At 35.1% G+C, this 51,141-nt stretch overlaps 1 protein-coding gene and 2 non-coding genes across 3 annotated transcripts; 1 reads left to right on the top strand and 2 right to left on the bottom strand.

Moving 5' to 3' along the window:
* The first annotated feature begins 5,000 nt into the window (after nt 1–5,000).
* Trnam-cau lies at nt 5,001–5,072 on the top strand. Its single transcript has one exon. It is a non-coding gene; the product is annotated as a tRNA-Met (tRNA).
* A 17,018-nt stretch (nt 5,073–22,090) lies between these two features.
* Trnaq-uug lies at nt 22,091–22,162 on the bottom strand. The gene has a single exon. It is a non-coding gene; the product is annotated as a tRNA-Gln (tRNA).
* Nucleotides 22,163–25,492: 3,330 nt separating this feature from the next.
* Nucleotides 25,493–26,500, bottom strand: LOC123669676 (piggyBac transposable element-derived protein 4-like). The gene has a single exon (XM_045603267.1). The coding sequence runs from the start codon at nt 26,498–26,500 to the stop codon at nt 25,493–25,495; it is 1,008 nt and encodes a 335-aa protein (XP_045459223.1).
* Between the last annotated feature and the right edge of the window lie 24,641 nt (nt 26,501–51,141).

Here is a 51,141-nt window from a genome sequence, read left to right as displayed (position 1 = left end):
ATTATCTAGAGATGTCTAGTGGGATGGGTTGGTGCAGAAAGTTTTATCACATGTATATCAAATAGTAGTGTATTTACTTTTGATACTTATCAGGTAATAGGCTGAAATGATGATGATAATGAATTATCAGGGCTTAGAATGCAATAACAAAACGCCTTATAAAATAATAACGCGTCGTACTCGACCTCGGTGAGGTTAAATCCGGAGTATAATAAAACACAGTTTTCTTTTAAGTGTAACTGCGAAATTTCTCGCCGATTTTTCTCTGCAGAATCTACATTTTGAATCGGTGGCAGCTTTACTTTTAACTATATATTACACAATACTGCTTGAAAACAGTATTATTTAGCTGTGACCTTCTGAAAGGTCGAGGTACTACCCCAGTCGGGCTGCTCCATACTTTGAGCGGGAAATTCCCGCTTTGCCCTGCCTCAGTTAAACATCATAAACAAAAACCATCTGTATCTGTCTATATACAAAAAATGAAATCTGTACTTAGTATTCCTTTAACAAATAAATAAATTAATCATTTGAACTGGGTGTGGTCATGAAAAAAATTTTAAAGATATTTTACCACAAAACGGAAAAACGGGAATGTCAAAATTGTTTATTCACAACAGCGGAATACCGATGAATAATTCCGCGGCAACGTTCCGCGTGTTTGTTAAGTGTTAATATGATAACCGATTCATCGTCGATAATGAATTATTAATTTTACATACGAAATACGCGTATTTTAAAATTATTTTACAAATTAAGTGAACGTTTGAACGCTCTCGTGCGTCGACCTGCGGTTGCGGTGGGATAAACGTTTTGTTATTGAATATTTTTCCATTGAAAAACTTTAAATTAACATTAAAGAAATAATGAAATCGAGTTTTTGTATTTTATTTCAAATTTCTGTTTCCATTCAAGGTTACGACAATGTTACAATAAATCAGACCATTTCGAATTTCTCAGATTTTTTTTAAATTTTATTCCTTACTTTTATAAATTATTTGAAAGATTAAAAAAATACATTTAAGGAATGTTATGCTAAAGCCACCAAGATCCATTTTTCTATTTTTAACCGACTTCCAAAAAAGGAGGAGGTTCTCAATTCGACTGTATTTTTTTTTTATGTATGTTACATCAGAACTTTTGATTGGGTGGAGCGATTTCGACAAATTTTCTTTTAATCGAAAGGTGGTGTGTGCCAATTGGTCCCATTTAAATTTATTTGAGATCTAACAACTACTTTTCGAGCTATATCTAATAATGCGTTTTTACTTGACGCTTTTTTCGTCGACCTACGTTGTATTATACCGCATAACTTTCTACTGGATGTACCGATTTTGATAATTCTTTTTTTGTTGGAAAGGAGATATCCCAAGTTTAGTACCATGATAAGGAAACCAGGATCTGCTGATGGGATCCCAGAGAAATTGATGGAAATTCTCAAAAATCCACAATAACTTTTTACTGGGTGTACCGATTTTGATAATTATTTTTTCGTTGGAAAAAGATATCTCGAGTTTAGTACCATGATAAGGAAAGGAGGATCTGATGATGGGATCCCAGAGAAATCGAGGGAACTTCTTGAAAATCCGCAATAACTTTTTACTGGGTGTACCGATTTTAATAATTTTTAATTTAATCGGAAGCTGATGTTTGTCATGTGGTCACATATAAATTTTATTGAGATCTGAAAACTACTTTTTGAGTAATCTTTGATAATGCGTAGTTACTTGACTATTTTTTCGTCGATCTACGTTGTATTACTCGTCGATGTAATTGAAGTCGGTTTTTTTTTCGTTTGCGAGCAAACACGATTATATATTGTGGTTATTGCAAAAACTACGTCAATAAAATTGAGTGAATGTAAAAAAAAAACCACTGCACTAACAAAACGAAAACAATCATATAAATTTAAAAAAAGAATTGTCAGAAAAAATATCTCTTTATATTCGAAATCATTCCAGTTTTTATATGTATTCTATTTCTAAAAAATCTTTTTCCGAATTGATATTTTGTTACATTTGATATTTTTTATATCGTTACAAGAATTTTCGATTCATTGCAATAACACGAGACTTTTAACTATTCGGACATCACAAAATTCATTAAAATTGTATATTTTATTACGGTAATATTGCAGTGATTTTCAAAACACTTTACGATTGTTTTGATAAGAAATGCACAGGTTACAAAATCCATTGATATGTAATATAAACACCTGCTTATACTAGTTATCAACTCTGCGGGTGATTTTTCATACAATTATGTCGCCAAACAAGCATACGGCTATAGCCGGAGCTATATTATCGGAGTTTATGGACGCCTGTAACACCTGAAACATCGCAAGCGAAATTTAGTTCTAAGGAACTTCCAGACAACTCCAGATTAAAAAGAATATGTAAAGAAGAGTAAAATGATGGATTTTCGGTTCTTACACATTAAATACACATGATAACATACATAGTAATAAATAAAACAATATACACACATGTAAAACCCATATCAGTATATTCAGCTGGCTCACATTTCGATGGCGTAAATCAACGGAGGCTGGTAATCGCCACCTGCGGAGTCGAATTTATCTTGAATAACTCCCGGGAGACGCATCTCGATGCTGCAGCAACACATCGCACTTTGTACTGATATCGACAGAACATTTTCAGTAAAATAATCAGTGACACGTTATGATTATCGACGTGGCTTGGTAAATGTATAAATTTTAATGGTGTGGATAAATTAATGAATTTGTTCTTTGAGTTTTGTTTGAAATAAATAAAAATTAATTTACAAAGCGCTCCAAACCTAACAATTCAATGACAAATAGTCTAAACTAACCTACCTTAACTAAGCAACATAGATGAATTTAAAAATAAAATTAAGAAAAGAAACCTTTTTTTAAATTACTTAAATATATTGGGTTTCGGATACGACCTTCAACGACGTCAGCCCTCGCGTGTGAAATAATAAGGCTCGGATAAAAGACTTAGGTAGGCATGTGATACTAATGAAAAAATAAATAGTAGGTAATAAATAAGTAGGAGCGGTCCCCCAACGCGATGTATTTTTTTTAGAATTATTAAATACTCGTACATACTTAGGTACTTTAAGATAGAGTTTCTTTATTTATTTTTTACTTTTTAAAGGCAACTCAGGTTATTGTGTCGGAGGTATTTTTTTTTAATTTAATTTTTTTTTTTAATTTTATTATATTGTTATGATGTTTAATAGTTCTTCGTCACGACACGCTAACACTATTTTTACCTTGCGCCTTCGATCTACGTTTACTGTTACTTCGCTCATTGAGTCATTAGCATGATTTTTTATAGCCTATGTTATATCTATTTGATTTAGCATTCTAAGATTAAAATAATTCTTGGTATCGCTTCAGTGTTATTCGGTATTCAACGATTAACAAACAAATCAATAAAACTCAAAACAAAATCTAATTGACATTTAATGCATAAAGAATTAGCATCAAAGCAAGTTTATTAAGAATTTTACAATAGACCTTGGTATATTTGTGAAAATATTATTTTAATAAATCTATTATTGTAAAGAAGAATATTGATGGAATGGAGATTTGATTGTTTGTTTGTTTGCATTGAATAGATTTTTTCTCTGTTGGGAAGCTACACTACCCGCAGGTGACATAAGCTATATTATATTTTCAAAAAGATTAAGGAAAAAAATATTTTGATGTAATATCATAGTTACTTTAAAAACCCCATTTAAAAAAAAAAGATACAGTAAGAACGCGGATTGTAAAATTAAAATAGAAAATAAAGGCATACTAGTGGTCGCCTATAATTAAAAATTTAAATAAAGAAAACAAAAATATGATGAAAATAAAGAACTTTAAAAAAAAAACATGTTTTACTACAGACTTTGACAATCAACAATAAAATATAATATGCGTGTGTGTATCAAATACGGTAGTGTGTGTAATGTTTTTTTTATTGATTTATTATATTTTTATGCATAATTTAAAAAAAATAGCATTCTGCACTCCTCTATATAAATTATAAATGTACGTTGTAAATTGCATACTCCTCCGTCCGCGCAATTTTCGTAAAAAGGGGTGTAAAGTTTTTGTTTCACGTATTAAATAATATATAGATATCTAACTAGGCTAAGTTTTTAAGCAACAAACAGACCATTAATCAACTCTACGTTCCCTATATTCAGACAAATAATCCCAGATTAACAGATTAGCGCTTTCATCAATAAATTTACACTAATCGCTTTGTATTCGATATTAATTATTGAATCATTAACGCGTATCATTATATCGTATTATGGCGCTCATTACACGTGATGGCGGGAATGGGTCAGTGACGCGGTGACGGTTAATCATCGTATGAGCGGTAATTAGAACTCCGACGGTGATGACGCTAATCAGGTGACGGATTATCACTTCTCACAAATGCTTAATCATTTTCAGAGACACAATGTCAGATTTTGATTTGTTTTTGAATAAATTCAATCACATTTTATAATAATAATACTTAAGATTAATTTATAACGCAAAATTAATTATATACTTATAAGACATTAGTTCATTACTTAAAATTGGAATTAGAAAATTATACAATGTGTTGCTCTGAAAAAAAACAAAGATTTTATTATACATTTTTTTTATATATATTATGATACAAAATTAATTATAAAAACCCTTAACCTACCTGAAAAAAGAAAGAAACGACATTTGAAGCTATTTACCAATTCCTTTACATAAAATTAAAATTAAATATTTCTTTTATATGTGACTATTATGGAGTGTCAAAAATCTCTTTATAAAACAATACATATTACTACTGCTATAAAAAAGGTACTATACAAATATACAAACTCAAAGGAATATGTTCCTTTATATACTAATTATTATTACTATTTAAAGTATATTATCATTAGGGAGGGGGGGACAAATATACACCTATATATAAAAATAATACAAGCACAATCACTTCTTCTAACAATAGATAATTTTAACTAATGATTATAGCAGCAGAGTGGCGCAGTGGAAGCGTGCTGGGCCCATAACCCAGAGGTCCGTGGATCGAAACCACGCTCTGCTATAGATTTTTTTTTGCTATAGATAATATACATAATCTCGGTCACTTGCTGTGAATATCTGACTAAAGCATTAAGTATTATCTAACGATCGATTTAACATAGGAATCCTTTCACTATATGAAAATCATTTATCATTAAATAAATAAAGATCGTAACAAAAAACTCAAGTCATCACACGTCTCAACTTGGCAATATAAATAACATAGCAACCACTATATATTACAGTTGGTCCTGAATGTAAGTGAGATCTTATTTGTCTCCCGCGGCCCACAGCCTCTTTAGTATCTATTTCGTGACGCGAGAAATAAATGGTTCGTGACAAGTGTCTGGTCACGTCACATTCGTCATGTCACAGTAGGCGAACTTCGTCTTTTATTAACTGTTAGTAATATATTTACGCTATTACGTAATGTATCTTCAAAGTTTGTGTTTGAAATGTGTTATATTAAGTTGTAAGTTATTTTTACGCTACAAGTGTTATTGAAATAGGCTTATGGAATAAAACAACTGAGGTAGGTCACAAAAGGAAATGTCCTGCTCCAAATCCAGAGCAGCTCGACTGGGGAAGTACCTCGATGTTACAGAAACTTATGTACCCTCATCTACTTTAGCCTTGATAACACACATACTTGTACAATGATCGGGCTTCGACTGGCAGACGGAATATTTGGCTGCGTTCAGTTGTATACTGTTATTTATGTATGTAAATTTTCATGTCGCTTTATTTTTAATCTCCTGATGATGATAAATGATTTTTTTATACAATACTAGCTGTGCCCGCGCCTTCGTTCGCTTGGAATTTAGAAAAAAGTTATTTTTCAGTTCGCAGAGTTATAAAATAAATAAATTTCTAAAATAAAAGTAGCCTTTGTTACTCCTTACTATATCAGCTATCTGCCAGTGAAAGTCCCGTTAAAATCGGACCATCTGTTTCAAAGATTAGGCGGAACAAACAGACAGACACAAAAATGTTAAAAAATATTATTTTGGTAGATGTACCGTGTATACATACACATGCATTTATTAAAAAGCGGTTATTTTAATATTACAAACAGACACTCCAATTTTATTTATTCGTATAGATAAATTATAGAATTCTTAAGTATATACCTAATTACTTATAATAATATTTAGAAATGAAACGTATTTAATTATATAAAAATAAAAAAGAAATGAATTTGAAGCAAAGATAATAATTTAACATTTAAGAATTTATCGTATTACTAGCTGGCCGAGCCGACCTCCAAATTAAATTAAGGTTACACTCGAATAACCTTTAAAATACGAATATGGTTTAATGAAACGGACCCTAAACTTCAACCTTGAGAATATAATTAGAGAAATACTCTCCAGAAACTGCCAAAATAATATTACAGATCCCTTGCAAAAAATTTGTCCAACACGGATCCGCTAAACTAACGTAAAACAAAATGAAGCAAAAAGCGATTTATAACGCTCGATGACAAAAAGCGGTAGCTATAATTGAAACTGGCCATAGTTATGCTATTCGTTATACTAAGCGCTGTTTTTGTGACGTTTTTCGTCCATCTGTTAGTATTGACTTCAAAATTATGTCTCTTGTTGTTTGGGGGATTTTATTATTATTATTTTTTGACTGTTATTTATATAAATGTATGGGTCAATACTTTTATTCAATTATATAATTCATTAGGTTTTTTAACCGACTTCCAAAAAAGGAGGAGGTTCTCAATTCGACTGTATTATTATTATTATTTTTTTTTCTTTTTTTTTTTTTTTTTTGTATGTTACATCAGAACTTTTGACCAGGTAGACCGATTTCGATAAATTTTGTTTTAATCGAAAGGTGGTGTGTGCCGATTGGTCCCATTTAAATTTATTTGAGATCTAACAACTACTTTTCGAATTATATCTAATAATGCGTTTTTACTTGACGCTTTTTTCGTCGACCTACGTTGTATTATACCACATAACTTTCTACTGGGTGTACCGATTTTGATAATTCTTAAAGGGAAGGAAAGGGGATATCCCTAGTTTAGTACCATGATAAGGAAACCAGGATCTGATGATGGGATCCCAGAGAAATCGAGAGAAACTCTTGAAAATCCGCAATAACTTTTTACTGGGTGTATCGATTTTGATAATTTTTACTTTAATCGAAAGCTGATGTTTATCATGTGGTCACATATAAATTTTATCGAGATCTGATAACTACTTTTTGATTAATCTTTGATAACGCGTATTTACTTGACATTATTTTCGTCACCTTACGTTGTATTATACCTCATAACTTTTTACTGGGTGCACCGATTTTGACGTTTCTTATATAAATTAAAAGCTACTATTTGTCACGTGGTCCCATTCAAATTTAATTGAGATTTGATTCGTAATTTGTGAGTTATATCTAATATTGCGTATTTACTTGACGATTTTTTCGTCACCCTACGTTGTATTATACGTTATATCTTTTTACTGGGTGCACTGATTTTGATCTTTTTTGTATAAATCAAAAGCTAATACTTGTCATGTCGTCCGTTTTAAATATGATTGAGATATAATGAGCAATTTTTGAGTAATCTTTGATGACACGTATTTACATGACGATGTTAAGACGACTGTGGTCATGTTCAATACTTTGCCACAACGCCATCTATCAAAATGTTATGAAATTACTTCGTTCACTATCGATCAAATTACAATATTCCACTAGAGTAGAGAGTAGCAGTTTATTCGTTATAAATATATTTGAGCTTTTAATTTTTGAGTTATCGCTAATACTGGGTATTTACTTGGCTATTTTACGTCGACCAACGTTATATTAACCTCATTACTATTTTACTGGGTGGACCGATATCGATGATTCTTTTTTTAATCGATAGGTGGTGCTTGTCATGTGGTCCCATTTAAATATAATTGAGATTTGACTCGAACTTTTTGAGCTATATCTGATATGGCGTATTTACTTGACTGTTTTTGGAGTTTTCTCCTTAAGAATTAATTTTCATTTAAGGCCCCGGAATGAAAAAATTGAACAGTAAAATCTACTGAACGAATGACCTTGTTAGAGATGGCGTTCAGACGTTTTCTAATAACGCAATTAGGTTCCGATAGATGGCGTTATTGCATTAATTTATTTACAATTTGATATAGTAATAATATATTTCTTAGACTAGTAAGCCTTTTTGTGCCTATTTAGACAGTTGATCTGAAGGGGTAAACTCCAGTCGTGCATCGGAGCTGTGTGAAAACATGAACATTACATATTTTTAATAAAAAAGACATAAACCGTAATCTATAATAATAATAATAATATATATAAAAGCGAAAGGTCACTCACTCATCACGAAATCTCCGAAATTATAACACCTACAAACTTGAAATTTAGCAAGTAGGTTCCTTATAAGACTTAGGTATCCGCTAAGAACGGATTTTACGAAACTCGACCCCTAAGGGGGTAAAACGGGGGTTGGAAGTTTGTATGAAAGTCCTATGTTTTTGAAGTAAGGGACTTGAAATTTAAAATGTAAGCTCTATAGATGGTGAGAAGGTGTCCAAATAATGTATATTTAGAAATTAACTCCCTTTTGGGGTTAAAACGGGGGTTGGTAGGCTGACTCACTCATCGCGAAATCTCCGAAACTATAATAGCTACAAACTTGAAATTTGGCAAGTAGGCTTCTTATAGGACGTAGAGATCCGCTAAAAACGGATTTTACGAAACTCGAGCCCTAAAGGGATAAAACCGGGGGCGGAAGTTTGTATAAAAGTCCTATGTTTTTGAAGTAAGAGACTTGAAATTTAAAATGTATACTCTATAGATGGTGAGAGGGTGTCCAAATAATGTATCTTTAGAAATCAACTCCCTTTTGGGATTAAAACGGGGGATGACAGGTTGACTCACTCATCACGAAATATCCGAAACTATAACAGCTACGAACTTGAAATTTGGAGCTAGAGCTATTCCGATATCCAAAATAGACCAGAAGATATATCGAAAAAATGCTGTCCAAAGTCACTATTCCACGCGGACGAAGTCGCGGGCACAGCTAGTTCAATATAAATCCGCTTCAACTAAAAAACCCGCCGTAATAAGCGATGTCAGCGCTTCGCGCGAATCGACGACGGGCCTTTTATGAAATTTCTGCCTACAATCGCTAACAAAATGTTAGAAATAACAGTAGAACATTATATAATTCTACAATTTTATAATGTCGCGTTATATGGAATACGAACAAAGTATTACTATTTTTTCGTCGATCTACGTTGTATTACTCTTCGATGTAATTGAAGTCGGTTTTTTTTTCGTTTGCGAGCAAACACAATTTATGAAAGCGAATTCATTTTTTAAATAATTAAATAAATAAGTAGGTATTTACGTAGGTATATTTTTGGAATTAATTTACATAAGCCATCTATACAAGCTGATCTGGCAAACTATACTTAGACTTTCGACTAGCCCGTTGCCGTAGTTTGTACTCGTAGTGGCTTTGCATTCTGCTCCGCGAGTTGCGGCTTTAATTCCCACTTGAGTCTGGGTGTAGTATTTATATATCTATATATGTATTATCTCTGTGTATATTTCTCACAAAAAAATATCTATAACAGTCGGCTGTTACCCATAACACAAGCATTAAGTTGCTAACCGTAGGAACAGATGACCGTGTGTATGTTATAGATATTTATTTTTAAATTGTAATAAACTCCGTACAATCAAATAATTTTCTTGTGAATCTGTTTTCGAATTTGAACTTGTCAAGTTATAACATTCTCTTATTTTCCATGTAATTTCAAATGTGCAATAAAGCACTAATAATAATAATAGAAATCACTGAAAAAAAAACGAATAATCAAATTTGATGTAGTGGGTTGGTAGTTTTGCGCGTACATACAGTTCCACGATTGATTTATATGTATATAGATTAAGAATTATAATTAAAGTCAGTTGATATCATGATTATCGCCAATAATGAAGCTTAATAATATTAATATTCTTTTGTACAAGAGTCTACGTGCTCGCTGCTTCGATATCAATGTAAATAACAGACGTGTGTGCCGACGGCTTAATACGGGCTAACAGCTCCGCACACAACAAACACACGCGCAAACAAGAGCCTGCGTTAGGATAATTAAACACTTATATAGCCCTTGTGTTAATATGGAATGGAGTCATCTTGGATGGGGATGTGTGCGTCAACTTGTGTAGTGTGTACGTGTGTATGTGTTACAACGGTAGTTTAGTTTAACGGTAGTGTAACACATACACACGTACACACTACACAAGTTGACGCACACATCCCCTGCTTACGGAAGCATTACAGGCATTAATACGTGTGGAAAAAATTAATATTGAAAATTTATACAACTAGGTCGGTAAACAAGGGTACCGCTCACCACGGTAAGCGTTACCGTAGCTTATAGACGCCTGCAACACCAGAAACATCGTAAGCGCGTTGTCGATACAACCTTGACTCCTAAGAAGCTGTGGTCGCCTTACTCACCTCAAGAACACAATACTGCTTGACAGCAGTATTATTTAGCTGTGATCTTCTTTAAGGTCGAGGTACTTCCCCAGTGGGGCTACTCCAGATTTTGAGCATGAATTTCCTGCTATATCTCAGTTAAAGTGTCTTTTTTATAGCAATAGGGCGACAAGCAGTCATACGATCGGCCTGATGGTAAGTCGATACTGTAGTCTACAACATCAGGAGAACGTATAATATTCATAGTGTTGCAGTCGGCAATAGATTGTCGATCTCAACCCCGACTTACGTAGCGATTGTTACTCATCGCTCATAGTATTTCACATATCATTGGTAATAGTACTACTCATTCTCGGTAAATTATCCACTAACCCGCAGTTGAGTCCACAGCTATGTATACACTACTCGGCCCTAATGTTAATTTAGCACTGACATACTAGCTTGATTAAGCGTCCTTGAAAGTAATTGTTAAAGACAATGGTGCTAAATTATTAATAATTCCAATAGCAGAAAATAATGTTTGTATATTCTTTTCATTCTACGCGATATTCGTTACAAAATATGCACTATTTGAGCTACTTCATCATCATCATCATTCCAGCCTATTGCAGTCCACTGCTGGACATCGGCCTCCACAAGTTCGTGCCAAAAGTGCGTGAACTCATGTGTGTTGCCCATAGTCACCACGCTGGGCAGGCGGGTTGGTGACCGCAGGGCTGGCTTTGTCGCACCTAAGACGCTGCTGCCCGTCTTTGGCCTGTGTGTTTCAAAGCCAGCGGTTAGATGGTTATCCCGTCATCGGTCGGGTTCTTCAAGGTGGTACCAGAACTTTGTTAGCCCTTAGTCGCCTCTTACGACACCCACGGGAAGAGAGCTACTTAATAAAATACGAATTTATGTGGGCTATGAATTCTAATTAATAATAATAAGAATTGACAAATCGGTAGCTCCGCGCGTCCTTCAATTAGCGTCCATTAAAATATTCATCAAGCGCCTTCAATCAGGTAAATGCATTTGACAACGGTTTAATGACAATATAAAACGATTAATTACAATTGTCAATTAAGTAAACTAGTCAATCGCACGTATCTTGAGGGCCTGCTGTAAGTCTAAAGCTGTACTGAGTGCCTAGTACGAGTTTTATTCACAGAAACATGACAGAAACGCGTTTATACGTGAAGATTAATTTGCATGGGAATTTAAACAGTGCAGCCTAGACGATAAAGAATAGAATTCGATACAATCGATATAGAGTCATCTAACGGCAAATGCGAGAACTAGGTTGAAATTCCGAATTTCCCATACAAAATGAAGTTAAAATTTACGCCCGTTATTGCGAGACGGATTAAACAAAACTCGCACTAGGCATTCTGATGACCTTAACTTAAACGATATTGTAATAGAGAATCAATCAGTGTATTTGAATAGGAAAGATAGATAGCGCTGTCCCAGTAGTACACGCTTATCCGCAGGCCGTAAAGATGGCGTTCTTAAATTAATACATGCTTTTGTAACTTTTTAACACAGTTTAATTAACTTTTACTTAAAATTAAAATCAAAAATCGCTTTATACAATTAGTTTTCAAAAGCACGTTTGAAATGTCATTTTTCATATTAAACCCGTATTAGTTTTTACTGGTTTTATTGCAGTTAAAATGAACCTACCGCCAATTCGCAATGCAGGTTCTGCAGAGAAACGATACTTAAATGAGGAAAATGTATAGATTTTTTGGAGTAAAACTTTTCTAAACGTGCTTGACTTGGGGAGTTAGCTGGCGAACGCGTGATGAGAGCGTTACGAAAAGTGCGATCAAGCTAAGCGAACGGAGCAAGAGAGACATAAAAAAAGCTGCGAGAACACATTTTCTTTCTTCCTTTCTCTCATACATACATATAGATGGAGCTAATGAAGTTTTACTTCAGTCGTGCGGTCTAAAGCATAGTTTTTTTAATATATTTAAGTTTGGAAGCGAAACAAACAGAAAGAAATACAGAACTCTCTGTAATATAGTCAGGTTTAAAATATGACCCGGAAATATTACTTTTTTAATACCGCCAAAACGTCTGTTCGCTCGCCAAGAATGTTTTTCGAGTAGCGAGAGTATGTTTTGAAAACGGGGAAAAGAGAAAAAGTTTCGCTTGGTTTTTATCTAAAAGTTTCCGCTTACGTTTACTAAGAACTTTCCTAAGAGCCCGACTGCTCCAACACTTCCCTAGCCGAGGCAAACAACAGTGTTGCATTGGTACGCTTACTGGCACGCTGTACTCGTATAAGCGATAGCGGACGATTACACAGAGAAATATCCTTATCTATTTGTTTTATTTATTTACTCTTTTATTGTACATCATATACAGAGTAATTTAATACAAAATTGTGAAGAAATAAATGTATAATTGTGTTTACATAGGATCGAAAAAAACCGACTTAACATCGAGAAGTAATACATACAATGTAGGTACACGAAATCGCTTACCATCAAGTGAGCCGTACGCTTGTTTGCCGACCTAGTTATATAAAAAAAAAAAAACCTGTAAATAATTAATTTTAAATTTTCATATCTATTTTAATTTTGGACACCTTAAAATTAAATTATACAATTCAACACAACAAAACACACAACAAATAAAACGGCTAATGCGGTGTACTTTTTACTAGCTGTCCCTGCGATCTTCGTACTGTTTATTTTTTTGTGAACATTTTGAACTTTTTACTTTTTCTTTGTAAGCCCTGTCCAAAAAAAAAAACGAGTGTGCTTTAGACCACACGACTGAAGTAAAACTTCTTTAGTTCCATCTAACTTATATCTCCATCACAACTTCAAAAAGTATAACTTCAAAGAAGTATAACTTCAAAAATAAAAAACAAAAAAGAATTATCCAATTTTGTACAAGTGCGGAACAGTATAAGAGATAGACCAGGGATGTCAAAGATACATACCGCGGGTCGTACCCGCCCCGTGCCGTGTCAATACGACCCGCGATCGCAGGTGTCACAGAAAGAAGAATCATGACTTCGCTTGATTCCTTTATGGCAATTTTGAAATGCGCACACTACATTTTTTAATTAGAATCTGGCCCGCCCACGAGTCTAAATTTAATATAATTATGGCCCTCTGCAAAATTGAGTTTGACACCCCTGATATAGAAGATAAAATATATAGACAGAGCTCTCACTTGAGGTAGATCTTTAATTCCGCTCGCTTATGTCATAACGCTATAACACAGTCATTATACGATATAAAAGTTGCGGCCATCTTTGCCTGACATAACAAGCCAAGTACCACAAAACTTGGTGCCACTTGAATATTAACCGAGGGCTATTCTGTACCCGTGGAGTGACGCGTAACGATGGTGCACAGATGGTGTTTTTATGTACACAAACTTTTACTGAAAACGTGTTTACAGTGATTTATACCTTGTAATAGGATTAAGAAGAATTTAAGGAATATACAAGAAGGAAAATTTGAGAATATTTAATGGATTATTTTGATTTAACTTTGACGTAGTTAAAAAAAATAAGTTACTTTTCTTAGTTTTAACAATAATTGTGTTTGCTTGCAAACGAAAAAAAACCGACTTCAATTACATCGACAAGTAATACAACGTAGATCGACGAAACAATAGTCAAGCAACTACGCGCTATCAAAGATTACTCAAAAAGTAGTTATCAGATCTCGATAAAATTTATATGTGACCACATGATAAACATCATCATGATCATCATAACAGCCTAAACAGTCCACAGCTGGACACAGGCCTCCACAAGTTTACGCCAAAAATAACGTGAACTCATGTGTTTTGCCCATAGTCACCACGCTGGGCAGGCGGGTTGGTGACCGCAGGGCTGGCTTTGTCGTACCGAAGACGCTGCTGCCCGTCTTCGGCCTGTGAATTTCAAAGCCAGCAGTTGGATGGTTATCCCGCCATCGGTCGGCTTTTTAAGTTCCAAGGTAGTAGTGGAACTGTATTATCCCTTAGTCGCCTCTTACGACACCCACGGGAAGAGAGGGGGCGGCTATATTCTTTAGTACCGTAGCCACACAGTACAGTATCATGATAAACATCAGCTTTCGATTAAATTAAAAATTATCAAAATCGGTACATCCAGTAAAAAGTTATTGCGGATTTTCGAGAGTTTCCCTCGATTTCTCTGGGATCCCATCACCAGATCCTGGTTTCCTTATCACGATACCAAACTAGGGATATCCCCTTTCCAACAAAAAAAGAATTATCAAAATCGGTATATCCAGTAAAAAGTTATGCGGTATAATACAACGTAGGTCGACGAAAAAAGCGTCAAGTAAAAACGCATTATTAGATATAACTCGAAAAGTAGTTGTTAGATCTCAATTAAATTTAAATGGGACAAATTGACACACATCACCTTTCGATTAAAAGAAAATTTGTCGAAATCGGTCCACACGGTCAAAAGTTCTGATGTAACATACATAAAAAAAACAGTCGAATTGAGAACCTCCTCCTTTTTTGGAAGTCGGTTAAAAATAAGTAAACTTTTCTTCGTTTTAACAAAACACCTACAATACATAATTATTGTAATTTCAATTGTAATAAGTAAAATAATTCACGTATTGTAAATAAATGTCACAATTTAATTGTATGTCGTGAAAATTTATTACTAATTAAATGTGTCATCTATTATATTTCTTCTGGAATTATTTACTAACTAATACAATATCAAAAAAAACGAGCCTGCTTTAGACCACACGACTGAAGTAAAACTTTTTTAGCTCCCCCTACAGTAATATACGAAACGTAACACTCTCTCTTTCTATCTTCACTTATTTATATCTCCCTCTTCGATTCCGTTCGCCTCGTCCAATCACACTTTTCGTAACGCTTACTCTTCTAGTCAAGCGTGCGTTAAGCAATTTTACTTTAAAAATGTTAATGTCTTTGTACTCTATATACATAAGTTGTACAACATGCGTGTAAAAAGAATGTAATGCCCGGTAATGTGATCTTTACGATACGATATACTACGACATACACTGCTGGATATAGGCCTCTTTTTCCATGTAGGAGAAGGATCAGAACTTAATGACTGATAGAGCCACGATGATCCACTGCGAGTTGACGGATGTGATCGTTAGCGACCTCTATTACATGTATAGTATTTTTTTTTTATTTTTTATTTTTATTTTTTTTTATTCGAAAACCAACAGCGTTACAATTCGTATATATATGTCATTTAACATAATATTAACAATAATAAGGCCAGTAATAGGTTTTCCTATCTATACATCTTAGTACTGTTACAAAAGGGCAATATTAAGAGCCGATATTAAAATGACTTGCTGCTTGCCCACTGCTGAGCATAGGCCTCTTTCCCCATGTAGGAGAAGGATCAGAGCTTAATCCACCACGCTGCTACAATGTGGGTTGGTGCATATATGCACCTAAAAAGAATTATACTATCTAATTCAATTTCTATACAATCGCCTATCTGAGTATGTCAAACACGTGACCTTGGCTCCGATTCCGTAAGACATATAATATATTACGAGTTACAAGGGTTTCAACGAAACGTAGTATCTTTACAAATTCAATTCCACGGCCATAAATGATGTGGAATCTTCGGGATGTTACGCTAAACCGAGATTTGTTATTCCAATTTTTCTAGGATTCCAGCACGGAGAGACTATCAAGGGACTGACTATTTACGATACACGGTGATTGTTGCCAGTGGGAGTCCTTAGTGCTATCATAATAGGAGCGAGTTTTTTTTGGCACTTATCTTTATGTATGGTTTGGGCATATCTTATTTAGGGGAGTCAGACTATTCGCCAAATTTTTAAGAATATTTTTTGCAATAGTTGTTTTAATTAGGCAGCCATTTTTTCTTATTCAAAATTTTAAAATACAATGTCATTAAAATTATGATAAATTATAGCAAAATAGCAAAACTCTGTAACTATGATCAGTTTTATCTATTGGTCGGTTATGCAAGAAAACTCTGAGAATTGATAGTTTTATTAATAAATGCATTCGCTTAAGATTTAGTTACCGAAAAAAGGTTATATCTAAGACGGTTATGTAAGAAAGAGGCAAAGAAAACTATTCGAGGTGGAAACGTAATTATGGTCAATATGTCTAAAGTGGTTATTTCAGAGGCGTCCGAAAACCTTCTTGTAAACCCTTACCTTATCAAGGGTAGGTAGGGAAAATTGTGAGCATCGTCTTTCAAGTAACATTCGGAGGGCCTCTATGAGATTCGGTGAAATATGTCGTCCTTTCAGCCGAGACGGATGGCGGGAAACCTTTTGAAATCTTCATTTTTCTCACTGATATTTCGCGACAGTATTGGATTCGGTTATTTGACATCTACTTCGTTCAAGAGTATCGTGTTACTGTTTGTATTTTTGACTGTGTCGTTAATTTAATGTATTATGGAACTATCATCATCATCATCATCATTTCAGCCTATAGCAGTCCACTGCTGGACATAGGCCTCCACAAGTTCGCACCAAAAATGGCGTGAACTCATGTGTATTGCCCATAGTCACCATGCTGGGCAGGCGGGTTGGTGACCGCAGGGCTGGCTTTTGTTACTTCAGAACTTTTGACTGGGTGGACCGATTTCGACAAAAAAAAAAATTAATCGAAAGGTGGTGCATGGCATTTGGTCCTATTTAAATTTATTTGAGATCTAACAACTACTTTACGAGTTATATTTAATTTTACTTGACTATTTTTTCGTCGACCTACGTTGTATTTTACCGCTTTTTTTTACTGGGTGTACTGATTTTGATGATTTTTAATTTAATCGAAAGCTGATATTTACCATGTGGTCAAATTTAAATTTCATCGAGATCTGATTACAACTTTTTGAGTAATCTTTGATAACGCGTATTTACTTGACTATTTTTTCGTCTACCCACGTTGTATTACTTGTCGATGTAATTGAAGTCGGTTTTTTTTTGTTTGCCAGCAAATACAATTATTTATATTGAATTTTAAACAAAAATAGTATTAAGAAATGCTCATTTATGTCCGTATTAGAATTTATAGATATTTAGGTTTTGTCGAATAAAGAAATCGTTTGTTTTTACGAAATGAAAACGAAAAACAGGATTTGACCGGATGTATTTTTACGCCCAAACGATGACATGGTAATACATCTGAGCACAAATACTGGCTTGTCCGGCTGTTTTCCCGGGTCGCAAGGGGGAGAGGGGGGTATATTTGCACACTTTTACCGGGGGCGACCGGCAAACACAAATAAGACAAGTTGTTTTTACGCTTCTAAAACGAACCCCGGAGTGATTTAACGTTGGACACACACTATAGTTTTTTGTACTTATTCGAATTGAAACAAACGAAAATACGATATGTTGGTGTTTGTCATATTTATTTTCTTATATACATAAAATTCTCGTGTCACAATGTTAGTTACGATACTCCTCCGAACCGACTGGACCGATTTTTATGAAATTTTGTGTGCATATCGGGTAGATCTGAGAATCGACTAACACTTATTTTTCATACCCCTAAGTTATAAAAGGGGAGGGGGTGAGTAAGGGTGGTTAATAAAATATATGGCAAAACAACGTTTGCAAGGTCAGCTGCAAACGTTATTTTAATCGAAATATAAATCGAAGTGAAAAGTAGACGGGCAGCAGCGTCTTCGGTGCGACAAAGCCAACCCTACGGTCACCAACCCGCCTGCCTAGCGTGGTGACTATGGGCAAAACACAGTGAGTAAGCCAATTAGCCACGGTCGCTTAGACCGAATATATAAAATCATTATATCAAAAGTTTCGATCTAGCGAGTCCATAGCTTAATTGGCTAGAGCACCGTCACGGTAAGTCAGAGATGCAGGTTCGATCCCCGCTGTAACGGTCGATTTTCGATATGATATAAAAAAATGGTATTTTTTTTACTACTTTAGTCTTACAAGTAAAGAATAAAGGTAGCAGCAGTCTTTAAATAAAGGATGAAATTTCCGCGATGGTAAGAACTCTGTTAAGAATTTTGTTTTGATAATTATTGCAGGAATTAGGATGTTAAATAAAAAGTTTGAACGATTCTTATCTATTATTAAAAACCATAAATTATAGTTTTTATATAAAACACAGTCAAATACAAAATAAAACTTAGGTTCCACTGAGACTTGAACTCAGATCGCTGAATTTAGAGTCCAGAGTGCTCACCATTACACCATGGAACCGTGTGGGACTTTTCTATAATTTTAGGCATCTTTATAATTGCAAAGGGTTTTTTTTTGTTTTGTATCAAACTAATATATAGAAGAGATGAAAAACAGCACAACTCTATCTCAGCAAGCTAGCAAATGTTTCAGGCTTTGTGACAAATGTTTCAGGCCTTTCCATAGAAATATAATAAAGATGACCACTAGACTTTACTCTTGTGTCGGGGATCTGACAATTACAAACGCTCCGATCACAGCAAACACTTTTATGGCCTATACAAATATTTCTCATAAGCGAGGATCGAACCCGCGATCGTCAGCGCAACAAGTGCTCGCTGCGTCATTGCCTCGTCATCGTAAAATATGTAAAATCATTTTATTTAATCCGAAGAAAAAGTATCTAACTGTAAAATCGTTGTTTTTGTATGTAAAAGTTCTTAACAGATAATATATAATGATAAAATTCGCTGTAAATGAAATAGTGGAATGAATTAACAACAGCTCGAAGCGAAGTGAAACAAATTGGTAATTTCGTAACTTAAACAAGCAGAACTAATTCAAATTGAAATATTTACGAGACCAAAGTCTTAGAGATTACTTTTTTGTTTACAGACGTTATTCGTTCAATATATTCCGCTTTATTTAATTTTGTCCTTCAAATTTCCGCCCTAGGCTTAACTTAGGCTACTGTCAAGTGAATAAGCTCATACACCAGGGGTCTGAAAACTTGGAAGACTTAATGATTTTTTCAGTGTCCAAGGGTCAAAACAGTTTTTTTGCCCATAAATATACTATGCTAAATATTAATATGCTTAGATACTTAAATTAAGTAATCTGCATCATCATTATTTTTTGGCGTAAACTTTTGGTTAACGCGCGCTGGATCGATGGCACTGGCGTGCCGGATTTGGCTCGCGGACCGATATTTTGGACATTCGTACAGTAGTTTTTGTTTAAAATTGTAAAGGTTTCAAGATAGCCTTCTTGAGATCCATCTTCTGTTAGGTAAATGAGAGATATCATATGGTGAGATATATTTTCAACTAAATAAAATGGGTTCATTAGTTTTAAAACAGACTTGTCCAAGAAATTTCCCGATTATTATTTAGTAATTAAGGTTGTAAGTGATTCTACAAATGATTCGGAATAATATTTTACAAGTAAATTAGGAAAGTATTCAAAAGCTATACTTTAAAACCTATGTATATTGTGTATTTAATCGGATTTCTACTAATAAAACAACAATGATCATTAGTTCTATATCTGCTAACCCACAGTAGAGCAGCTTGGTTAAGCTCCGACCCTTCTCCTGTATGGAGAAAGAGGCCTAAGTCCAGTGGGAAATTGTTGGAATTAGACATTAGTTTTACACCATATTTATCATAATATATCAAAATCTTTTGCCTTTGCCTAGTCTTAATTTTAGCACAAACTTAAAACCGTAATAGCGTTTGAAATGAATTCTCTCTATATATTGGATTACAGACATTTATCGAGGACAACATAATACATATTATAATATATTTCCTACTACTAAATGCAGTGAGTTACTATGTATTCTCGAGAGGGAATGCTGTCAAGTTAGACCCGAATCGAATCCGAGTGGGAATTATTTGGGCTCGTCGAAAAGTTTGCTTAAAAGCTTTTCCGCGCCAATCTATCAAACGTACGTGAGGTATATATTTAAGCTTTGTTGACAAAAAATCCTGTGTATTTTCAGACTAATTTTTGATTTAAAAAACAAAGATTGTTGTTTTTTAACATGTCCTTTTGTTTCATCATTACAGCCTATACAGTCCACTGCTGGACATAGGCCTCCACAAGTTTACGCCAAAAATAACGTGAACTCATGTGTTTTGCCCATAGTCACCACGCTGGGCAGGCGGGTTGGTGACCGCAGTACTTACAGTCCTTTTGTTTACCAAACGATTTTTTTATACTATACTAGCTGTGCTCGCGACTTCGTCCGCGTGGAATTTAACAAAAAAGTTATTGTTCAGTTCGCAGAGCTGTAAAATAAATAAATTTCTTTGCTATATCAGCTATCTGCCAGTGAAAGACCAGTCAAAATCGGTCCAGCCGTTTCAGGGATTTGCCGGTACAAAAAACATGTTATTTTGGTATATGTATCGTGTATACATACATATAGATTTTGTAAAAAGCGGTTATTTTAATATTACAAAAAGACATTTCAATTTTATTGCAGATAAAAAATTATACTCTGTAAAAATTTATTTTGTCATTTACGGATAATTTTCTGCCAGTATTTAGCATACTACTAAACTAATTACTAGTAATAGCCGGTGTTACTTCTATTAGTATCATATATGTCGCCACGGACGCTAATCGAACTACAATATTACAAGCTTTGATTGATATTATAAAATTAGGTTTGTAATTGATGAACGACAAATCTCGATGAATTTTACTTTTGGTACATGAAGTGTCACGTTAAATATATTTTTCAACCACACTCTGATTAATATTATATGTTGATAGCTTATGTACTTTATGTAACTATATAAACATGAAAAATTAGAAGAGTCGCTGGTAAGCGTTTGTAAAATGAAAGGAGCAACGTTACGCAATGCAAATTTATTTACTTACTAAAATTCCCCTTTACGCGCAGATTTTTATGGCATGAAAAGTTTTCATCAATATAATTTGGGTACGTAGAATATTTAACATATATAAGCGTTTTTTTTTTAATGTAAGTTTTAACATCCATAGGCTCTTGAGTGCCCATGCCTTTTTTATTTACATTTTATTTTTCAAAGCGTTGAGGCGTATTAATTTCAACATTGCATGCTTCAAATTACGAACTAAAGCTTATTTTCTCTAATTCGATGGTGAGTCCAAAACTGACCGTGAGATATATATATATATTTATGTAGGTTAATAATTAAGATAATTATTTACGACTATGGTTTATTTTTTAATCTTTTATATTATATTATTATATATTATTACGTTAATACGCTTATATTATATACGCTATTACGCTACAGGTAATTAAACGAATTCTGTAAACAAGTATTAAAATTCCAGTTTTAGAAAAGTATAAATTACTAGCTGAGTCGGCAAACGTTGTCTAAATAGGGGTTGGTAGTAGAAGGGTGAAAATTTAGGATTGTATGTCTTTTTCAACGCCAAATAATAATAAAATAAAGAATAAATAATTTATCTAATAAATAAATAAAAAATTAGGAATGAACTACGCTTAACATTTAGGGGGATGAAAAATAGATGTTCGATTCTCAGATCTACCCAATATGCACAAAAAATTTCATGAGAATCGGTCAAGCCGTTTCGGAAGAGTTTAACTACAAACACCGAGACACAAGAATTTTATATAATAGATATAATAGATAATCTCACATAAAAAATATTAGGTTCCACCGAGACTTGAACTCGGATCGCTGGATTCAAAGTCCAGAGTGCTCACCATTACACCATGGAACCTCCTGCTCCACTGACTGTAATTAGCGTAGCTGTGTTCATTACACGACCGATTACACCTGTGCAAATATACTTACAATTGAAATACATGTGAAATACAAATAATGTTTTGATACGTCACACTTACATAATCTATATCTTTACATCTATACAAATAAATATAATTGGACTGTCTGTTTGTAATATTAAAATAACCGCTTTTTACTAAATTCATAAAATTATGTATATAGTGTATACACGGTACATATACCAAAATAAATTTCTTTATAATTTTTGTTTGTCTGTCTGTCTGTTTGTTTCGGCTAATCTCCGAAACGACTGGACTGATTTTGACGGGACTTTAATTGGAAGATAGCTGATGTTAAAAGAGTAACTAAAGCTACTTTAATTTTAGGTTTTTTTTTATATAGCTGCGAACTGAACAATAACTATTTATACCACGCGGACGAGGCCATGAGCACAGCTAGTTTAAAATACATTTGTACAATCTGAATTACTTTTTGTATTTGACTTCATTAACCGACTTCCAAAAAAGGAGGAGGTTCTCAATTTGACTGTATTTATTTTATGTATGTTAAATCAGAACTTTTGAGCGGGTGGACCGATTTCGACAATTTTTTTTTAATCGAAAGGTGGTGTGTCTCAATTGGTCCCATTTATATTTATTTGAGATCTAACAACTACTTTTCGAGTTATATCTAATAATGCGTTTTTACTAGACGCTTTTTTCGTCGACATACGTTGTATTATACCACATAACTTTTTACTGGATGTACCGATTTTGATACTTCTTTTTTTGTTGGAAAGGAGATATCCTTAGTTTTGTACCGTGATAATGAAACCAGAATTTGATGATGTGATCCTAGAGAAATCGAGGGAAACTCTCGAAAATCCGCATAACTTTTTACTGGATGTACCGATTTTGATAATTTTTAATTTAATCAAAAGCTGATGTTTATCATGTGGTCACATATAAATTTTATCGAGATCTGATATATACTTTTTGAGTAATCTTTGATAACGCGTAGTTACGTTGTCGATGTAATTGAAGTCGGTTTTTTTTCGTTCGTCTGCAAACACAATTATTTTATATATGAAGACGTTCTGTTCCTTTTTATAAATTCATGAACTGAAAATTAAAAAAAAAAAAACTCCGCTGTCAGAAAATGTTATTTTCTCATCTGTTCATCATCCTAGCTAGTTTACGATTGACTTTGTATCATCGCACTGCTGATGACAAATGAAAATAAAAGCCGACTTCAATTACATCGACCTCATTCATCGACATATAGTAAGTCAGATATACCTATGATGATAAGTAATAGCTGCGCGCGGTTTCACTCGCGTAATTTTCCACCGGTGGAAGTGTGTGATAAAAACTATGTAATCACCTATATTCATTCATTATTGTAAGTCTGACAGCGTGTCTTGCATGTCTGTGGCTGAGTAAACATATGTCCTCAGCATAGGTCCAGGTCATCAAGCTGATTTGTCAGACCCCACTCTATGCCTCGACGCTTGCCATCGTTCGCTCTACGCATGATGCTATCCAGTACGATGAGGAAAGTAAGGGCGGAAGGAGACAGCCCTGTCTGACCCTTGACTTCAATGTCAGCTGATTTATCATCTATATTACCATACTCTTATTTACATACCTTATACAATTTCAACACCATGTCCTTGCAAATAAACAATTATTATTATTATTATTACCAAATTTCATTTAAATCAATTTAGTATTTTTTACGTGACCCAATCCCAAGTTTTTAAAAATCGATATTTCAGTATTTCATGTAATTACAGGCGGCTAGAGGAAAGTGATTTCCCGCAGATCCTTTCATCGTTCTACTTATTGTTAAATAAAAGACGGGATTTATTGGAGAAGTTTCGAACCCATAACAAAGCCTACTGGAGCCCTCTCAATTTACCATTTAATCTAACGTGCATTGTGTTCTGTTATAATATTTTCTTTTACAGAATTGCTCGCGTTTCTTGTAAGCTGCCTGTAGTGGGATCGTTGTCAGTTCCCGGTAGACTGTTATTATATATGTTTTTGAAGTTATAACTTTTATTATTATATATCTTTTTGCGCGTTAGAGAAAAAATTATGAGCGTAAATTTTAAAACCCGACGCCCTAAAGTTAGCTAGTCAACGAAGAAGTTAGCAATGTGAAGTTAGCTAGCCAATAAAGTGTAACTTCTTATGAGCGTACATAAGTACACACACACTTTTTTTTTAATTTATATGACCGAATTTGTAAAATTTGGTTTGTAATATTTGCATAGCGCTCGTTGAAGGGAATTTGAGGAACAGATTAAGGACGTTATTGAAGTAAAGCTTCTTTATGCAGGCTTGATTTGGAGAGTAAGCTGGTGAATGTGTGACGAGAGAGCTACGAAAAGTGTGATAGGACGAGGCAAACGGAATTTGAGAAGGAAGTTAGTGAAGTTTTTTTTTCAAATATATTTAACAACCTACTAAATTGGCTCAGTTAACAGTTAAAGCATCTTCAAATTGTAATGCGAAATCTTTATTTTTAACATATTGAGCGCCATAGAAATGAGAATTTTTTTACCTTAGAAACCAAATTTTTTTTTCTGTCAATTTTCTTAAGGTATACATGAATGACTAATATTATGCCTAAAATATTAATTTTATTATTGTTATTATTATAAAATTGCCTTTATTCGGATCCGAGTAGTTGGCATGCTATATGCCTGGAAGCCAAATACTTGGATCCGAGTAGGAACTTATATTTAGGAATGGGAATATTTTTAAAGAAGAAGCACAGGTACTGCAAAAATTCTGTTACAAGAAAACTACAGTAGTTTCATAGGCAAAGAGATTTATTAAGGTTATAAATTACGTATTATTACCCTACACTACCTATCTAAAAAAAACAATATAAATCAAATTTAAAATTATCGAATGACATAACAAATTAACATAAGCGAATATTATTAATCATTTGAAAACGAGTCCAAAATAAAAAAATATATTTTGAAAATGACACAATAATTTATAGTCGTGTAATATAAATAAATAACAGAAAAAGAAATAGATACAAAAAACAAAACGCTTTAGGAGTGTCCCTGAGGTTATCAATTACTTACATGAAATATAAGTAAGTACGTAACTAAAAAAAACAATCAAAATAAAATTTTAAATTATCAAATGACTAAAATTAATATCAAGTTAACATAACCAAGTGCTACTTACAATCATTTGAAAACGAATTCAAAAATTAAAAAATATATACAAGTATATATAATAAAAATGACAATCATTTCTAGTCTTGAAATAGAAGACATAGAAACAAAAAACAGAACGCATTAGGAGTGTTGTTCACTAAAACACTTTGTGCAGAACCCTGGAGAACCTTCGCATTGTTTACATTCATAAATTGTTTGGACTCGCTTTTTCAGGGCTCTACATCCTCTGCATTCTTTTCGGACAACTTCAGTTGTTTCTTTCTCGATTCTTCCAATTCTCTTTATCCTCGTTCGGGTCTTTTCAATTTTGGTAAGCACGTGCTTTTTTTTGAGAACTTGGCGCCGGTTGATTTCATTGGGATCTGGTAGAAGCCTTTCCAGTAATTTCAAACGGAAATCGTAAAGGTTAAGCTTATCCACTGAACTATATTTATTGTAAAGATGCCATGCATTGCTGAGGCTCATTTGCAGCATGTGTATAAACAGCTTCTTATACCAACGCAGCGTCTTTCTTTGTATTGGATAATAAGACAGCATCTGATCTTGCAGGTCTATACCTGACATAAAATTATTATAGTGGACAATTGCCGACGGCTTCAACACCACAGAACCCCTTTTGGATGTAGTTTCCAACATCTCGTCATCATGTTCCGTAGATAAATACAATACGTAACGTTTGTCCCTCCACTTACCAATATGGACGCCGTTCGAGAACAAAGATTTGTTTTCACCTTTCTTCAACGGGATAGTTCCAATTTCAACCGGATTATCTTTTCGATTTTTTCTTATTGTTCCTGTGCAATATGTCTGTCGGTCCAGCAATTTGAGAGCCAACCCATAAGAGTTGTAATAATTATCCATGTACACATGGTGGCCGCGATCTAATCTTTCTTCTAAAAGTTTGAAAACAATTTTGCTAGCATGACCTTGGCCTGAAGTTTCATCATTGGCACCAGCGTACACTTGATATTTTAGAACGGTGCCATCGGGTTCTGCTAAAACATACAGTTTTATACCATATTTGAATCTTTTATTTTTTATATACTGTCTGAATAGAAGTCTACCACGCCACAAGACCATGGATTCATCCAATGACAGTTGTTTACCCGGACTGTAAATAGATTTCATTCTGTTATTAAAGTGATCCATAAAGGGGCGAATTTTAACAAGACGGTCTTCATCACTCGTTTCAGAAGTAAAATGCAGACATCGCAATATCAGCAAAAATCGATTTCGAGACATTAATTGGCTGAAACACGGGATATTAAATAAATAATTTTTTTTCCAATAGTCGCAGATACGATTCAGACGAATCGTTCCCGTATGTAAAAGAAGGCCTAAAAATGTTAAAAGTTCGTCATGAGTCAATTCCTTCCAATCCTTAATTCTTGAGTGTCTAGAGACATTTTCTCCAGATAACACCCTGATTGCGTTATAATTAGTCTCTCTAACAATGAGGTCCAACAGATGGTCATCAATAAATAATCGAAATGCTTCGTAAGGGTCTCGTGGGGCTTCTACTAAGAGTTCCTGCTCCCCGGTGAACTCAAATATTTTCATTGAATCTGAGTTATTACACCAGATGCCAGTAGCTCCTTGACGAGAAGGTGAGTTATTATTTTGCTGGTCAGACAAAGGCTCTTCGTAGTCACCAACTGTTAAGTTAGGAGTAGATCCACCAGCAGGTAACAAATTTGGGGATTCATGATCATCATCAGGTAAATCAGGAGTTGACAAATCAAGTCTTGTTGGTACTTGATCAGAAGTAGTTCACAAGTAGGTGACAAATCCGGAGATTCATCGTTATCATTAGATAAATCTGGAGTGGGTGCATCAGATCTCAGCAGAGATATGGTAGGTGTAGAAATGTTAGAAGGCAATAGACTATCTGTTATATCAGGGAGGGAACAAATGTCTTCTATAAGAGATGGTGATGGGGACGATGAATGACAATCAAGATGAGGTCTAGAATTAAGTTCAGAGATGTCGTCACTGTTTTTAACGGCTACTGTAGGAACCATTGGCATCGTTGATGAGGAATCAGAAGGTTCAGCTGGAGTCTCATTGTTGTGGGAAACTGTCACAGATACTTCCATAGATACTTGTCGTGGAATCGTAGGCTTGGGTTGCTTTTTGAATGATGACGGTCTTGAAAAAATAGCTGATGGCCTTGAGGGTTGAGCTGGTACGTTATGGTAAGGGGTATGTGGTTTATTCTTGGACATCTTCACAATTTGACCCGCAGTTTGTTCTGACTTCGTAGTTTTATTAAGCAAACTTGAGGGTTGATCTGATGATCGTGAGGACTGGACTGATGACCCTGAGGGTTGAACTAATGCATTAGGGTTAAAAATAGCTGGCTTCTTCTTGGATATTTTGATTATTTGGCCCACAGTTTGCTTTGACGCTAATGACTTTGTGGTTTTGTCAATAACCAACCTTGTGGATTGAGCTGATGACCCTGAGGCTTCAACAGGTTTACTATTCTTAGATATCTGAGTATACGAACGTTTTATTTTTGTATCAAAAATGCTAAAATTACTGTCATCACTATCACAATCTTGTTCACTCGAAGATATTTCTTCGTCAGGACATTGAGAATATACCTCTTCCTCACTACAATCTTCATAAGAAAACTCCGAGTCGCAATCATCACTTTCTCGACGCCTTTTTTTACAAAGAAATGTTGAAGAAATTGGTTTGGATCTATTTTTAGACGGCCCTGCTTGTCTGTCCATTTTGGCGCGAAAAACACTTTCGTGTGTTTAGACACACAACTAACTATAGACACTTCACAATAAATCCAATAATTATTTTCGTAAATAAACGATATTCGTTCGTGCGTTAAGCGACGTGCGTTAAGCGACGTGCGTTCTCCACGGATGCCGTGTTTCGACTGGCTTATGCAAAATGAACGAGACAGAAACTCGGATCCGAGTGGGCGGTACCAAGGAACTCCGAGTCACAATCAATGCCTATTTCTCGACGTCTTTTTTATGCCCGGTTTACATTTTGTTAAGTGTGAAGTGCGGGTGTGATGTGTGAAGTATTTAGTTCGTATGGACAGGCACTGACAAGTAAAAACTATGGGTTTACTGATGATGGTCTACTACCATTTGTCACTTCTCACTTCTCACCTGCACTTCACACTTAACAAAATGTAAACCGGGCATTACATATATCGAAATGTTAAAAAAATTAGTTTAGTTTTATTATTAAACGACCTTGCTTTTCAGTCAATTTTGGTACGAAAATAACTTTCGTGTGATTGGACACAGAACGCACTATAAACACGTTAGAATAAATCCAATAATTGTTTTCGTAAGTAGACGATATTGCGAGAGATGCCACGCAAAGCAACACGCGATATCCATGGACGCCGAGTTTCAACTGGCCTAAGGAAAATGAACGTGTGAGATACTCGGATCCGAGTGAACGGCATCTAGCTAATGCACCTAGCCCCACTCGGATACGAGTGGCCGGCACCAAATGTGTTAACACAAATTTTGTATCGACGCAGTATTTTTTAATTTTAATAAATACCCTTTTTTGAGGTAAAACTTTTTTAGAATTGTCATGATTTGAATCTCGATAAAAGGAAAATGCGTATAGGAGAAAATGAGGTATCAATGAGACTCTATTGCTCAAAACGCATAAGCGACGCGTTTTTGGTGGCGCTTATGACCTTTTTCACGAGACCATGAACATCGTCGATAGAACAAATCCTAACGGCCTTTTTTTCTACGAACTTTCGGAAGTTCCACTTCTGTCGTTTGTTTATTGCACACACACATTTTTATATCATATTCACATATTTAGTTGATCGTTATTATATTCTGTCATTTGGTAAGCTTATTTCAAACGTTATATATATACGAATATAACCACCCCCTCTCTTCCCGTGGGTGTCGTAAGAGGCGACTAAGGGATAACAATGTTCCACTACCACCTTGGAACTTAAGAAGCCGACTGATGGCGGAATCACCATCTTACCGCTGGCTTTGAAATACACAGACCGAAGACGGGCAGCAGCGTCTTCGGTGCGACAAAGCCAGCCCTACGGTCACCAACCCGCCTGCCCAGCGTGGTGACTATGGGCAAAACACATGAGTTCACGTTATTTTTGGCGTAAACTTGTGGAGGCCAATGTCCAGCAGTGGACTGCAATAGGCTGAAATGATTTCAAACGTTAGGGCAAGGGCTAACGAGCTGAGCTGTGCAAGTCCACTTCGTTTATCAGAAAAAGGGAGCAGCAATATGTAATACGATGCAGGTTGAGATAAATTGCAGGTTGACAAATAATTTCCCAATCCCAAATAATCCTGAGAAGAATCCTTTGTCCAAATGTGAATTGATACTGGCAGATTTAGCCCATTTAGACGTTACAAATGTCTCTGACGACACACGAAATATAATCGTGCATCAAAAAACTTCGACATAAAGGAAAACATTCCATGTTTCATGCTCCAAGTTTGAAAAGCTACGTTTAATAATAATAATAATAATAATAATCATTTATTTCAGACAAAAATTGTCCATAAAAAGTGTTAGTAACAATGATCTTATAAAACTATGTTAGTAACAATACTAAAACAAAATTAGATAAATTACATAATATTAAATACTAAATACTAAAATAGGATACTTTTGACTGGCCGATGGTAGGATAGAAGTTCTACTTGACTGCGTGCAGTCGTATCCAGTGCTCCATTATCGGCGAGTCAAAACTATCCGTCAGTGCGCCCAGGATGGTGTTGGCGCTGGCTCGCACCCGTCGCAACATTGATGCGCTACGCTTGCGCATTATAGCGCCAAAAGAGTCCACCCCCGCTTCGGCGAACATACCTGAAGCGCTGCACCGCCAAGACAACCCCATCAATAGCCTAAATGCATTATTATAATGGACGCGCAGACCACTGTATGCCTTCCTCGTGTAGTTCACCCACAGACTACAAGTGTAAAGCGACTGACAATATGCTTTGAAAAGCGTGATCTTAACTTCTTTATTACAGTGTGCAAATCTGCGGGCTAACATATTGCAGCGGACGGACAGTGACCTGCGCTCCCTCTCCATGTCCTCGTTGTCTTCTAGATTCTCGACGACCCAATGGCCGAGATATTTAAAACGCGATACTCTCTTTAGAGCTGTACCATAAAGAGACACAGTTGGTACATGCAAACAGGGTTTTTTACGCACTTTAAAAGTCATGACTTCACTTTTGTTGACATTGTATCTCAAGCCATGGACCGTCGCATAAACCTCGCATATTTCTAGCAGCCTCCTCAGAGCACCGATCGATGGGCTCAGCAGCACCATATCTTCAGCATAACTTATATTATTTACACAAACACCTCTAACATGACACCCTATATGTGTACTGCTGAGCTCATCGAGCAGAGCGTTCATGTACAGATTAAAGAGTCTGGGTGAACTCAAACCCCCCTGTCTTACGCCGCACTCCAGCCTATACTCATCCGACAATGAATCAGCCCATCGTACTCGGTTACATTGGTGTTTGTACCAGAAACTAAACAGAGATATTATTTCATTGGGCACACTAGTTTCTTTTCTTAATTTGTCCCATAGCTTATTATATGATACAAGGTCAAATGCCTTCGACAGATCAAGATAACATGCATACACCGGTGTCTTTCTTGAAGTGTAGTATTGAACAGTCTGCTTGAGACAGAGGATAGCACTCTCAGTGGACAGACCAGGCCTAAAGCCAAACTGAGCGTCGTTTAATTGGAGGTGCCTAGCCAAGTGCCGGTCAAGCAGGCTGTCCAAAACCTTAGCTACAGTAGTCGCAAGTGAGATTGGTCTGTAGTTAGATATATTAGACGGATCACCTGTCTTATTTTTAATAAGAGGAACTACTAGGGTTCGCATCAAGTTGTCAGGAAGATAAGAGTGACCAATGCACAGTGTGAAAAACATTGACAAATTTCTCGGCAAGTGAACTCCAGCGTGCTGCAGGTGCTCGATGCTAAGGCTGTCATGACCAGGTGACTTCCCTCTAACCATGTTTTTTATAACAGATGTGACTTCTTTTTCTGTGAAACTAATAGTCAATTCCCTGCCAGAGACGGTCCCATCATCGAACACCTGCTCCGCCACTGTCCTTTCTAATGGAGACTTTACCATGAAATGTCTTTGAAATATATTGGCTATTTCATGGGGCTCACACACCCCCGCAACGCTCACGGGAAGACTCGGCTTATGATTAAATTGATTGGTTGCTTTCCAAAATTTTGAGAAATTTTTATTCGTACGATGTTCAGCAATAATATCCATTTTAATTTGACGTTGGTTATTTATACACCACTTCAACTTGTGTTTGAAATTTTTTCTTGCCTCTTGCATTTCAATATATATACGACCCGAGGTAGGTTTACCGAAATAATTCCAAGTTAAAAAACAAAGCCGGGCCTTGGCGTGAGCATCGCGAACGTGCCTATTCCAGCCTGTAATATATTTACCTTTCCTTATAGGTTTAATAGTATAACTTACAATAGCGGCCTCTCGAAGAATCGATATAATGTTATCATACATTCCGTCTAACAGTAATTTATGGCTTAGATCACAACATATTTTACCTGCACAGTTGGAAAGCTCCAAAGGAATATCAATTTCTCTCAGCTTAGAGTGACAATGCCTATGATACTTATCGATCTGATCCCCGTTACGCTCCCCCCATATAATTTTATTTACATTAATGTTATTATCAATTATGGCTGTAGGTTTTATACAATTCAAATTACATTCTAATATTAGAGGGTAGTGATCAGACCAATAAGCATCATAAAGCACACGAACATTAGCTATCGTGTGTCGCGCTGCCTCGGTCACTACACAGTGGTCGAGCCAGCGCCGACAACCGTGCGCATCACTAACAAAGGTATAAGTATCACTTGGTAACAGTTCTAGGTCAATACACGACCACATCTGTTCACTACAAAAACTTAATAGTTCACTAGCGAAAGACTCACCAGGGTGGGCGTTAAAGTCTCCGAGTATAAAAACAGATTCCACATTTTCACTCTCTATTATTGCCGCAATTTCACTTAGACACTCAGGACTTAAACTACAGGAAATTGTGGATAAAAGACGATTTTAGCCTTGCTTTGAATGTAGTCCTTCTAAATGTCATCGGTCGACCGAGTTTCAAATAACCCAAACAAAGGCCCTGTGCGAGTATGCAGCGACGAGTACCTTTGCAAGAGTACGAACAGAATATAACACAAGAACGTAGGTATATTTCAAAGGTTTATTTAGAATCCGAACAGATATTCCAAAAGGAAGAATCATTTAAGTCCTCAGCATTTTTGCGTTTGTGTTTCAAAGGATATCTTTTGACTGTGAAGTTTGTGGACTTATTTATTAGTAAGATATAATTTGGTTGTAGTTTGAACTTAAGATCGTGTCCTAACACTTAAGATATATTATATTAACTGTTACGTCTAATAATGATACAATTAAAAATGTAATAAGCTTTTTTTAAGTCTGTTAATTATTACGACGCCGCGTTGGCGCAGCGGTTACAGCCATAGATTGTACCTGTTGCGCTGGCGGTTGTGGGTTTGATCCCCGCACACGACAAACATTTGTATTGGCCATACAGGTGTGTGCCGTGGTCTGGGTGTTTGTGCAGTCCTTTTGGGTCTCCCCACCGTGCCTCGGAGAACACGTTGAGTCGTCGGTTCCGGTTGTTATCATGTACACCTGACAGCGATCGTTACTCATAGTAGGGAATATATCCGCCAACCCGCATTGGAGCAGCGTGGTGGATTAAGCTCTGATCCTACATGGGGAAAGAGGCCTATGCCCAGTAGTGGGATATTACAGGCTGAAGCGTAATTATTACGAAACGCTTCACATTCAACGCCTGCCAGTAGCATAGGAATCGTGTGTCGAGGGTTCTAGAACAAAGACACACAGTAAATCATCTTTACGCACATTTAACTTGGATATCACCAGCTTATGGTGAATGCGAATACCAGCGCTCCTGGGAGGGGGGGGGGGGATTGGGGATTGGGTCGGCAACGCGCTTGCGATGCTTCTGGTGTTGCAGACGTCTATAAGCCACGGTAATCGCTTACCATCAGGTGAGCCGTACGCTTGTTTGTCGACCTAGTGGTATAAAAAAAATGCGTGACAAAAGCATTACGGAAAGCGTAAAAAAATATAGGGTCGAATTGAGTAACCTCCTCCTTTTTTGAAGTCGGTTTAAAAAATAAAAGCAAACCACCCACCTCTTTAGCCAATACATATTTAAATAATTCGTAGAAACGAAATACGAGTGTAGAGGGACAAATCGAGTTATAATCGTCAATGAGACACACGCTGCGGTTTTAATCATTAATCAAACGACCGCAGCGAGGACGGATAATCACAGCCTTTTAATGTGTTATTGGGAAACTGATTATTTATAACACCATTTATATTAATTGTATATGAATTGGAAATTATCAAAAGCGTGAAGTTATTTTAACGCTTACATTTTCTGAAGTTTTCCAATTTCAATTTTCTGAAAAACTTCTACAAAATATGTGTTAGGAAACTTACAAAAACAAAAAAAAAAACAAGTGAAATTGGTCCAGCTGGTTTGAAGTTGTTTTCATAGATTATAAAGGTAATACTACATTGTCACGCTGCTCGACTGAGGGTTTCAGTTTTATGACAACAACTGTGCTCTCCGAGACCTGTGACGATATTAACAAATATAATGTATTTTTTATTGACATTGTAAATTCAATTTATTTCAATTCAATTATTTCGATAATATTGTTTATTTATATTTATAAATTTATTATTATATTTTCCTCTTTTCCGATTAACTTTTGTCTGGAGCAAAGCTCTGTAAACTTGTATGTATTGACAAATAAATAAAGTAAACAAGAACAGACACACAAATTGGAATTAAATATTTATAAAAATACAAATATATATAAATGCTCAGAATGTGAATCGAACTTAAGACCGTTGGATTTTATTGAACTTCAACGACAGTACATCAGAACGACGACTGTTAAATATAAGCATTTAAAATACATAAAAAATACATACATGTGTTCGATTACCACCTCAAGTAGTATATATACAATATATATACATTTAAAATATTGAAATATATTTAATACATAGACATAAAGTTGCCTATTTTAGGAACAGAAAAACTTGCGTATGTGTAAATGTATTTATATATGTAAACATAGCCCTGGGTATCTTACTTAACACTACTTAACTACTCTTGTGTTATTTTAACTTTGATCGTCTTGTGTTTGTCTGGATGAGGATTGCATAAAACTGTGATATAATGCGCGAAATTGGGAAGACCTTTGTCCAGCAGTGGACTGCGATAGGCTAAAGTGATAAGTGATGTAGATATACGCAAAGACACTGTCTTACTACTCAGCGGACAGACGATGGAAATCAGATCTTATCATTACATACTTAGTATAAAACATAGTCTGATTGATGACAAGATTTTGATACAGCTTTCTTTAATAAATAGAGTGATTCCGGAGGAAGGTTTATATGTATAATACATGCATAATATAATAGAGGAACACGGATAGTTTTTACAACTGTGCGATGCAGGTCGCTATTTACAATATAAATCTTATTACGTACTTTTGATAAAGGTAACTAGACAAAGTTATGATTATTTAACTGAGGAACAAACCGTCAGTCTTGCTTCGTAACAACGGCACAATGGCGAAATGTTAATTTCGCTGAAAAGCCGGAACGAATCTGAGATATTACACTTTTAAACTCATTTCAGTTCTCTCAGGTCGAGACAAAGAGATCCGACATAAATTCCTGCTAAAAACTTTCGTTTCGAAGCTTGTCACGTTCTCGGACGTAAAAATATAAGGTAACAAATCCGCCATCTTAACTCGGAGTGAAAAATTAAACCGGTTTTTTACAGCTTGTTCACAACTACATTGTGGTTGTTCACAACTACATTTTCTTTTGAGCAAGTGCTAATTTTGTTTTGGGGCAGGGACAGATTTTTGAAGTGAAACTTCGCACGCTTGACTTGGGGGTATGCTGGTGAATGCGTGACGAAACCGTTACGAAAAGTGTGATCGGGCGGGGTGAACGGAAGTTGAGACGGATATATAAGTTAGTAAAGATAGAAAGTTTTACTTCAGTCGTGTGGTCTAAAGCACACTCGTTTTTTGTTATGTTTTCTACAATATGTACTTATAATAAAACTGTAAGAGGTCCATTACTGTACAGTAAATACGGTTCCTATATTCCAGAAACTATTCGTCGCTTGAACGTTTTGCAATATATTCAGTTCAAAAATATACTAAACGATAAAACATTTTGACAAAAATAAATATGATGTGGGTGAATTTCTGTCCGTATTAACAGAATCGTTGTCTGATGCTGAAAAATTGTTAATGGTTAAGATCATACGTTGACACGTTGTACTGGGCTTAAATATAATTTTAAAAAGTATTCGCTGGACTTTATGCAATATTGATAAAGAAGGCAAAACTATATTTTTGATAATACCTTTAATACCATATATAAAACGTATGTGTATATATAAAATATTCAAAGATTTGAATATTTTATATGTACGGATAAGTTCACACGAGTTACCAAGAACTTTTGTCTTGTTCAGATATTGAGAAAGTTAAGGCAAGTGGCTTTAGAACTGTCGACTAGTAGTAAAATTGTACGAAGTGTTTGCTCGCCAATCGGTGTTGAAGACTGATAAGACAAAAACCAATAATAAGCTTATTATAATTATTAAACTGTTCATTAAAGTTTCTGTGAAAGTATTAATAGCTCCCAATGGGTAGAATAGGCTTTTCCGTTTTTGAAGAAGAAGGATCAATCAACCATTGCAATAGTGAAGACCAAAAATTTGATCTCAACCTTATTTTTATCCGCCAACCCGCGTTGGAGCAGCGTGGTGGATTAAGTTGTGATCCTTGTCCTACATGGGGAAAGAGGCCTATGCCGCAGTGGGATATTACAGGCTGAAGCTTAGCTTATTTTTATCCAAGTGTATCCAATCCACAAAATTAATTCTACAAACTAAACTATTACCATTCACTCAAAGTTATAGGTATTTACCAAAAAAATAATAATAATAATTTCAACATTTTAACTAAAACACAATATTCTGTAATTCGTGAAGTACAAATATCGTTCACCCTGTCACACGACACCATAACACTAAAGTACCACCTCCTGCGTCCATTTGTCGCGAACAGCGGTATAAATAAACCTGTACTGCTGGAGTCTACCCGGAGCGCGAATTCGAGCAATATAATTGAAAAATTGAGCGACATTTCCTTTTGATACATAGCTTTTATGTATATTAAGATGTATAACTTCTTATATATGTTATTATATTTAAGATATTATGTAAAATAGTTGAGAGAATAATACTTAGTAATCTATATTATACATAAAATACAATAAAATGGTAGGAAAGTCAAAACTGTACATTGAAATTTTTTTTAAAATAATACTTGGGGTGTGATCTACAATCGATACCGAAGCCAAAAATATAGTTTTTAGAATTTTTGTCTGTTTGTCTGTATGTATGTCCGGGATAAACTCAAAAAGTACTGCATGAATTTACTTCAAATTTGGCACGAATATTATTAAGAAGTTAACATATAGGCTACTAATTATCACGCTATCACCTACGGGGAACGAGCAGTGAACCTTTATTTCTTCAACGCATTCTGTAACAACGTGTAATCTAACGACGTATATTTGAATATTATTGTTATTATCTTAATAACCATGCTATATAAGCTAGTTTCACACTATAAATAAAGACATTCTGTAGTATATTTAGTATCAGCATTGCATCCGTGCGAAGTCGGGGCGGGTCGCTAGTATAATATAAGTAAATAATGTATTTTTATAAACAGAATTCTGAATTTTGATTGATATTGTATTTTGACATTGTTGTAGGTATAATGTAATTTCTACATATGAATTTCTTAACCAAATTATCGATATTTATTTCTTTTAATATTATCCACTGAGATTAATGTATTTTTATTGACATTGTAAATTTTAATTATTGCATTTTGATAAGATTGTATATTTCTAATTCTACATTGTTTCTTCCAAGTTGTATTTGCAATCAGTCTGTCCGAACTATGAGCAAAATGGTTGTGATATTCGTCTGTGGCTGAGTGTGTCTCCAATGAGACATCTAGTGTCAGTTTTTCTCCAGTTCACTGTCTGTTTTGTAGTTCCAGTATGTTATGCCTTCTTAGCCTTTTGATACAGTCGTCGATAATTGACGGGCTAGCTCGTTCGGGTGGCTTAATAGCTTTTCTTTATAGCTTGAGAGATTGGACCGGATCTCGTGCCTCACAGAAAATTCTTCATTTATCATTATTTTCTTCATTTGTCATACATACTTGTGTTTTTTTTTTGATTGACTTACTTGTGTCGGAGCAAAGCTCTGTAAACTTGTATGTATGAAACAAATAAAAGAAATGATATATGCTTTAGACCACACGACTAAAGTAAAACTTATCAAACTCTACTGCTCTCTCTTTCTATCTTCAATAAATTATATCTCCCTCTCAACTTCCGTTCGCCTCGCCCGATCACACTTTTCGTAACGCTCTCGTCACGGATTAAACAGCTTACTCTCCAAGTCAAGCGTGGGTAAAGAAGTTTTACTTCAATAACTATTTCCTGTTGTTGACGGATGTATGGATGTATACGATATGATGTACAGCTATAAGAAAATATCACTAGCTTTTCATGGGTATTTTAATCTGATTGAAGACATATCTCGACGCTTTTATTTAGTACAAGTATTGACAAAAAAGAAGGAGAAAAAGAACGCAAAGATAATGAAAAAGAGTGATTGAGGTACTTCGAACTACTCCAAATTTTGAGCAAGGCAGATCCTACTGTATCCCACTTTAATCGACGCTGCTCTATTGCCTTTGGATGTTATATATATATATTTTTTTTATGTCACTAGGTCGGCAAACAAGCGTACGGCTCACCTGATGGTAAGCGATTACCGTAGCTTATAGACGCCTGCAACACCAGAAGCATCGCAAGCGCGTTGCCGACCCAATCCCCCCAGGAGCTCTGGTCACCTTACTCACCAACAGGAACACAATACTGCTTGAAAACAGTATTATTTTGCTGTGATCTTCTGTAAGGTCGAGGTACTACCCCAGTCGGGCTGATCCATATTTTGAGCAGGAAATTCCTGCTGTGCCCTGCCTCAAAGACTATACCTACTTTAAAGACAAACTGTGCCCGCGACTTCGTCCGCGTAGAATTTAACAAAAAAGTTATTGTTCAGTTTACAGAGTAATAAAATATTTTTTTTAAATAAAAGTAGCCTAAGTTACTCCTTATTACATCGGCTATCTGCCAGTGAAAGTCCTGTCAAAATTGGCAGAGCCGTTTCAGAGATTAGCCGGAACAAACAGACAGACAGACAGACAAAAAGTCTAAAAAAACGTTATTTAGGTATATGTATCGTGTATATATTCATATGCATTTAGTAAAAAGCGGTTATTTTAATATTACAAACAGACACTGCAATTTTATTTATTTGTATAGATTTAAAAGTGAGTTAAATTATCATCTCGACATCGTGAGATACGAAGGCACTCGAACCAGAGTCACACACAAAGATTTATACCTTTTCACAACTATTTCAAGAGACGGGCGACTGAGTTCACGATTCGAGTTAAACGTCCACAGGATTTATAGCTTCGCGTAGTGCACTATCGCTTTGCATTATAAGTGAACAAACACACTTTTATGTTATATTCCTTTGAACTTCATTGAGAATTTAAGATGAAATGTGTGCCAGAGTATTCCATATTGAAGTAAAATGAAATATATTGTAAACATAGTGGGAACTGCAGGAATATATTTTGAGTTTTCACTTGACATTAGTTTTTCTGAGTGCTCTGGATATATATAAAATATGGTAAAAAAAGATCGATCCCCGATTAAGTGGAAATTTTGTGTCCACAATGTCCTCTATCCAGTAATTCATATGGATTACAGTTACAGTTCGCAGAGTTATAAAATAAATAAATTTCTACAATAAAAGTAGCTTAAGTTACTCCTTATTACATCAGCTATCTGCCAGAGAAAGTCATGTCAAAATCCAGTCAAGGTCCAGCCGTTTACATTATTTGAGATTAGCCGTAACAAATAGACAGACAGATAAAAATTGTAAAAAAATTTATTTTCATATATTTACCGTGCACCCATCCATATGCATTTAGTAAAAACCGGCTATTTCAATATTACGAACATACACTGCAACTTTATTTATATGTGTAGATGTATAGATTTGTATGTATGCGCTTCGCTTCGTAACTCGAGTGAGTAGTTATCTTAACTATCTGCGGTCACGATGATTGCGGTCCCCAATTAACGACGTGATATTTTATTTCTATCGCCTCCCGTTAGCAATTCCGATCTCGTAGCGTGTTTCGAGACAACCTTCCGATATTACGTTTGAAGACTTTTAATTAAGACTCTTTCTTTCTATGTAATACTGTTCTGTGATAGGCTGTTAATGTCTTGCTGTTTGACTGGCTCGCAGGATTCCTATAATATAAGCTTTAAGTAATGAGTATTTAGGTAATTGATTACTTGATAATTCCTTACTTTTTTAGCGAATGAGCTATTCAGCGGTTGAAGTGATGATATGATCATCGCTATCTCCACCGACTCTTTATTAAAGAATAATAGTAATAATATAAAATAGAATTAATAAAATATAAATCATAAAGAAGAATTCGAAATACAAATCTTGACATCTGTCAAAAATATTTTTATAAACAAAATAAAAACAAGAAATGAGGTTTCATTATTATTTCCATATAAAAAGTCTATATATGTGGATATGGCACACTTTCATTATTTACTAGCTGCCCGGACAGACTTCGTTCTGTCAAAAGATAATAGTAATTTTGTTTTTTAATTTTTTTAAAGTGGGCTTTTTTAAAGTGGCTTCCGTGGGCCTTAAGAAACATACAAAAAATAAATTAGCCGAATTGATCGAGCCATTCTGGAGTTACGCAACATTCATTTTTATTTATATAGATTTATTTATTTAGAAAACCAACAGCATATACATACAATTTTTATCATATAGCCTACACTCACACACATACATTACTTTACATTGTATACTTGCACATAGGTAACTATTAAAAGACGACACTAATATTTATATACATATAAATATATGTAATTTAATTTTATAGGTATGTCCACATAACACATTATAATTTCCGAATCATTATTAAATTATTATCTGTGTCCCGTTACGGAGTACACAACATTCTTATTGTACTCGTACATCGAAATTCAATGTAAATATATTATATTTCATCATTTTTTTGTAGCTTAGTACTTTCATTTATTTTATTTTCATTGTGATCGTAAATACATTGTGTGTATCGAATATTAATGTCCTCCGATAGCCGTCGACGATAATCCTAAGCTCATTTTGTAATAAAACTGACTTTTGTAAAAAAATGTTCGTTATAAATGAAAAATACTATTATTATTTCGTTTATTTGGATATCCTATAATAGGCACTTGATATAAATAACTTTACGTACCAACAAATAAGTAACTAACCATGAGTTTTATTTCACATACAACTATGTCGGCACAGGCGTACGGCTCAATTGTTTTACTTATCAATACATATAATAAAAATGTAACGGGTCGCTGTCTGTACATTTAAGATATATGAGAAAAAATACTATCGGGACCTTTATCAACGCAAATAGCACCCAAAACAATGATTGTCAGAATTTTTGTCTGTTTGTGCGTTTGTGCACGCTAATCTCAGAAACGGCTTATCCAATTTAGATGTGGTTTTACATTTAGACTTAGACTAGCCCGTTGGCGCAGTTTGTAGTGGCCCTGCTTTCTGTGCCGCGGGTTGCGGGTTCGATTCCCGCCTGAGTCTGGATGAATTATTTCTATGTATATTTATAAAATTAAAAAGAATAGTTATAACAGTCGGCTGTTACCTGTAACACAAGCATTAAGTTGCTTATCATAGGAACAGACGACCGTGTGGGTATGTTATAAGATATTTATTTATTATTTATTATTTAGTGTTTATTTCATGTCAATCGGATCATAAATAAAAAAGTTATGCCAATTTAAAGAATGGCGTTGAACATGTAAAGTCACTTATTCCACGCGGACGAAGTCGCGAGCACAACTAGTTATTAATAAAGTTTACTTGTGACGCTCCTAGAAATCAGTTAAGCATCTTTTTTTTCTTTTTTTTCAAATATTTGTTTCGAATTTTCTCAAAGCTAACGGCATAAAAACTTAAATACACTTATATCCATCAGAATAATATTTTAATTATAATAAATCCACTCACAAACTAGCAGTGGTATTGTAAATTCTTTCGCCGCATTGCCTCAGTCATAATTCAGACGGCAAACGACCGCCCTTCGCCGTTACTGCGATCGAAAACCAGGGCTTGATTAATTAAAATTAATAGCGGAAGGTAGCGCGGCCCAAGACTTCGACGTGAGAGGAATCGATTTTACACTGTGGCGAACATAAAGCAATGTTTATATAGAGTAAAAAGTAGCTTAAACGTATGACTCTCTCGCCAGTTCAGGTTGGCAGATATAAAAATACTAGCTGACCCCGCAAACGTTGTTTTGCCATATATTTTATGAACCCCCTTAATCCCTCCCCCTTTTTAACTTAGTGGTATAAAAAATAGATGTTGTTCGATTCTCAGACCTACCCAATATGCACACAAAATTTCATGAGAATCGGTCAAGCCGTTTCGGAGGAGTTTAACTACAAACACCGCGACACGAGAATTTTATATATGAGATTATATTGCTGCAAAGTGACAATTCCAAAATTATTGGGAAACCTTGTGGTATAAAATAATAAGTGAGGTAGGGCACAGCGAATAATATACTGCTCGAAAACTGGAAAAGCCCAACTGGGGAAGTACATCGACCTTACAGAAGAACACAGCTAAATAATACTGCTTACAAGCAGTGTTGTGTTCTTGTGGTGAGTAAGGTGACTCTCTAGTCACTTTACTCACCACGCCTGGGGCAATTAGGGGAAGGGGAGGGGATGCTTCTGGTGTTGCAGGCGTCTGTAAGCGGTACCAAATCAAACCATCAGGTGAGCCGTAGGCTTGTTTGCCGACCTTGTTGTATAAAAAAATATAATTTAAGACGTGCTATTAAGAGATATCTTATATATGTAACATTACACTATAGGCAGTCTGGTTACTGAAGAATTTTAATGTATCTTTTATCTAATATATAAAATTCTCGTGTCGCGGTGATTGTAGTTAAACTCCTCCGAAATGGCTTGACCGATTCTCATGAAATTTTGTGCGCACATTGGGTAGGTCTGATAATCGAACAACATCTATTTTTCATCCCTCTAAATTTTAAGGGTAGTTCACCCCAATTTTTTTTATTAATCTTTAGATAAATTATTTATTTTTTATTTTATTATAATTCGGCGTTGAAAAATACATACAACCCTAAATTTTCACCCTTCTACCACCAACCCCAATTTTTAAATGGTGTTTAGCGCCAAGACAACGTTTGCCGAGTCAATCTAAATTTTAAATCTCATAGTGTGCAATAAACTTATTGACCGTAAGTGAGAGTTATTTTAAGGTCATCAGACGATCTTTCCGACGATAAATTAACGACAGATCGATTTTCAGAACCTAGTTTTTATCATTACATCACATTGTCGTATCCTTGTGGAACATATCCATACCATACCATACCATCACATATTAAATATTGTAGGATTACGAGTACATTAAGCGTAGCACTGCAAGAAATTGCTTCAATGCCGAAGGTCTTGAATTCGAATACCGCTTAGATTAGATTATCTACATAATATATAGATATTGGTTTCATTTCTGTGTATTTTTCCAATTCTCTCTTTATCATGTCTTGTGTATATTGCCGACAGTCTAATACAAAAGACGCTTTACAACGATCTTTACTAGTAACGAGAAACGTGCAGTAAAAAAATGTAGGAAGGACTACTTTGTTTGCGTACAAAACATTGCTTAATAAATGTTGTTTATTATCTGTAAAGACAATTCGTACTTAAAATTATATGCGATTGCATTATTTCTTATACCTATATATACTCATATGGGTTTAGCAACTGGGTTGCATAGTCCAAATGCGTTGGACTATCATCATCATCATTCATGAGGATGTCCAACGCATTGGACGTCCTCCGGGCCGCTGGACCGACGATCTACCTAAATTGCCGGTGTAGGGTGTATGAGGATTGCGGAAAACCGGTATGTCTGGCGCGAACTTGGGGAGGCCTATGTCGAGCAGTGGACTGACATAAACTGACTGCCAGACTGACTAATATATCATTCATTCACATTCACATTTCATTTATATTGTCCCTGTTTTCTGTACGGAGAGTAGGTCTTCGTTCAGCAAAGTGTTTAAGAATTATTTCGGTATTTTTACAGTAGGCAATTTAACATTAAGATCACATACCAAGCCAAAGCTTTCGATTTTCCATTAGTAGTAAAATCAGTAAAGACTTTCTTACAAAATTAAAAAAAAAATCTTATAACTTAAAATTTCTCGTTCTTGGATTCATTTCATCTTAATTGGAAAAACTGGCGGTTACGGTTGACGTCAGGTAAGAGGGATAAATAATTCAAAGGATGGGGTTTTGTGGGAATGAGAACTTGTGATTTCGACTTCCTTGTTCCTAATATTATTACGCTGATTTGATTAGTTTTTGTTAACCCAGTCTAGCGGCCATGATTGAGTTGAAAAATTAAAAATATTTTAGTCAATTTACGGTGAAATCGAACATAAATTCTTGTTTCTATTATATATCTATATATTTCTGCAAGTACCACGCTGGGCAGGCGGGTTGGTGAACGCAGGACTGGCTATGTCGCACCGAATACGCTGCTGTCCTTCTTCGGCCTGTGTATTTCAAAGCCAGGAGTAAGATTATCCCGCCATCGGTCGGCTTTTTAAGTTCCAAGGTGGTAGTGGAACTGTGCTATCCCTTAGTCGCCTCTTACGACACCCACATGAAGAGAGGGGGTGGCTATATTCTTTGATGTCGTAGCTACACAACATTACATACATATTTATATATCAAATTACATATTTATATATTAAATACATATTTATATAACAAATATTAGTAGTTGAAAGGCTTGTTTGTGTTCAGTTTGATAAACGGAATAAAAACTAAGACGATGGGGAACTACGATGTAGAATAATAATAAAATCACAACACAAGAACCAGCTGTCGAATATAAAAGGAAATCATCAGAATTGGTACATCAAGTACAAAAATCAAATCACTAACGCACAAAAAATGCAGTTGAATTGTAAACCTCCTGATTTTTTGAAATGGGTTAGTAAAAACTGCTTTTGAATGCGGAATAAAAAAAGCTTAGATTTGTTTTAATTGATGGTCCATTGACTAATTATAGATAGAGTAATGTATAAACTGTCACGCAGTTTTGGCGGGTTAAGAAATTGTAAAAGTATTTGGTCGAAATAAAGAATTTACTATTAGTATGATAAGTAGATACAGACATGACAATACATGAAAAAAACTTTAAAATGTGGAATAATTTTAAAAAAATAGTTCGACTTCGTCGAGCAGGTTATTCTGCAACCCCAATGAAACACTTATTGAAGTAGGTGCTTTCTTGAATAACTTTAGGAAGTTTATTTTGAAGAGGTTGCAGCGCGTGCTGAGAAAGAATTGAGCAGAAAATTGGCGCTACTTTTCAGAACTCTGAGGATCGTTGTGATGCAAGACTTCAAGGATCAAAGATAGAAAGGTTTTATTAGAAGTGGTCAATTTCTACCAATTTTGCGTTTGATTTTACATTTAAGTGGTTACGATGATCAAGATTATGACCCGCTTTAGTTTATTGTTTTGTAGATCTTGGAACCACAGAAAAATCATGAAGTTATTTGAGACGACTACACCAGAATTTCATAAAAGGAATATTGTAAACTAGACTCATGATTCAGCCTGTACCACCCCATTTCTGGGAATAGGTCTCTTTTCCATGTAGGAGAAGGATCGGTGCTTTACCCTGCACGGTCTCTACTGCGGCGGTTATATTCCCTAATATGAGTAACGATCGCTATCAGATATCTATGATAACAGCTGTGACCGACAGCTTAACGTGCTCTCCGAGGCATGGTGGAGGACCCATAAAAGAAGAAATCCAAACCCGAACGAAATGTTTGTACAAATTTAATTATCCACCCAGAACGAGAATGTGGAATAAAACCCGCAAACAGCCGGTGTTTAGGCGTTTACATAGCACATACACGATTAATAATTAAAAATATAACACAATCAGTATTTTAGCATTTGCTAATAATTATAACAATATATAAAATATAAAATCGCCGCGTGCCGGTGTCTGTACATAAGATATATTTGGAAAAGGGAAATTATAGACGTCTTCATGTATTGTAAGTTATAATTAATATTTTGTACAAGTACACCTTTTTGTATCTCTCAAACATACAGTTGGTAGTGAAGCCTTAAGTAGCGGACAAAAACTAGTCCACAATGTTTCAAGCTATAACAATAAATATCACAGCAAAATAAATAATAGTCCGCAAGAAATGAGGAATGACAACCATATCTTATCTGTGGACGCAGTGGTCGGTGGTCACCATCCGTCCTTGTCAGCGTGTAATGAAGTTTACTGAGTGTTTTTCTCCCGACCGATAATTAATATGTAGTATTAGCGACCGCTTGGATAGAGATTTTCCTGGTATCTGTTAATATTATTAGATCAGTTCACTTTTTTTATTGTTTGCGCAATGATATGAGTGTTTTTATTTGATGAAATAAAGCTTAGCATACCGCCATTTTTTTGTGATCGCTTCAGGCTGTAATATCCCACTACTGGGCATAGGCCTCTTTCCCCGTGTAGGAGAAGGATCAGAGCTTAATCCACCACGCTGCTCCAATGCGGGTTGGCGGATATATTTTCTACTATGAGTAACGATCTCTATCAGGTGTACATGATAACAACCGGGACCGACGGCTTAACGTGCTCTCCGAGGCACAGTGGGGAGACCCACAAGGACTGCACAAACACCCAGACCACGGCAAACAGCTGTATGGCCAAAACAAATGTTTGTCATGTGCGGGGATCAAACCGGAAAGAAATACTTTTACAAATACATATATCTATCCGGATCGGGAATCGAATCCGTAAAATGTCAGTGTTTCGGCAACTACATGCTCCACTAAATCAGAGCGCTTTCTTACAGCCTATATGGCTGGAAAGATTTTGATAGACATGGAAGACGAATAGTGACAAACGCCCAGACCAAAAACAAAGCATTAGCACTAAAACTTGATCTCTCCACCACTTTACCAACACTAAATTTGTAGCAACATTTACGGTCCCGACAGTGTAGATTAATTCCACGGTTCGCGGAGTAAAGTTCTCCACTTACAAATTATATTACGAAACGTTAGACGGAATTAGGCGCGCGATGTTCAGGTGTTCCGGAGGCTGGAGGCCAGAGCCGTGACGATTTCTCACAACATTTATTACGAGTGATTCATATATGTCTCGAGGATTGATACTCCCGTCTTGTACGTGCTTTATATTATTTTTCAGGTGGCAAAACCTACATTTAATATCATTAACCTTGAGTGATATTCGACTAAAGCAGTCGTAGTATCTTATGGATAAATTTGGAAAGTTTTGACCGAGTTTAGATGTTTTAATGATAAACGTTATGACCTATGTAGCATGGATCATCGTCTATAAGCAATTTAGTAAATAATTTGTAGAATTAGACAGTATGTAATGAAATACGTAAGAATTTGAGAATAATTATTTACAAAAATGATATCTCAGCCAGGACGCGATTTGATGACTTTGTCAGTTTGATAAATTTAACATCTGGTGATTTACAGTTCACACATTGAACAAGATAAAACTGTGAACTTTTCTTCAGTGGTGGAAAAACTAGATTCAAAATCGAACATTTATTTATTTAACTAGGTCGGCAAACAAGCGTACGGCTCACCTGATGGTAAGCGTTTACCGTAGCTTATAGACACCTGCAACACCAGAAGCATGTTGCCGATCCTATCCCCAATTCCTCCCTCGCTCTAGTCACCTTACTCAGCAACAGGAACACTACACTGCCTGAAAACAGTATTATTTAGCTTTGATCTTCTGTAAGGTCGATGTACGACCCTAGTCGGGCTGCCTTTCTGCTGTGCCCTACCTCAGTTAGGTTTTTCTATTTCTGTATAATTTTTTTATTTAATTACTCGCGAGAAGGAAACAATATGAAATAATTGAAATAAATTCGGTAACAGTATAAAATTTGACGGCAAAATAATTGCTATATATCGTGAAACCAAAATTTTCCTAACAACGGCGGCTGTATAGCAAGAACGTAAATATTTATGAAAATGGTCGAAAATTAAAGCCGCTAAAACAGCGAGGAATTGTTATTCATATAAAGAAAGTTACGATGCGTAGCGCTTATAGAATTTTAAACAAACATCCTGATCATATATGTAACCCCGGTACTTTGAAGTGATTTGGTACTAAGATTGTTTTTTTTTTTTTTTTTGAAGTGAAAACTTCTTTTGGCGAAACACACATATATTTTCGTAGGTCTTAAGTTGGCTGATCCGTCACGCGCTGAGGCCTTCGAGCCTCAATCGGGTGAACTCGTGACCGCCGAGTGTACTTGAGCGAGAAAGATACAGATAGCTGCTCTTCGCTGCTGATCGGTGAAAGGCTCGATCAGGTGAACTCGGAACTTATTGCATTATTGCTTGATTGCTATTGCCAATGAAGTTTTCATTTCTGCCGTGCAGTCTTAAGCATACACTAAGTTTTTTATTTCATCATCATCATTATCATCATCACTTCAGCTTATCGCAGTTCACTGCTGGACTTAGGCCTCCACAAGTTCGCGCCAAAAATGGCGTGAACTCACGTGTGTTGCCCATAGTAAGCACGCTGGGCTGGCGGGTTGGTGACCGCAGGGCTGGCTTTGTCGCACCAAAGACGCTGCTGCCCGTCTTCGGCCTGTGTATTTCAAAGACAGCAGTTCGATGGTATTCACGCCATCGGTCGGCTTTTTAAGTTCTAAGGTGGTAGTGGAACCGTGTTATCCCTTAGTCGCCTCTTACAACACCCACGGGAAGGAAGGGTGGCTATAATAGTTACTGCCGTAACCACATAAGTTTATGAATTTAACTCAGAAATTTAAGTAAAATTAAGTTTTCTATTTAATTTTACTTAAATTGTAACCTAGTTGTGGATCTTGAATGAACCTAGATGTGGAATGCTTTGCCTAAAACTATTAGGGAGGCTAAAACTCTTACATCATTTAAGAAGCTACTAAAAGATTTTTACCTAAATTGTTAGTGAAAAGCTGGTCTGTGTTAGTAAGTTTACTCGTAGTTATTCGTAAATGTGCTGTCGATAATTATTCAATATTATATTTATGATTAACTATTATCTACTTCATAATTAATGTAATAGGTATGTATTTATTTGTGTATATATTTTACGATAAAGCATAATGTAATGGGTATGTATTTATTTGTGTATTTAACTGTTTATATATTTATAATATATACTATTTATTTATATATTATATTTATAATGTAATGGGTATGTATTTATTTGTGTATTTAATTCTTTATATGTTTATAATATATACTATATATATATATATATTATTGTATTATTATTAGAATGTAGGATCTACTTTGTTTTTAATTTTTTGTTTTGCCTTTTGATGACCCTACTCTTTTTATTTTAAAATCTCCTCTACCCCAAGGTTGTCTGGAAGAAATCGCTTACCTAGCGATAAGACCGCCTTTGTGCATAGTATTGTTTTGCAAATTTTATTTTTAAAGATGTATGTTATGTAATATGCACAATAAAGTATATTTCTTCTTCTTCTTCTTCTTCTTCTAGTTTATTCTCCTTATGCCACGTCCACCAAAAATATCTTAGTAAAATAATACGCTGAGTTCAGGTTGACCAGTTGAAGGAAAGACAGAAAAATCAGACAAGCGTGCGTATTTTTATTTACGAATCTGACTTGCGCTTGTTTCAATATTCTTGAACCTAAAACTCAAAGAAATCAAAATTTTCAAGCAGTCTAAACAAACTCAAGTACTCTTCTTCAGAATTCTCTCATCGGCATTTCCACCAAACTATACCTATTAGGTATCGAGTTTGCCAAGTACTCAGTAAATCGATAGTCAATTAGTCGATAGTAGTTCATTCAAACCAGCTTTAAAGTTCGTTCTACATTAAACAAACTGCTACAATTATTCGCTCTTTAATTTTTGAGCCTTTTAGGAATATACGCTTATTTGCGAAGCCCTGACGACCCAGTTGCAATTAGGTTAAAAGGTGAACACTGCACGCCGGTGAAAGGTTGAATGTAATGCTATAAAAAGTAATACTCTTTTAAAAGAAAAGATTTTTATGGTTTACATTACCGGAGTTACTTGGAATTTTTTTAACGAAGGACACATTGGATTGAGGCTGGTTGTTGAACGAAGATATTAGAGTCTCATGTCGTCCTGGTACATTTTTGCTTATTTTATCATTTTATTTTGACAACGAGTTTGTACAGGGACTGACTGTTGCGTTATTGAATTCGATTCGTGCTTGTGACAAATATTTGTATAGGTCATACAAATTTCTGTCATTGTATTTTGGTCATATGTAATAGAATAATCGGTTTTTAGACCTGAATCACTCATAAAATAATATTTCTTTAAGAAAAAAATTTAATAACATTCGAAGCTCCGTACGGTACCAATATAGTATAATTCACGTTCTACGTAAAAGGTAATTACTTTACGTTTATACCACCAGAGTATTATAAATTCCTACTTAATATAAAATTGAGTATGTAAAATCCCCAAGAAGTACCAATTTATGTAATGATGTTATTTAACTAATTAATTATGTATATGGGAACGAGAAATAAAGGTCTTTCCTCCTCCAATAAGTGTAACGTATGGCAGTTGCTGGCCTACTTTTAGTCCTTTAGTAATCACCGTAACCTTATTGTAATGACATTTATGCTTTTAACAATCCTTTAGCGATTGTTAGTTAAATTGAAGAAGACTGCATATTTTTTACTATGCCAATAATCGTATAAATATGAACTATTGAGAAACGAAAAATCATGATACATGATACACCGAATAGTTAAGAAGAATGTTGCTATTATTTTTTTGTAACTGTCGTTTTGACTTTGACATGCCAGTAGCTATACCTACTATCGATTTATTTTCAATTAAAATAAAATAATTTACCACGGTGTATACACTATTATGAGAAATGTGTTTCTGTTGAGTAGCTATGATCTGTTTATACTTTTAATAATTTTTATATTTATTTTTTATAAGTATAAGATTAATTAAAGTTTTGGAATTGTCACATTCTCGTTTGTTCGCCGAATTTGATTATTGATAAAACGTTCTCGTTGTTTCTATTGCCCTGGTACACTTCAAGTTATTACTACTTTTCGGAATTCGTTTATTTCATTTTGTGGAATATATTTTCTATATGCAAGCATTTTTTCATCTTTCAAATTGTTTTTTATGTCCGTTGACAAACTTTTTGTCTAACAACACAAAACTTTGAATAGCACTTTCAAACAAAAAAAAAAATAGTAGAATTTTCTGGTCGTTTTTTCAA

The sequence above is a fragment of the Melitaea cinxia genome, chromosome 3 (genome assembly GCF_905220565.1).
Source record: "Melitaea cinxia chromosome 3, ilMelCinx1.1, whole genome shotgun sequence".
Taxonomy (NCBI): Eukaryota; Metazoa; Arthropoda; class Insecta; order Lepidoptera; family Nymphalidae; genus Melitaea; species Melitaea cinxia.
Note: the sequence above shows the minus strand (reverse complement) of the source record. Positions and strands in the feature narration are given on the sequence as shown.

Bases quoted from the DNA above. Each gene is read 5' to 3' on its own strand.
- LOC123669676 (XM_045603267.1), bottom strand. From the start codon at position 26,500: ATGAAATCTATTTACAGTCCGGGTAAACAACTGTCATTGGATGAATCC.